General features: G+C 35.7%; 4 protein-coding genes and 1 pseudogene across 4 annotated transcripts in view; 1 reads left to right on the forward strand and 4 right to left on the reverse strand.

The window, feature by feature from the left end:
* LOC148570356 (zinc finger BED domain-containing protein RICESLEEPER 2-like) overlaps positions 1 to 2,821 on the forward strand; it is a 4,121-nt gene extending 1,300 nt beyond the window's left edge. The window contains exons 2-4 of the mRNA XM_088506995.1: positions 456 to 2,418; positions 2,537 to 2,568; positions 2,717 to 2,821. Coding sequence (XP_088363121.1) covers positions 456 to 2,418; positions 2,537 to 2,568; positions 2,717 to 2,821 — 2,100 coding nt within the window. The remainder of the gene's footprint in view (positions 1 to 455; positions 2,419 to 2,536; positions 2,569 to 2,716) is intronic.
* A 7,444-nt stretch (positions 2,822 to 10,265) lies between these two features.
* Positions 10,266 to 11,165, reverse strand: LOC107632974 (uncharacterized; annotated as a pseudogene).
* Positions 11,166 to 12,116: 951 nt separating this feature from the next.
* Positions 12,117 to 13,552, reverse strand: LOC107632977 (uncharacterized). Its single transcript, XM_016336613.1, has 4 exons — positions 13,426 to 13,552; positions 12,864 to 13,317; positions 12,459 to 12,726; positions 12,117 to 12,371 (listed from the first exon to the last, which is right to left on the reverse strand). The coding sequence occupies exons 1-4, from the start codon at positions 13,550 to 13,552 to the stop codon at positions 12,117 to 12,119; spliced, it is 1,104 nt and encodes a 367-aa protein (XP_016192099.1).
* Positions 13,553 to 40,959: 27,407 nt separating this feature from the next.
* LOC148570357 (uncharacterized) lies at positions 40,960 to 41,510 on the reverse strand. The gene is made up of 3 exons (XM_088508386.1): positions 41,267 to 41,510; positions 41,114 to 41,195; positions 40,960 to 41,002 (listed from the first exon to the last, which is right to left on the reverse strand). The coding sequence occupies exons 1-3, from the start codon at positions 41,508 to 41,510 to the stop codon at positions 40,960 to 40,962; spliced, it is 369 nt and encodes a 122-aa protein (XP_088364512.1).
* Positions 41,511 to 43,976: 2,466 nt separating this feature from the next.
* Positions 43,977 to 46,864, reverse strand: LOC148570358 (uncharacterized). The gene is made up of 8 exons (XM_088506996.1): positions 46,712 to 46,864; positions 46,436 to 46,652; positions 45,631 to 45,715; positions 45,405 to 45,519; positions 45,136 to 45,214; positions 44,961 to 45,016; positions 44,647 to 44,757; positions 43,977 to 44,267 (listed from the first exon to the last, which is right to left on the reverse strand). Exons 1-8 carry the CDS (start codon positions 46,862 to 46,864, stop codon positions 43,977 to 43,979), a joined length of 1,107 nt encoding a protein of 368 aa, XP_088363122.1.
* Positions 46,865 to 72,089: the final 25,225 nt, after the last annotated feature.

Here is a 72,089-nt window from a genome sequence, read left to right on the forward strand (position 1 = left end):
AATGTGCTAATATGGCACTCTTAGCTGTTATATATAATTACACTTAGTTACCAATTACATATGCATCCCTGGCTAGCTTCACATGCTTTCTTAATTTCTTATTATTATTGTTAGTATTCACAATTTCTTATTATTGATACTGTACTTTCTGCCCGCTCCCTCATGAACCTGATGATGATCATCATTATCACAAATACAAGATATATTCAAATTGTTATAAGTTTCTGAATTGGTATATATGTGTAGTTTCAAATTGATATAACTTATTCAGAAACTTATTCACCTTTTGCACTTTGAATTGAGCTTGTTTGTACTTGTTTGTGAACATCAACATTTTGAACACCCCTGGAATCAGTTTCAAAGTATATGTATATATTGTTTGAACTTGGCTTTGTGCTTGATAACTTTGCTTTGTTGAAGTATTTAATAATTAGATTTTATGGCTTCTTATTCAGAATGAGGTAGCCGATCGTGATGTTCCCATATCAGAGTCTGCAGAGCATTCGGCTTCTACATTACCTCCTCTCCCAACCACATCATCTGAGCGCAAAAATCGATCAACAGTTTGGGACCACTTCAAGAGAACATCTGATGATGAAAATAAGGCTCAATGTCAACACTGTTTGAAAGTGATCAAGTGCGGAAATGGAACAAGTGCAATGAGATCACATTTAAAGATTTGCATAAGCAATCCCGGTTCAGATAGAGGCAAACGACAGAAAACAGGCACATCGCCTAGCCCAGAAGCACAAGTGGGTAGGTTTGATGCAGAATATGCCCGGGAAAAATTGATATCAATGTTTGTTCGCGAGGAGCTTCCTTTTAGATTTGTAGAAAGTCAAGGTTTCAAAGAATATTCGGCGGCTCTGCAACCAGGATTCAACACTCTTTCACGTATTACATTGGCACGTGACATCTTGATGCTCTATGAAACAAAGAAGGTTCAACTTCAAAAATACTTTTCCAGATACGGAGGAAGAGTTTGTCTTACAACTGATAACTGGAGTTCGTGTCAGAATATGGCATATATGTGTTTGACTGTTCATTTCATTGATGTGGACTGGAAGTTGCAAAAGAAAATACTAAATTTTTGCCAAGTCACCGGCCACACGGGAGAGATTATGGCTCAAAATGTTGAAGCTTGCTTGAATAGCTGGAAGTTGAACAAGATCTTGAGTTTGACAGTTGATAATGCATCGTCTAACGATGTAGGAGTTACGTATTTAAAAAAAAGGCTGATTTCTTGGAAGAGTTCAGTTTTGAATGGAGAGTATCTCCATATGAGGTGTTGTGCGCATATTTTAAACCTGATTGTGAAGGATGGATTGAAGGAGATCGATGATTCGGTCACCAAAATTCGGGATGCTGTGAAGTATGTTAGATCCTCAAATTCAAGATTAACTAGGTTCAAGGCATGTATTGCACAAGAGAATATTCCACATAAGAGTCTTGTTTCCATAGATGTTGGAACGCGATGGAACTCTACATATTTAATGTTAGTAGCAGCCTTAAAGCATCAGAAGGCATTTGAGCTATTAGAGATGCAAGACAAAAAATTTGTTGAAGAATTAAATAAGGGAAGAGGGGTACCTTCAATTCAAGATTGGGATTATGCTAAGTCCGTCTTACCGTTTTTAGAGATGTTTTACGATGCTACACTTCGCATCTCTGGATCTTCTTATGTCACTAGTAACTTATACATGAAAGAAGTGTTTGCTCTTGGAAGGAGGATTCAACAATATCGTGATGATGATGATTTGAGCATAAGTCTTATGGCAAGTAAGATGAAAGCAAAATACAACAAGTATTGGGGAAATGCAAAAACTATTAACATGTTGTTGTTAATTGCCGTAGTTCTAGATCCTTGCCATAAGTTGGATTATGTTGAGTGGTGCCTAGTTAATTCTTTTGGTGCGGAAGTGGGCGGTGAATTGAAGACAAAGTTGTCTTCTTGTCTTCATTCACTTTATAATTTATATCAAGGTGCAGATGAAGGAAACCAAGATGATACCCTCTCCCAACCGAGTCCAAGTGATAAAGCCAAAGACATTTATGATATGGGGTTATATCGCCGATCAACCGGTCGCAAATCCAATCTTAAATCTGAGCTTGATCGTTATTTGAATGAAGACTGTGAGCCAGATGATAAGCCTTTGGATATTCTAGGATGGTGGAAGGTTAACTCGAATCGGTTTTCCGTCCTAGCAAATATGGCACGGGACATATTGGCTATACCAGTTTCAACAGTAGCTTCCGAGTCTGCTTTTAGTATGGGGGGAAGAATCATCGATCAATATCGTAGCTCATTGACTCCTAAGATGGTAGAAGCCCTTGTATGTACCGAAGATTGGCTTAAAGGAGACTTTTTCTCTTCTCTTGCACCTGAGAATTTTGAAGAGCTTGAAAAGGTCGAGCAAGGTAAATTGAATATTAAATGTTTCTTAAATATATCATATGATTTACTTAGAAAATGTTTTAGTTTAACTTATAATTATAATTTTTTAAAAGTTATAATTATAGTTTTTTTTGTGTGCAGATTTGATTTTATCAGAGGACATTACTTGTTCAGTGGGTCCAGGTTCAATTGCGCTTGAGGATGACTAGAAAGTCTTGATTGTTTGTTTTCTTTAGTTATTCTAAACACTTAGGTGGTAAAGAGATTAGACTTGCTTTTTCATATATGATTAGACTTGTTTATGTTTATGTTTGGTGATAGATCAAAGAAATTCAATACTCCATGGATGGGGATATTGGTGTCAACAATTATAGCAGTTGCAATGTCATTTTTGCTGTTGGAATTTGCATCGTTTCTTTGGCTTAGGAGAAAATTTCCATCGTTAAAGAGGCCTTTTGAAGTGCCATTGGGAATGAAGGGTTTGATCCCAATGTGCCTTATACCTTCTTTGCTCTTGGTGTATGTGATAAGTATTGCCACCAAAAATTTAGAAAAGTAATTATTATTTACAATGGAAGGGATTTCATTATTTACAAATGTTACTTGTATTATTTAGAAAGAAAAAAAATTAATTTTTAGATTAAAAAAAATTAATTTAAAAGAAAAAAGGTAAAAAATTTGGGTTTTTGTACGTAAAAATATTAATTTTTGTGTAAAAATTGGTTTTGGGGTGAAAAAACTAATTTTTTGGTATAAAAACAAATTTTTTAGTGTAAAAACCGGTTAATTTTTTAAAACCGGTTTTTGTTTTAATAACCGATTAAAAACCGGTTTTATAATATGAAACCAATTTGGTTAATTAACCAATACTATATTTTTGGTTAACCAAAAAACTGGTTTGGTTTTTGGATTAACCAAACCATGAACACCCCTAGGTTTCAGTGGCTAAGAGAAGGGGGGGTTGAATCTTAGCCCCCTTTTTCGATGCTAACACTTGCTGACCTTCAGAGAAGACTTTTCTGTTTTTGCTCGTCACTGGACACGAGCAACTTTGTTTTGTCTCGTCCCTTGCCACGAGACTTTTCTTTTTGTCTCGTCACTTGGCACGAGATAATATTAGTTTTTGCTCCTGTGCAGTAGAAATAGAAATGTAGGAGAGAAGAGTTGAAGATTACACCCAGATATATCCTGGTTCAGCTGCTAAGTGCAGTGCAGCCTACATCCAGTCTCCATCACAAACATGATGGAATTTCACTATAATCAATCTGATTACAACTTGTAAAGTGCTAACCCAACTTACAAGGGGATTCCCACAGAATCATGAAACACAACATAGATGAACAAAGGAACTCTAAGACATCTATGGCTTTTTCCTTTAATTTTGCACTCTCTGCCTTTTTCCGCTCTATGGCTTTTTCATACAAACCTCACTGTTTTCCTTTTACCATGAGACTCAAGACATGACAAAATTAAACAGAAAAATACAAAACTGAATACATTGAAGGAGAAGAAAAAAAACTGTTAGCTCCGGTAGCTCTGAGAACTCTGTGCCTTGCACTCTCAAATTTTTTCCTTGCTTCAAACAGTGGCTATCCACCCTTAATATAGAAGAGGGGAGCCTCCACTTATTGAAGCCAAAACTGAACCAACTTCTTCCTCCTTCAACAAAACCGGTTCGGCCACATAGAGAGAGAAGAGATAACCATGCATTAACCAACATGCAATTACCTCTAGTCCTTTCTTGATCATCACCCTTCATCAATCCGAGCTCTCCATCCTTGGCTTGCTCTCCAAGATGGAATTCTGGCCCTTGATGCTTCATGATGATGATGACTTCATCTGCTTCAATCTCTGCCTTCAACCATCACTTCGCCACTCTAGCTACTCCCTGTGGTGGTTGAGCAGAATCAAAGACAAGCCATGCTTCAAGAATCTCCCTTGCTGGCCGAGATCTTCTTCTTCCTTTTTGAGCATGCAAAGCTCAAGATAACCTCACCAAATCTAACCACATTTGGTAAGTATCTTAGCCACAGCTCATTTTTATTTTAGTATGTTTTCTTGCCATCATTAGCTTGATGGTCTTGATGCATGCAACTTCATTTCGGTAGCTCCATGTAGCTTCCATGGCTTCCTTTATTTTCTGGATATTGACCGAAAAGAAGAGAGAGATGAGAGAAAATAAACAGCTTGAAACAAAAGCAATTCAAATGTAATAAACCAATTAGTTGGTGAAAGTTGCTTTTACTTCCCTAGCTTAGAGTGGCGTGTAGTCATTACACCCATCAATCAATTCAAATGAACTTTTCTCTCTCATGTTCCCCATGCATTAATTAACAATGTAATAGATTTTGAAATCCATCACATGGTTAAGGCTTGGTTCCGTTGGAAGCACTTTGCTTTCACTTTTCTTTGGTTTCGGACCAAGGTAGGAACCATTCATCACTTAATAGAATTTGGGCTTGTAACATTGAAATTAAAATTGGCCCATTTGGTTAACATTTGCTTTCCTGATGAGTTGTGTAGCGGATCAAGCATAGGAAGCATTCATCAAAGTTAAGTATGGGCTTGGTTATAATATCATTGAGTTTGGCCCATTAAAACAACAATTCAGCCATTTGATAGGAAACTTGTAGCAAGGCTGATTTTTTGATTTGGGCTAGCAACATCTTTATTTTCCGGCCCAAGATGAAATCTACACAACAAAATTATTAATTAAGCAAATATGAATTAAGATTAAATTAATAATTTTGTAATTAAATATTTTAATAATGTTTGTTCATCATCAAATTTAAACAAGAGTTTTCCAAACTCATCACAAATCTTTGAAGAGAAACATAAAAATACAAACACAAAAATTTATTGATGATAAACAAAAGAATTTTGTGATGATAAATATAGACAATTTTTTAAGGACAATTTATTTAATTAAAATGTTTGGAGATCAAAATTTCCATAATACAACTTTTGCAAACTGTAAACGTATTTGTAACATTTATATATTATGGAAACTGCAAGAGGGTACGATAGATTAGAGTATTAACATAAACCGCTACATCCTATAGTGGTTTACGTTGAAATACGTCTGAGAGGAAACCGCTATTACACCCTGTATTGGTTTCTGAAGGAGTAGAACAATGAAGAAACCGCAGTATCCATATAGCGGTTTCTTCACAAATGGCTACACTACAAAAAAAAAATTAGTTTTAGCGACAAATTTTTAGCGGCCATAATATAATAGCCACTATTTATTTTGCTTAAGCTATGTTATTGTGGCAATTATATAATTGCCCTTATTACTATATATTTTACTGGCAATTATTTCTATTGCCGCAAATTCTTTATTATATTTTTTTGTCTCATCTTCTTAATCAGTTGACTCAGAAACTCTGTTTCTTAACTCAAGTAACCTAAAGAGAGAAATTCCTCAAGCTCTTCCCTCTCGTTGATCACTGCTGATGGCCATCCATCATCCTTCAATCATTCACACTCATTCTTCAATGTTTCATCTTTCCTCCTCAGATCCGCATCGCTATTCTTGTTTGTTCGTGTCTCAGATCTCCATTGATAGGTTTGGTTCCTATCGCCAATGTCATTCGCCATGGAAGAAACGAAAATATGGCAGAACCTGCAACACTTTCATCTTCAAAACCATCGTTAATGATGGCAGGGAAGTACAATGCAGAGGTTGAGGAGGTTCTTGATCAGATTCTCACTTCCGCCACATGCACTGTCGCTAATTACACGTGCACTATACTCTTCAAATCTCAATCTCAATCCAATCTCTCAAACGCACTGCGATATCACAATCACCACTCTCACTCGATCTTCTTCATCGTCAATTGCAAGCGACGCACCTCTGCTGCTTGTACCATCATCGATCTTGTGTGCGCATACAATCTTCAGATCTCGATTTGGTCTCAATGTCATTTTAACCGCTCTTGATTATTCTTGATTTAGGTTTTCATCTTCAATTTCTTCGATTATGAGATTTTTGAATAATTTGTGATTTTTACATCTTTTTTTTGGTGTGTGTCATGTGTATGCAGCGGCTATAATTCCTGTGGTTAAGAAACAACACCAGTTTCTGGTGACTCTACCTTTGTATAATGCAATTGCTATGAAGTAATGGAGGTAACTAAATTAATGCTCCTTCTTTTTCCATGCTAGATTTTTCACTTAAATTTGGAATATTGTCATTGTTAGTTCAAGAATGTGGTAGTTTATCAGACAAAATCATCGAGTAGAGCTAATAGGTAGAACGAACCTGCCTATGGTTTATTTTGTGATGGCATTGTTGGAAGGTAGATAGGTTTGTTTATACAGCATCTATTTTTTTATGATCCACCGTAAGACATTATTGTTTCTAATAATTGGCTAAGATATTGGAGTAGGATAGTCCAAAATCTATATAGTAGGCCAATTTTAGCAGAAGTTTGTCTTAATCAGTAGCTGGTAGAGTGGTTGGTGATTTCTAAGATATCTACCAATTTATCATGCAAGGATTGTATTTCAAATTCTAAATTTAGGGTCTAATCAATCTATAACTTATTGTTTTAATGGCATGCCAATATGCCATGCTACTTATTACAGAACCTTGGTGATTGGACAGCTGTTGATCCACTACTGTCATATGGACGAGGAAGGGAGTTGCCGAGTAGAAGGCACAAGAGCCTCATTTATGGACTGTATTTTACTGATGTTATTATAATAAAGTACATGCTAGCTAGTTTTCTAATGCTGTAAGTGTTCCAGTGATATGTTTCAGGTGGTGGAATTGATAAATTGAACTTAGTGGGGGTTCTCATCTCGAATTTAACCTTCTTAGGTTCTCCATTTTGGAATATCCATCCTATATATTGCAGGTTTGTCTTCTATGGAAGGACTGAGTTTAGATTATTTATTCCTTGTTTTCTTCTGCACTTCATGTACTTCTTCTTCCATTATCATTAAAAAATTGTGCAATAGTGAGGTTCTGATGCTTAGGGGGAGATTTGAGATTGTTTTTCTGGATGAACAACTAAGTTTTATGCCGCTTTTTGTTATTATTATAGTTATAGTTAAGTGTATGTATAGAGGTGCCAACCTCAATCACACCAAGTAAATTGCCACATGCCTGCATGTGAAAATATCTCTCTATTTATGTCCTTGTAGATCCGTTTATTGGTTTTATGCAACTTGTTTTATGATAAAATTAGTGATGTTTTAGTTGAATTTGTAGTTTTCTGATGGTGGAGAAGACCGAGTATGTGGTTGGCACTTTTGACCTTAATCAGTGCTTGAGCCTTCCAGATGAAATTGCAGGGACAAATCCAGAGGTATTTATTGCTTCTCCTAGATTTATAAATTAATGTATATGCATGTTTTTCTTTGTGTTAGCTTGACTTTGATTCTGCGTCCATCAATTTGTTTCATTGTTAGTTAAATGAACCAGATATCACAAGGGCATACCTTAGCAATGTATGTGTTGCAGAAGAGTTGCACAGAAATGGATTGGGGTATGCACTTCTTGAAAAATCAAAGTTAGTTGCCTATGATTGGGGTAAGATATAACATAGCAATTTTCACCACTTCATGAGCAAAATTAATTTACTGTGATTACTAGCTATGCTTAATTTGTTAAAGTGTTAACCAAGTTTTTCCTATTCTTGATTTTGGTCTATGTTTTCTCAATTGTAGCAATGTATGTTGGCATATTCTTCTAGTTACACTATTTTTCTCTCACATATTCTAATTGTATCCATCCTGTTATAGAATTTTATGTCCTTGTAATTAAGATTCTCACATACAACTCTAAAATGTGAACAGATTCTCCAGATGATCTATGCTTTTATCATCCTACTTCTCTTGATTCCCAGGTAAATTTGGTTTATTTCTAAACCTATGTTGTTGCCTAGTTATGACACTGATTTCTTCTTTTATTCTTTTTCCTTGTTATGTGGATATATATACTTTAGATCCACCTATTGATTACTTAAACGTAGAACTTATGCTTGTTTATTCTTCTAATAGTTACTAGAAACAACCAAAAACAAGCATTGAAACTCTTAATTGGCATTATTTGAAAATTGGTTTAGTGCAATATCCAAACATTCTTTATAGAACTAACAATTAGTGGATAATCTTGTTAAAGACCAAAAGGAATCAATTTATGGTCAATTTAATCTTTGTTTTCCTAGGTATTTCGACTTAATCAATTATGATAGAATTTTGTCCATTGAAGTTCAAATTTTTCACCTTAGTCTTGGAGAATGGTCAGTTTTAAGTTTCTTGGCTTTATAGTGCTCTTCTCAAGCTTTAGGTGTTGAATATCCATTTTAAATTGCAAGGTTCACCCCACCCTGCAATGCACCAAATTTCTGTTGAGCAACTTTCACTCCGCAGTGTTTTTGTGAAAACAATGTTCACTGTCATTGAATATTGCACTCTTTTTTCATGGAAAGTATTAGGCTTTATTGTATGATCATTTTTTCATATTGAATATAAGTAACTTTGGCATCTGTAAATGTACAGTGACGGGTTATGGGATGGATCAGCATGAAGAAAGCAACTAAACTAGTTCTTCAGGTTTCAATAAAAAGAACACTTGAATGTTTATAGTTCAATCTTTTTCTTACCATCAACTTGTTCTAACACTTCTGCTTTCCTTTTTGAATTGCACAGATGAGGGAGAGATATGCAACGGATAGAGAGAAATTTGCAGAAAGAATTGCAAATTCCTTGTTGAATGAGGCTAAGACACGAAGAACAAAGGATAATACCTGTGTAATTTTCTTAGATTTTGATACTTGTAGAGTTGAATCATAGTGTGAATTATAAATAGTGTTATAGTAATTGTCTTATATCATTTTTGTCCACGGATCATGTTCCCTTCTCATAGTTTACTATATATGCCTTAGCATGTTTCTTTTTTCCTGCATTCTATCCCAATATTCCTTATCCACATATTCATTCATGTTCCCCCATTGAGTTGTTTGGACATTGGCATCTATGTCAATTACATTGATAAATGATTAAAATAACGTAACAACATTCCTTGTGTCTGTTACATTTTTCTTTTTCTTTTCTTCTATTTCATTCTGAAGTTGTAATATCATTTATTACTTTTCAAGAGAAATTTATGTATTAATATTTGAATTTAATAAAATATCTCATTTTGTAGTAATTAATTTCAGTATATTATAACTAAAAAAAGTCTTAAGATTTTAGTGGCAATAGTAATGGCCGGTAAAAATGAATAACATTATAATTTTAGAATGATTTTTAGTGGCTATATAAATTACCGGTAAAATGGGTTTTGGCGGCAATAGTAATAGCCGCTAAAAGTGAATAACATTGCAATTTTAGAATTACTTTTGGTGGCCATATAAATTGCCAAGAAAATAGCCACTAAAAATTACATACTTTTTGCGGCCATTAAACAAGTCTTTACCGGCAAATGTTATAATTGCCGCTAAAACCTTTTAGCGACAAAGCATAAGACGGCTAATGTCTAATTGCCAGTAAATGTATTAACGATTATTTTTATTGTCGCTAAAAGCAAAATAAATGGCCGCTAAAAGTAATTTTTTTTGTAGTGCTAGCTTAGGAATCTGTGTGACCTTGCAGCGATTTTTTTATAAAAGAAAATGCCTATACGAGTTGAAGGTTTGAAACCATTACTATAATATAACATAATATTATTATATACTAGTTTTAAGACCCATGCCAAGCATGGGAACAAAAAAGGAGGCACCCTTGAACTGAGGATCATAAGATGTTGGTGTCATGAACATAAGCAAGAGCATATTCGCAACCATTAAATATAGATTTAGAGAAACGGGAAAGGAATAACACCATAAAAGCAAACTAAGAGAATTGAACAATATAAATTTTAGTAACTACTGATGGCAGAAAGCAAGTTGACAAAGACTTCTCGGTAAACAACATTAACAGTATGATTTGAGACTCTACCATTAGTATCAACGATCAAGACCTTGAGACCCGAGGCATTGTTTACTCTAGAGAGCGCAACATACAGCTGACCATGTGTGAAAACAGGCCTTGGAAGATATACGCCAACAGTCGATAGTGTCTGTCCTGGTGACTTATTTATGGTCATTGTAAAGCATAGTACAATTGGAAACTATCTCCTAGTAAACCTGATTGGCAATGTTTCATTATTAGGGACCATATTCATCTTGGGAATAAAATACAACCTGACCAACATTATAACCAGTTAATATCATGCACTCAATAACATGATCGCCAAGTCACCTAACTTGCATTCTTATCCCATTGCACAATCCGATAGATTGGTCAATATTACGAAGAAGCATGACAGGAACACCAATCTTAAGAACTAGTGTTGTAGAATACCAGAACAGTTCAGTGCATTCAACGTCTCCCTGCTCATTGTGTATAATTCAGATTCTAAGTGACCATCTTCATTTAATATTGAGTCAGAACTCAAATAAACCTTTTCATTACCAGGGAGTAATAACATGACATGATTGTTAACATCCGTTACAACATCAAGTGTGGGTGCCAAGATACTCTTGTCCTTAAAATAGTCAACATTAGAAATATTAAGCAATATATCAGGATAAACGAACAACACCAGATCTTGAAGTGCTGGTGACTCATTAACCAATAGCAAATTGTCTGGTATCCTCACAACTGATTCGCCATCTATGATGTCTCCTAATAACCCATCACCTAACTGGAGCAGCCAGTTAGCAAATTTCTGTAACTCTAGATTGCAAAGATTTGGAGGGCCTCCACACAGCCTCATGTTTTTGGTTAATTGCAACACATGGCAAGAGTGCCACAAGTACGAAGAATTAATACATGCATGAACAATATCCTCTCGAGAACCATATGGAATCATAGGCAATATCTGACAAAAATCACCTCCATGAACAACAACTTTTTCCACCAAACGGAGCATCAGGATCAGATCCATGATTAAAACGAAGAACATCCCTAAGGCACTTGTCCAGTGCTTTATAGCAAAATTTGTTTAACATAGGTGCCTCATCCCATATAATTAATTTTGCAGAAGAAATAAGAGGTGCCAAAGGTGTGCCCTATTTTATATTACAAATGGAATCTTGGTTGACACTTAGCGGAACGTTAAATTGTGAATGAGTAGTTCGACCATTTGGTAGCAATAAAGCTGCAATACCACTAGATGCAACGTTGTGAACAATCTGACATTTCGCTCTAATTGAAGCGGATAGCGAATTCCAAAGGAAAGTCTTCCTAGTTCCACTGTATCCATAAACAAAGAACAATCCACCCATGTCACGGCTAACTGCATTCAATATTGCGTCGTATGCAACCCGCTAGTCCTGATTTAACCTGTTAACTAAATCCACGGAAATAGTTGCCAACTCATTCCTATTGAAATTGAGCTCATCAAGGAGGACTGTGTCATGAGGGTCTACGGAATCTAACAACTCGGGACATGGCATGTCGATGAATTCTTTAAGGGACCTATCATTCCTTTGCAACAAACTTTCAATTCTAGCGAGAGTTATGGACTTGATTTTGTCATTAAAACGTTGAACACGTAAATTAATTATGTAAAACGTGCATGTAACAAAATTTCATGGCATGATAATAAGATGTAAAACACTAAAAACAGAAGCACGTATAACTCATATGAATTTATTAATGATGTCATGTGAACTTAACACCAAAAAAAACAATAAGAACAAATAACGCAAAGTTCACCTGAAATCTATCTTTTGTCATAGAGCACGTCATCTGCACAATGCTTCCAACATTGTTGCCACACGACATCGGGGCAAACAATGTTATTTGACATCAAAAGCATTGCAAACAACCTCCTGATATAAAACGGTGACACCCAAGAACTTGCTTCATTAATTGCATCAATAAATTCTTTATCGTCTTGCAAAAGCCCGAGAGCATAACAGGCTTCTTTGTATGTGTAGAAGGCAACTCCATCAACAGACAAAATATTAGCAAACGTCTAAAACCCTTTTTGATAATTCAATAACAAACGAAAATAAAACTCCTCTCCATGAGACTGAGGAATATAGGTGAGACGATCAATCACATGACCTTGCTTCCAAGGCCTCCATAGATGGCCCTGCTTATCCCACACAAAATACGACGGTAGCTCCGCAAAAGTCAGGTTACAGGCAACTTCAAATTCCTTGTTAGCCTTCATCCACCCCATAAACATACTATCTTTTGCAGTCGCACTCTCGATTACATTTTCAAGAAGTTGATGATCTTCGTATAACACATTTTGTTCATTCGGCAGATGAAATGGAAGGCAAATGATGTTAGGCTCTTTAAATTGAATCTCAAAACCGAACAGTCTTCAAGAAGCCTCACACACAGATATATATTGACAATCGTAGTAATTTTGTATTTCATCCACTGTAACAGCCGAATCATCTGCATCATGGGATCAAAAAAAGGAAGCAGTTACATGGTCATTTTTTTGTGAACATACTTGAACAAATACTTAATAGTAGACGTCTGGCAAGTGTACTCCACATTAATGTGACAACTGTACTTGAGAAGCAACGCCGCATTATATGGAACAATGTATCGATTGTCAACGTCAACATTTTTCTTATTCATCGTATGACCATTATCCGGACGTTTGTACTTTGGAAAACCTGCGTTGTCTATTAGTGTTCTCTCACAGAAGGCCATGGGATAAAACTTGGAACACTTTTCGTTGACCATGCATGGGTTGCTGACATTTAACACCCCACATGGATCATGAACCATGAACTTCTGGACTAATTTGTAGAGCTTAGGTTGCATTTGTTCATCAGGTATCTCTGCCGAGATATGCTGCTCAATATCATGGGAGGATCTTGTTTTTTCACTTTGTTGAATAAATAACAATATGTGACAGTGGGGAAGGCCACACTTTTGAAATTCAACTGTATAAACAACTGAAATTTACAAAAAAAAAGGTTAAATAAAGGTATAAGCAACATGCAGGTTAACACAGACTAACCCAAAAGTAAGAAGTTGCAAAAAAACACAAGACAAATGCTTACTTGCTTTTGGCTTTCCAAATATAGATTCATTCTTTAAGTCTTTAAGTAATTCGTCCAGCTTGATTTTAAACACTTTACAAATGATGTCTGGCCTGTCATTTAGCTTAGTGAATATCTGGCAACACATTATTTGATCTCTTTCCACTCTAGGTTACATGTGATAGTAATAAAATAGCTAGGATAGCCAGCATACCGGCATATAGCAAATGCATCTTTGCAATTGTTATACATGTACCGAGGAGCACCAACAAATGAGGATGGCAAGATAACTCATCTGCCAATTTTTGCAGCAACTGTTTCACCCTGAATTAAGCACTCATGCAGCCAGTTGATAAGATCGAAACTTGTTTTGATGGTGTCTATGGTACTACAATCTTTCAGCCCCCACCATGGTGTAACTATCCACCAAAAACTGTTGAAACAAACGTCTAGATTTTAGTATACCTGCGACTCATGTAATCTCATTTGAAGTCTAAAGGAAAAAAATTCCTTCATATTGATGGTTTCTCTCTTATAAATATTCCTCTTAGCTCTTTTGTTAGATATTAAAATATCGTTTCTAAAACCATCTTCTCCATATGAAAATAACAAAGGATATTAGAGAGCTAGGTACTGAGGGTGATTAGCATCAATTTATTTCAAATATTTTGAATGTGTCTCAATAATCACATCTTTAGCAAGGTTATCTGCATCAAAATCACCAACAATAAGAGCAGCAACTTCAGACGTTGACGGCAAATTATATCTTCTACCATCAGTATCTCTTTTTTTAATCAGATGGAGCCGAAGAGGTGTCGTTGAATCTTGATCGAATCTCTGCCTAGCATATCGAAATGTTTTAGCAAGGGAGTTTTTGGAATCAAGCATGTCTCTTAGGTCAGCTACAATTTGTCGATCAATAGAATTATGTTGACCAGTGTGCCTACAAAAATAAATGAGCCAAAAAAATGGCAAACCAAATAAGGAAATCATAAGGAGTGAACAAAACACCAATTTAGCATTTTGGTTTATTACACAGACAAAACAACTAACTCAATTGCGTCAACTCTGTTTTGAACTTATTTTCAGTATCGTAAAAAAAAAGTTGTGCAAACTTAGGCTTGATAGATTTTTCTGGCACCAAACTCCCTATTGAATGATAACTCTAGCCACTGATAACAAACATTGGAAGAGCGGTCCCTTTATTTATTGAGTACTGTATTTTGCCCGCCATGGATGTAAATGAAAACATACCATTGAAGAACCTAATATGTTTCTAATAATGCAGGCGTAGCTTGGTCGTCATTACCATCCAACAACGACATCAACAGCGGAGGAGGAATCAGCAACAACGGCAACGTAACCTTGCCACTCATGCAGCACATGCCAAACAATGTAATGTTATTGACCCCTCTTTTCATAAGGCGTTCGTGAATCCACATATCGGCTCCACAATAAAAATAATTGTGCGCAGGAAGCCCAATTGACCAAACATCTACCACAACAAATTGTTCAAAATAAAGCAATTGGTACGATGAAATGCTGGCATAAGGTATATTATTAAAAAAATAAATAGTGAATATAGAAAAACACTTGGTTCAATAGCGGACGCCTCAGGGCCATGGACTTTAACAACATTAGGATCAGAAAAATGAGACTGAATCAGTTGCGATAACGATGACTGGGAACCACCACTGCGATTTTCATTGCCATTGTCACGTAGAATTTAGTATACTAATTGAGATGAATATAGTAATTACAATTCACGCATGGGTTAATGTCTGAGAAATCACGCAACAACCATATCTGTAATTACAACTTGTAAAAACAGTTTCCAGACCAATGTGGAGTAGGATTGAACAAAATCAGCCACGAGTTTTAAATGGTTTATAGAAATTGTACATATCCAACGCACGGGGTGAAAGTAAAAATGCACAACATGACTTACTTCTTCTCTGTAATGGCGTACTTCCGATTGTCCCTTGCATTCGAAATCTTACACGAAGATGATGATGAATGCCACACTGGTTGTAACAGTGGTTTTCAGCAGTTTCGATGTTAGCGTTGTGTAGTAAAAAACGAAAAAAGAAAAAAACAAACTAGAATTATCATGTCAACAGAAACATATGAGCGGTCATCCCACGGCTACTACAAAATTTCAATTTATTTATGGGACTTTTTTATGGAGGTTTTTTAAAACCTCCCCAACATTTTTTATTTGTGGCATAATATAAAACTCTCATTAATTATTATTAGTTAAAATTTAAAAATTTCAAGTCCAATCATCAAAACAAGTGTTTATACCCTAAATTATTATAATTAAGCCCAAATAAATTTCACTCCAAACAAAAATTTGTCCAAACAAATTTAAAATTGAAAAAAGAAACTTAAAACGTGAGATCTAAAATACTGAATCCCTAGATCTACTCGCCACCGTCACATTCATCTCCGCCATTATCACCATCAAGCTTGCTGTAGTGTTCGAGATCAAAGGGAGAGTAAGCTCACCACGGTCGCCATTCATGTCCTCGTCTTTGCCGCCATCAAGATTCTCTGTCAATATGTTGTTTCCTTTGTCTACACGCCATAGCTTTTGAGATCAGAGAGAGTGAGTTCGTAGCCACCGCCGGCACCTCCATCAATCACCTAAGTTCAATTTCTGTTTGTTCATTTTTCTTTTTCATTGTTATTTATTTAACTCAGTTTGGATATTCTTTTGTTTTTCACTTTTTCTCTACATTTTTCATGCATATATAGCGTGGTTGGAATTTGTTATGAAGAAATATCGTGGCAGTGGTAGTGCGACGGCAGTGGTGGCGGTGGAGCAAAGAATGGTTCTTCAAAGAACGCAATAGGTGAAGAAGAGTAGACATGGACCAAGGTCGCAAAGCTCAGAGTATCACGGTGTCACTTTCTATCGAAGGATCAGGCGATGTGAATCGCATATTTGGTTAGAGTGGTTCGATTATAACTTTCTTGTTGAGTTTTATTCTTGCTCATCCTTAAACGCTCCTTGCTAAGTATGGAGTGCTGCACACCTTGTTAATTCGTTAAATCTGAACTCTTTATTTATTATATTTTATTTGAATGGTTTGGATTTAAAAAGGTAACTTATTAATCAGGTTAACCATTTTTTTTTATAAATTTTAGATTTTTTTATAAGTTTCAGATATTGGGCTGAAGTCCGAAAAAATAGTATATAAATATTAAAAGCAACATATCTGTACAACAAAAATAATTACTGGGCTTTAGAATTAAAATAAATAATACATGAAAAATAAGTTGAAAATCCATGTACTAAATTCAGAAAAAAAGATATATTAGAATCTAAAAAAAAAATAATATTAAATATATATTATGTATATAATATTAAAATTTGAATAAAATTTTGTTTTGTATAAAATAAAATTATAATATTAAATATAAATACAATAATAAAAAATTTTGAGTTATATAAATTTAATTAATACATATATAGATACAATTTTATTTTGTGTGAAACAAAATTATAACATTAAATATGAAGTGAATGATAAAAGATTTTGTATTATATAAATTTAATTTAAAAAACATATATACAACGTAAGAAGCAAACAAACATATAATAATTTTATTTTGTGCGAAACAAAAATTCATATAAAAAATATTTTATATAATTTTTTATTAACAATTTTTTTATTGAAATGTTACTTTACTATATTTAAAATTTATTATTTTGTAATAAAAATATTATTAAAAATATATTATTAGTTTTTTCTTAAAATAACATTTTCTTTTTTTTTTTGTTCAAATACTATGACAAACAAATTTTATGCGACTATTCAATAAATATTATATAACTTAATAAAAGAAAGAAGTACTCATTTTTTACCAAAAATAGGAAGACATCCATGAATTATAGCTCGTTGGCAAAGAAAGAAATACTCTTAATTATATATTAAATAGAATAATTATTTATTAGGCTCATTCTTATACAAATAAAAATTTCTCTTAATTTTTTATCTGTAATATTTTATACTAATTAGTTTAAAGTTTAATTATTTTTTGAATAAATCAATAAAAACGTAATACAAATAATTGTTTAAATATAATTGTATTTTAATTTTTCATTCTATTACGTACACGTTGAGGATAATTTAAAATAAAAGATAATGGACTTGTTGTAACTGCCATGTATTTTGTGCTTTGACTGCGTCGTCATCTGAGAATTATGGCGCCTTCATGGAGACCGGAATTCTTCTACAGAATCATTTTTGTGTTTGGAGTTAGCCAACTAGTAGCGGTGACAGACAGGCTTCTTCCTCTTCTATGGCAGCGATTTTTCGGGCTTTGAAGGTTATTCATGGCAGAAGTGGAAGAGAGTGGGTTCAAGAGCATCAAAATCTGTGGCTAGCCAGAATGATAGTGGAAGCACCGCCAGCAAACAAAACAGTGAAGATGCTTGAAGACATCGTATCGACAATAACAAAGTAATGGAAGAATTCGATCAAGTTTTCTTGAGTACTTTTATGGTGTAAAGGTCGTCATGTGTTAAAAGAGGGAATTAGTTTTTTTTGTCAGTGTCAATTTGTTTATTCAACCCATGAAAAAAAAAGAAAAAAATAATAACAATAATAAATAAATTTAATTTACTTGATAACTTTTGATAGTAGGTTAACTTTTAAAGAGAGCTGCACTCTCTACTTTACCTGGAGTGCACTAGCTTTCGCCTTATTTCTCCATTTTGATGATTTCATAATTGATGTTATTTTTATTTTATTTTATTCTTCCTTTTCCCCTGATTCAACAACTCCATACTCATATTCATGATTATTGATTAATTATGCTCTTGATTTAACAACAGCATGATGAATTCTGCCCTTTTCTTGGAAATTGATGCTTTTTGTAATACCCGGTCTAACCGAAATTAATTAAATAATGAGTTAAATAGGAGCGAATATGGTTGGAAGATTTGGCAGTTGGAATTTGATAATTTAAATATGATATTTGGATTCAGTGAATTTTTCCGAGTCGAAAAACATAGTTTTCTGCGTAAAAGCGCGCAATAGAATTTTGACCAGTAGTACCGGCTAAGATCTGTCTGGTACTATAGCTAAGGAAATTGATTATGAGTAAATAAGATTAAGGAATGAAGAATTATAATTAGGGGAGGTAGAAATTTTTAAAGTGCGATTTAGAGCGCTAATCTTAAAGGGTTTTGGCCCAAAATTGGGCTAACGAACAAAAATAAGTGAACCGGGCCTAAGTGGACTCAATACCCAACATATATAAACATTAGTTATGAGCATTTCAGCTCATTTTACCCTAAAAGGAAGGGTTGGGGCGCTGATTTGGGAAGAGAGAAGAGAAGAGAGAAAACCTAACTCTCTTTGATCTTCAAACCACCATAACTTGAGCTACGAGGCTCCGATTGACGAGTCGTTTGTGGCCACGCGTTGCTCTTCTCATCCTCTACAGTTTTATCTAAGTTTTGTGGTGAGTATTCCATTCATCTCTGCCCAGTTTTCAAAATTCCCCACTGTTACATGTTTTTAGGTAGTTAGTATTGAAATCTTGTGATTTTGGGTGTTTAGGGATACTCCAACATGGATTCTAAGCGGGTTATATCCCTACTTCATATGGGCTGAGGTAAGAAGTGCTCAAACTCTTGTGATTTGTCATTTTTATGAGCCCTAGGTTGATGTATGAATGTGATATTGGTTATGTTAGTGTATTTGGTGATGTTGGTGCATAATTGGGAGATTGGTATTGCTTGAGGAGCTTTGGTGAGGCTTGGAGCTAAGGTTGGTGAAGGCTTCCAAAGAAGAGGCTCAATTGGTTTAGCTACAAGAGGTACGGTTTAAGTTTCATTTAAGTACCGTGTGGTGTGATGAGAATTCCTAGGCTAGATGCCCCTAGGATTAAGTTTGGATTGTGTAAATGGTTGGTGCTAATATGCATAGTTGGTATATAATATGAATTAATGATTGGGTTGAGAATTGTGTGGCCTTGTATGCTTGGTGTATTGAAAATTTGATGTATTGGGTAATGAGTATTGATTTGTGGTTTATGCATTTAAATTGTGAAATTAGGCCGAAGGTCGTGAATTTTGGGCCGGAGGCCGAAAAGAGGTAAGGAAGGTAAGTTGACATGTGCATTATACGATGACACAAGTGATTGGATAAATTTCAGATAATGAATATATGAATGATTGGGTTGGTTATTGAATAATAAGGTTTGGGGAGTTAGAGTGTGGAATTTGGTAATTTTTGGTGAAATTATATAGATGAGGTATGTTTGGTTTTGGTTGAGATATATTATGTGGTCATATATGTGATTATGATTATTGATGCCTTAGCTTGATGGTATGATAATGCATTAGAGATACGTATGTTGTGATATATGCTTGAGGAATGATTAAAGTTGATTTGTGGGTGAAACCACGTGATAATGAGTATGATATTGATTATGTATAATGATGGTTGATTGGAAATAGTGTTGTTGAAATTTGGCATGAGGAAGAGTATATGATATGTAAATGTGTTTGAGTTTGAGCCACTTGGGTGAAGTGGGTTAAAATGGTGGGATGATGTTTTGTGAATTGTGGTAAAGTGTTAATGTGTGAGTTGAGGAGGCTTAATGATGATTTTGGTATATTTTGATTGATTTCAAAGAAAGGGATGAAATTGGCATGTTTTGGTTGATTTTGAAAAGAGTTGGAAATGGCTTGTTTTGAAAATGGCACTTTGTGGTTGTGTGAAAATATGGTTTTTGGGCATACTTTGATGGGACATAACTTGGACTGCGGATTTTTGTTTTGTGCCAAACTTGTTTAAAAGTGAAATTGGATTTGCGATGTCCATGTCGTTCGAAGAACGGGCGAAAAATGATTTAAAATGAGAAAGTTATGTCCATCGGAAGATTGGGGGTTGAATCTGTGAATTCTGCAGCTTTTAACTTAGAAAATTTTTAGCAGAATGACCCTCCACGCGTGCGCGTGGTGTACGCGGGCGCGTCGATGCGCTGCACCAAATGCCCAGCCATTTTCCCGAGAGTTGTGCCAGAATTGTGCCAGTTTTGTGCCTGGGGCGCAAGTGCACCCACGCGTACGCGTGGCTGACGCATACGCGCCGTTTGGCTATTTTTCAATCCGCGTGTCCGCGTGTATGATGCTTGCGCGTCGATGAGTTTTGTAGCCATCCACGCGTGCGCGTGGAGTGCGCGTATGCGTGGCCCTGTTTTCATGCCAAAGTTGATTTTTGAGTTTTAAAAGCCAAATCTCATGCTTCTAAGCCTCTGATATCACCCCTTATGTATTAAATCATTATGATATGCCTAGCAATGAGAAAGGAGCTAGGGGATGTGGTAACTTGCGAGTGAAGCAAGGGGAAAAGTTATGATCAATGGTGATCAAAGATGATTATATGAGATATGGAGGATGACGGTGGAAGTACCGTGTATGCCATGTGCCGAAGGGCTATATTTATTGATAAATGGCTGGTTCTTGATTGAACCATGAGCCAGATGGCTGAGTTATTGCCGGGTTATGGCAAAGCCATTATTGGTTATGGCTGAGTATAAAAGCATATATGATTAATGAATGAATGTGTTAAATGGATAATAATGGAGAATGTTGAAATGTGACGTGTGACCCCGGGTAGTAGTAAGAGTGGTGCTTCATCATGCTTGCTCCAGGTTAATGTTTGAGATTTGATAACAATGACGATTGCTTTTAAACTGAACGAATATATGTTTTGAGATCCTGGGCAGTAGCAAGGGTTGTGGTTCGTTCCACTTGCTCCAGGTCAGAGATTGTGATGCTTGGGTAGTAGCGGCAGTAGTGGTGAATCCACTCGCTCCAGGTTGAGCTTTTAGACACCCGCCTGGGTAGTAGCCGCATTAGTGATTATTTTACTGGCTCTGGGTTGAGCGGGTAGTAGCAAGGGGTGTTTCTGTCCAATGGTTAGCTACCAGGACATGTCGGGTTGGCTATATAACCGACAGATGATATCATCAGCCATAGGGCAGGCATTCATCATTTGCATATGTTTGAATTGTTTGGGTTTGCCTGTTTGTTTTGGATTTCTACATCATATATGCCATGTTACCTGATTATGTGCTACTTGTTCTACTTGTACCATATTTGTGTATTACTTGCCTGTATTGCTTGTGTTTGTACAACTGAGAGGCCCCTCATGCTGGTGTCGGTGGATGTTGAGGGCTGTTCTTGATGAGATGAATTGATGATGCGATTGCATGATGATGATGATTATTGAATGAGATAATTTGAACTCCCTGGGTAGAGGCAGTGATGTGGTTTCACTAGCTCCAGGTGAAGGTATGATGTATTGATATAGAATTGTTGAGATAGAACAACTAGTGATGATTTTGGTTATGATTCTGAGTCTGATTTGTGGAAGAGTTAGCGAGTTGGGAAACATGTCAGACATGAATTAGATTTAGCACTCCCTTATGACAGTTGCCTATTCATGGATTAGCGAGAACCTAGGATGGATAATTGGTGAAGAAGTTTAGGATGCTTAGTGAGTTTTATTGCAGTGCATTGTATTTATTTGACACTTTTACCGTATTGGGAACCCATGGGCCCGGGGTTCTCATTCCGTATATATCTCTTGTTTTTCAGATACAGGTCCAGGTGCTCAGAAGTGATTTGTGGGTCGTCTGAGAGACGGCGAAGATCTTTATTTTCTCTCCTTTGTGTTTTGCTTAGAATCTCTCCACCTTTATTTTGAAACGATTATATTATGTATTGAACTCTTTTGAATTTTCCTATAGAGACTCTCATGTTTCCTTCGGGAGAGATTAGGATATACTGTTGTCAACTATTTTCATACTGTACTCTAGCCGGCCTAAACTTCGCGGGTCGCGACTAGTGGCTATTTACTTATGTTATATATGTCTATCTGTTATCTACCTCTTAATCTCCTCTACGCCTTGTCCGTATATCGCTTTCGGCTTCACAGTTTATCTTTTGTTGTCGAAATGTGAGTGACACGTGTTCGCGATTTTGTTTCTACTCTTTTCAGGCTTCTCAATTAATACTCCTTTCGAAATTACCTACTTTTATATATTAAAAATCCACCTGAGAGTCGTACCATCGTAATATCATTGACTTATGACTCGAGCATAAGGATTTGAATATTAGGGTGTTACATTATGGTATTAGAGCAGTTCGTCCTCGTGAGCCTGAGGGATGGAACTGCTTATGCTTCAATGCATACTCTGAGTCTGTACCTGTGCTAGTTAGGGTATCTAACCGATACATCTACCATGAAGTCCATGAGTGTACCTTTGGTACTTTGAAGCACTATACTTCCGATATTGAGACTGATCAACTTGATATCGATTGTTTGGTGTGTATAGGAACCAGATGGCGCCTCGTGGACCCGGTCGGGGACGTGAGAGAGATCGTACTAATACGCAGGAATCAGAAATCAACCCGAATAACCCGATAAACCTTATGACGGCATTGGAGAATATGGCTGCTGCTATGCAGGCCACCGCGGAGGCTCTTGGGCAACAGATAAACAATAATGGCAATGGCGGAAGGAAAGCTCAGGGCCCAATGACACTGGCAACCTTCTTAAAGGTTAATCCACCTAAGTTCAAGGGAACCACCAATTCGACTGAAGCTGATACTCTGTTTCAGGCCATTGAGCGAGCACTGCAAGCGCAGTTGGTGCCTGAAGAGCAGTGTGTTGAATTTGCTACCTATCTGCTCACGGGGGAAGCATCACATTGGTGGCAAGGGGCTCGACGTCTCCTACAAAAGGGGAATGATCCTATCACTTGGGATGCCTTCCAGGTGGAATTCTATAAGAAGTACTTTCTGAATTCTGCCAGGACAGCCAAGGAATTAGAGTTACTGCAATTGAAGCAAGGTGCTATGTCCATATCTGAGTATACAGACATATCCGAGGAGCTATTCAGGTTTTCCCGCATGTGTCAGGGAGCTCCGGGAGACTTCGAGGAATGAAAATGCATTAAGTATGAAGGAGGACTCCGGAGCGACATCTTAAGTTCGGTGGGACCAATGGAGATCCGAACTTTTTCAGAGTTGGTGAATAAGAGCAAAATTGCTGAAGAGTGTGTGAAAAGGAGGGTTGCAGAGAAAGGAAGTCATAGAAAGCACAACGAAGGATGCGCACCAAGGGGTCGAGAGTTTAAGGAGAGAGGATACGTACAACACTTTCCCCAAGGACAGAATAACTTTGCGACGAGTGAGGAGTCCTAAAGGAACGGTAAGGGAAAACGGGCAGCGGCTGCTTCTGATGTTTCAAGCTATCAGAGATGTGGAAGTCATCACCCAAATAGGCCGTGCCGATTGGGGTTAGGTGTATGTTACAAGTGCGGGTTACCAGGGCATGTATCAAGAAATTACGAACAAGGAGAGAGTCAGGATGCGGGCCGATTGCGACAGTAAGATTGAGGTAATTGCCTTAATACAAATGGATAAATGCCTGTGATGTAAATGACTTTCTGTTGAGAATGATGTGTTGTGTTTGTTATGTAGTTGGTTGATTTCTGGATTTTTGGTGAAACGGATTGAACCTGTGACTTTTAGTTCCTTTGATTTAAATAGATAAGGGATGGTCCTAAATGATGGATTTGGAAACATTGATTAGAATTGTCGGTCAAGTTAAGTGGTGGTTTAGTACTTGAGGAAATAAGTGATGGAACTAATACTTGATGAGAAATCAAGGTGGCATAGCGGAAGCTTGCTAAAGCGTTAGCATAGTATGGTAATAATAAGGAAAAGTGGAGTATGATTGGAAATGCTTTATGCTTTGAGTACTTAAAAGTTTAGTGAGCTTATGTAGATAATGATTCTAGGTAATTGGAATTAATTGCGGCTGTAAGCCTTGATGGTTCTGAAACGGATGAGGAAATTATCATTGATGCGTAATCGGATTTAGATGATGATTGAGTGCAAGTTGTCGTGTTCGAGAGATGAGTGCTATGATGTTTGGTCATGGTGACCTTGGATTTAAATCAAGATTTATAATGATCGGTTTCAGAGGAATAGTTTGGAAACCTTTAAATTGCAATGCTGATGCGGTACTGAGATTGGTTTGAGGGAACCTGTGACGGGTGGTAAACTCCAAATTTTTGGGAGGTGCTGTTAAATTTTTTTTCTTTTTCCAATAATTTGAAGGAGTGTTGGTTATAGTTTCGAGAAGGACCTTTGATTTGAATAACTTTAACAAAAGAGATGTGTTTCAAATGCTTTTATAGATTATTAAAGTAAGCCGGATTCTTAAGATTTTGTCAGCTTGTTAGTCCAAACTCATTTGAATTCTAAAAACGAAGAAGGCTTTGATTAATTATAGTGATGTGGGATGATGGCTATGATTAACAATGATGGCAATATTATTGATGACATGATTTGAGATTTAATAGGTGTGAGTTGATGAGACGATAAAAGTAAGGAACGAGGTTGTTAGTCGGCATTGAACGAATGACCGAGACCCTCGAAGATAGAGAAATCAGAGCGCGGCAATGGAAGTGCGCAGAGTAAAAGGACCTTGGAACTGTTATGTGTTGGATATAAAGGCAGACTACGCTCGCGTACTCGCAGTGATGGATGGAATTTTCGAGGGCGAAAATTTCTGTTAGGGGGTAGAATGTAATACCCGGTCTAACCGAAATTAATTAAAAATGAGTTAAATAGGAGCGAATATGGTTGGAAGATTTGGCAATTGGAATTTGATAATTTAAATATGATATTTGGATTCAGTGAATTTTTCCGAGTTGGAAAACATAGTTTTCTGCGTAAAAGCGCGCAGTAGAATTTTGACCGGCAGTACCGACTAAGATCTGTCTGGTACTATAGCTGAGGAAATTGATTATGAGTAGATAAGATTAAGGAATGAGGAATTATAATTAGGGGAGGTAGAAATTTTTAAAGTGCGATTTAGAGCGCTAATCTTAAAGGGTTTTGGCCCAAAATTGGGCCAACGGACAAAAATAAGTGAACCGGGCCTAAGTGGGCCCAAGACCCAACATATATAAATATTAGTTATGAGCATTTCAACTCATTTTACCCTAAAAGGAAGGGTTGGGGCGCTGATTTGGGAAGAGAGAAGAGAAGAGAGAAAACCTAACTCTCTTTGATCTTCAAACCACCATAACTTGAGCTACGGAGCTCCGATTGACGAGCCGTTTGCGGCCACGCGTCGCTCTTCTCATCCTCTACAATTCTATCTAAGTTTTGTGGTGAGTATTCTATCCATCTCTGCCCAGTTTTCGAAATTCCCCATTGTTACACGTTTTTGGGTAGTTAGTGTTGAAATATTGTGATTTTGGGTGTTTAGGGATACTCCAACATGGATTCTAAGCGGGTTATATCCCTACTTCATATGGGTTGAGGTAAGAAGTGTTCAAACCCTTGTGATTTGTCATTTTTATGAGCCCTAGGTTGATGTATGTATGTGATATTGGTTATGTTAGTGTATTTGGTGATGTTGGTGCACAATTGGGAGATTGGTATTGCTTGAGGAGCTTTGGTGAGGCTTGGAGCTAAGGTTGGTGAAGACTTCCAAAGAAGAAGCTCAATTGGTTTGGCTACAAAAGGTACGGTTTAAGTTTCATTTAACTACCGTGTGGTGTGATGAGAATTCCTAGGCTAGATGCCCCTAGGATTAAGTTTGGATTGTGTAAATGGTTGGTGCTAATATGCATAGTTGGTATGTAATATGAATTAATGATTGGGTTGAGAATTGTGTGAACTTGTATGCTTGGTGTATTGAAAATTTGATGTATTGGGTAATGAGTATTGATTTGTGGTTTATGCATTTAAATTGTGAAATTGGGCCGGAGGCCGTGAATTTTGGGCCGGAGGCTGAAAAAAGGTAAGGAAGGTAAGTTGACGTGTGCATTATATGATGACACAAGTGATTGGATAAATTTCAGATAATGAATATATGAATGATTGGGCTGGTTATTGAATAATAAGGTTTGGGGAGTTAGAGTGTGGAATTTGGTAATTTTTGTTGAAATTATGTAGATGAGGTATGTTTGGTTTTGGTTGAGATATATTATGTGGTCATATATGTGATTATGATTATTGATGCCTTAGCTTGATGGTATGATGATGCATTAGAGATACGTATGTTGTGATATGTGCTTGAGGAATGATTAAGGTTGATTTGTGGGTGAAACCACGTGATAGTGAGTATGATATTGATTATGTATAATGATGGTTGATTGGAAATAGTGTTGTTGAAATTTGGCATGAGGAAGAGTATATGATATGTAAATGTGTTTGAGTTTGAGCCACTTGGGTGAAGTGGGTTAAAATGGTGGGATGATGTTTTGTGAATTGTGGTAAAGTGTTAATGTGTGAGTTGAGGAGGCTTGATGTTGATTTTGGTATATTTTGATTGATTTCAAAGAAAGGGATGAAATTGGCATGTTTTGGTTGATTTTGAAAAGAGTTGGAAATGGCTTGTTTTGAAAATGGCACTTTGTGGTTTTGTGTGAAAATATGGTTTTTGGGCATACTTTGACGGGATATAACTTGGACTGCGGATTTCCATTTTGTGCCAAACTTGTTTAAAAGTGAAATTGGATCCGCGATGTCCATGCCGTTCGAAGAACGGGCGAAAAATGATTTAAAATGAGAAAGTTATGTCCGTCGGAAGATTGGGGGTTGAATCTGTGAATTCTGCAGCTTTTAACTTAGAAAATTTTTAGCAGAATGACCCTCCACGCGTAGGTGCACTTGGCGCGTACGTGTCGTTCTTCAAGAAGGCACCATCCATGCGTGCGCGTGGTGTACGCAGGCGCGTCGATGCGCTGCACCAAATGCCCAGCCATTTTCCCGAGAGTTGTGCCAGAATTGTGCCAGTTTTGTGCCTGGGGCGCAAGTGCACCCACGCGTACACGTGGCTGACGCATACGCGCCGTTTGGCTATTTTTCAATCCGCGCGTCTGCGTGTATGACGCTTGCGCGTCAATGAGTTTTGTTGCCATCCACGCGTGCGCGTGGAGTGCGTGTACGCGTGGCCCTGTTTTCATGCCAAAGTTGATTTTTGAGTTTTAAAAGCCAAATCTCATGCTTCTAAGCCTCTGATCTCACCCCTTATGTATTAAATCATTATGATATGCCTAGCAATGAGAAAGGAGCTAGGGGATGTGGTAACTTCCGAGTGAAGCAAGGGGAAAAGTTATGATCAATGGTGATCAAAGATGATTATATGAGATATGGAGGATGACGGTGGAAGTACCATGTATGCCATGAGCCGGAGGGCTATATTTATTGATAAATGGCTGGTTCTTGATTGAACCATGAGCCGGATGGCTGAGTTATTGCCGGGTTATGGCAAAGCCATTATTGGTTATGGCTGAGTATAAAAGCATATATGATTAATGAATGAATGTGTTAAATGGATAATAATGGAGAATGTTGAAATGTGATTTGTGACCCCGGGTAGTAGGCAGTGGCGTTGTCCACTTGCTTCGGGTATGAGACAGGAAAGGATGTTTATGATAAATGAGTTAAATTATGGAGTTTTGAATAAATGAGTATTTGTGATACCTGGGTAGTAGTAAGAGTGGTGGTTCATCACGCTTGCTCCAGGTTAATGTTTGAGATTTGATAACAATGACGATTGCTTTTAAACTGAACGAATATATGTTTTGAGATCCTGGGCAGTAGCAAGGGTTGTGGTTTGTCCCACTTGCTCCAGGTCAGAGATTGTGACACCTGGGTAGTAGCAGCAGTAGTGGTGAATCCACTCGCTCCAGGTTGAGCTTTTAGACACCCGCCTGGGTAGTAGCCGCAGTAGTGATTATTTCACTGGCTCTGGGTTGAGTAGGCAGTAGCAAGGGGATTGTAGCTCAAACCTACTTGCTCCACAAGGGGTGTTTCTGTCCAATGGTTAGCTACCAGGACATGTCGGGTTGGCTATATAACCGACAGATGATATCATCAGCCATAGGGCATGCATTCATCATTTGCATATGTTTGAATTGTTTGGGTTTGCCTATTTGTTTTGGATTTCTACATCATATATGCCATGTTACCTGACTATGTGCTACTTGTTCTACTTGTACCATATTTGTGTATTACTTGCCTGTATTGCTTGTGTTTGTACAACTGAGAGGCCCCTCATGCTGGTGTTGGTGGATGTTGAGGGCTGTTCTTGATGAGATGAATTGATGATGCGATTGCATGATGATGATGATGATTATTGAATGAGATAATTTGAACTCCCTGGGTAGAGGCAGTGATGTGGTTTCACTAGCTCTAGGTGAAGGTATGATGTATTGATATAGAATTGTTGAGATAGAACAACTGGTGATGGTTTTGCTTATGATTCTGAGTCTGATTCGTGGAAGAGTCAGCAAGTTGGGAAACATGTGAGACATGAATTAGATTTAGCACTCCCTTATGACAGTTGCCTATTCATGGATTAGCGAGAACCTAGGATGGATAATTGGTGAAGAAGTTTAGGATACTTAGTGAGTTTTATTGCAGTGCATTGTATTTATTTGACACTTTTACCGTACTGGGAACCCATGGGCCCGGGGTTCTCATTCCGTATATATCTCTTGTTTTTCAGATACAGCTCCAGGTGCTCAGAAGTGAGTTGTGGGTCGTCTGAGAGACGGCGAAAATCTTTATTTTCTCTCCTTTGTGTTTTGCTTAGAATCTCTCCACTTTTATTTTGAAAAGATTATATTATGTATTGAACTCTTTTGAATTTGCCTATAGAGGCTCTCATGTTTCCTTCGGGAGAGATTAGGATATACTGTTGTCAACTACTTTCATACTGTACCCTAGCCGGCCTAAACTTCGCGGGTCGCGACTAGTGGCTATTTACTTATGTTATATATGTCTATCTGTTATCTACCTCTTAATCTCCTCTACGCCTTGTTCGTATATCGCTTTCGGCTTCACAGTTTATCTTTTGTTGTCGAAACGTGAGTGACACGTCTTCGCGATTTTATTTCTACTCTTTTCAGGCTTCTCAATTAATACTCCTTTCAAAATTACCTACTTTTATATATTAAAAATCCACCTGAGAGTCGTACCACCGTAATATCATTGACTTATGACTCGAGCATAAGGATTTGAATATTAGGGTGTTACACTTTTCCTAATGACAATTTGAGAAAATGCACTTTTCACCTTCCTTCTAACCTTAGTACTGGCTCTTACCTGTTATTTCTCTCTCTCTCTCTCTCTTTCTCTCTCTATTTTTTTGGAACTTCCACTCTCAGATTGTTGTTGTTTATGTTGTGGATCAGCGGTATGCATATTTGATTCTATCATCTATTTGAAAAGTGTGTGTTGAGAATCCAAATTATATGAAATCATTCAAAAATATTTCTTGGATTTCACTGCTCACTATTTTCATTCATGCCAGGGAAAGTCGAAATTCAATTTGGATTAGATTTTGTGAATATTCAGATTATTGATTACTTGCAATCATGATAAAAATTAGTTTAGATATTAGAGTCAAAATTATATCATTTGATTGATTTTTTTTATAGAGATTTTGGCAAGGTAATAGCTTACAATAGATTTTGGCAGGACATGGAGAAAGTATGGTGCAGTTTGCTTTAAGTTCAGTAGCAAGTTTGATTTAAGACACTGAGGCTTTTGTTGCAATTGTTTGAACAAAGCATGCTAATTAGTTTAAACTAGTCACATGTCTGATTAGGATGCTCTTTTAATTAGTTAGTGCGCAGCACTGTACTAGTGAATGAATCATCTTTAGTTTTATGTCGTTAGTAGGCATTTTGAACTTTCCTACTTTGCATTTTACGTTGTCTTCCTGACAAGTAAATAAGTTTAATTGACTGAGTTTTGTAACATGTTCATCCCTGTGAGTGTATTTAGCCTAATCCCTAAGGCACTAATTTGTTGGTTCACTACTAATTAGATTTATTAATTTTGCAGATTGATATTCCCGCTTCAGCCCAGGTAGGTTCTATCTAGAACTATAAACTTATATATATATATATATTAACAAATCAGAGGAATTAAAGTCGTCCAAGGTAGGTTATATATATATATATATGGTTGCATTGGTTCAGCTTCCACAGAAAAAAGTTGAGAAGACACAAATAAACTAATTAAATATATAATAAGAAATATATATGTATATATAATGGGTTATTATTCTTTGTGGAGTGTTTGTTGTGTGATATTGGCATGGTTTGTCTCAGTTGGAATATGCGGCACACCAAGGAGTCCCATGGCAGTTCCATTTGGAAGAAACTATGTTCCAACTTGGGCTTATGATCACATCAAATATTTGAATTCTGGTTATGATGCTCAGCTTCTTCTTGACAAGTATACTGGTCAGTTATTATTATTATTTTGTTATATACTCCCATAATGTAATTCCTTAAATTAATTAACATTTTTTAGTGTTTGATGCAATGTTAATTGGAGCAGGTACTGGGTTCAATCCAAAGGTTCGTACTTGTTTGGTCACTTCAGCATGGATATAAAGATGGTTGCTGGAGATTCGGCTGGAATAGTCACTGTTTTCTACGTATGCAAATTAAATTTATTAGTTTATTAGTTTCCTTTTTAGTTCAAATGCGTTAACTTAATAATTACAATGATTTTGGGATCAAGTTTTTCCACATGTATCTTTTTATAAAATTATTATATTTTCATTTTTTAAAACAGTATATGACAATTTGTTTTAAAAATTTTTGTTAAATTTTATAGCTAGTATTTTGCTATTATATTATTTTACAGAGAAGGCAGCCTTGAATTTTATTGTAGTTTTACAATTTTGTTCCAACAAACAGATTTCACTACTAGCCCTCTTTGATGCTTGTTTGCATTTTTTTTCTGATCCCCTTTTTTTATAACTATTTTGTTGTTCTTTCAGAGGAGCTTTTCATTTTTTGGTTACTAATAGGATTCAATCTTTATTAAGTTCATAGTACTGTACACCTCATAGTTTAAAGTGTAAAAGTACAGAAAAATTTGTGCTGAATGTACAATTATAATTTAATTGGCCACTCAAACATAGTAACTGTGTTAAAAATCTTTGATATAAAATGTGTTCATTATAAGGTGTAATTAATAGTGTAACTAAGGAGTGGAAAAATTGGATGATTTTATAGAAACAGAGGAAAGTGAAATAAAGAGGGAAGGAATGAGGAAGAGAGTGAGTCACATGCGGTGGGGTAGCTTATAGTCTTTGATTTTGTAAAATTTTCCTTAATAGTTAATTTATAAAATTTAAATATGAGCTAAGATTTTTGGAAGCTTAATAGTCTTTGATTTTGATGTCTAACTACTCAAGAGTTTAATTTGCTTAAATTGTTTTCAGGAGGCTCAATAATAACAGTCTTCATGGTGAATTTCCAGAATAATTGGCTAATATGACACAGCTTGCTTTTCTGTAATATTCATTGAAAATTTTCTTTTGTTTCTTTTTGTGTATTAATAATTTGTTTTTGAAGTTTTCTCTTATTCTAATTATGGTTATCTTGTTTTTGTGATTATCAATTTCAATGACTTGTCCTACAACAATATCAGTGGCCCTATACCAAGAATTTTAGCTAAATCCTTCAAGTAATAAATCTCTTTTCCTTGATTATATGGTGTATTTGTTTCTAATAGGCTTCAAGAAACCAAAAAATCAGTACTAACACAAGATAATGTTCTTATTTTTCCTGTTAATGCTTTTTCAGCATTGTTGGAAATCCTCTTATTTGTGCAACTGGAAAAGAACCAAACTGCCGTGGCATGAGTCAATGTCCATGAACTTAAATGGCACTGAAGGTAAGAATAAAATCTCTTAAGAGTTTCATCTTTTTTCGAATTAATTGTGAAATTGTGTCATTGTTTTCATGCTGACATCAATAATGCATATCTTTGCCTCATAGTTCTCGGTTTCGGCCTTGTTCTTTGGTGGAAGCACAAGCACAATCAACAAGCATTCTTTGATGTTAAAGGTACTTTCCAATTAGCATCATAGTTATCATTTTCTTCTTCTTCTTTATTTAATTGAGTACTATAATAGTTCCTTCAATTCATGTACAGCTTAATGTTGAATGTTTTTTATGTTTCAAACCGGCATCACGAAGAAGTATACCTTGAAAACTTGAAGAGGTTCCAATTCAGAGAACTCCAAGTTGCTACCAATAACTTCAGCAGCAAGAACATTCTTGGAAAGGGTGGTTTTGAAAATGTCTACAAAGGAGTTCTCTCTGATGGCACTCTTGTAGTGTCTTGTTAGATTCTGACATTTTGATGTGCTAAAACACTATTGGACTCTCCTTGTAGTGTATTTGTTGGAATAAATGAAGTCTCAACTCAAAGTTGTTGCTGTTGTTGCTATTAGCTAGCTCTGGATTCAGCATTCATTCCATGGTTAGTGCCAACATTGACAATCTAATCGAAAGGTTAGAAAATAAGAAACGCAAAAGAAGAGTTTTAGCCTCATCTCATCAATTTTACTTGGCTAATTACTTCTTGGAGGACATGGATGATGCTCATTCTACTCTCAATTTCATTGAGGTACTAGCAAACAAATTTGTCTCAAAATCATCAGTTTCAAAATAGCTATGCCATTCACATGATTTTGATTTTTGAGTGTGTGGACTGGAAATTTTGGTTTCATTGAAAAACTAATAGCATGATGCAAAAGCAAATATCTAGATCTGGTTCAATAATTGAAGATTGTATTATGCATAATGCTTAAAGATTCTTACCAATAATTAATGTTTGAAGATTCTTTCCAATAAGTTTGCACTAGTCACATGTTAATGTATCACTTACACAATGTTTATTATCATGCATTTTTTAGCATATAAATAATTTCATCTATTTGCCTTTTAATGATAAGTCAAATGCTAATGCATAATCCTCCTACATCTATTTCAGCACTAGTCACATGTAAATGCAACTGATTTGTGATCTGAAGCCCTTGAAAATGAGTTCGAACAACATGCATCTCTGAGGTTTGTACTTGAACCCTTTTCAATTTTAATGTTAATTATTCTTAGCCTTTTGTTTTTGTTTCTTTATTGCTTTTCAGTAGCTGAAATAGAAAATATGTAATCTGCATATTCAAAAAAGAATAGAAGAAATGGTTAGTGCTGGTTTAGACACCAATTCACTTGAGATATATATTTATGTACATAGTGTTCTCTAATTATTATATGTTTAATACATGTTATTTTTAATATTTTGTTGTTGTAATTAATGTGATTGAAATATGATGGTAATGTACTAATGTACTATATTGATTTTGTTTTAAAGTATTTCTTTTGTTTAAATATGTAATATTTTAATTTTCTTTTACATTTTTAATGTCTTGCTTAAGTATTTCTTTTAAATAGTAAATGATTAGTATAATAATGTAATTCTAACATCCAAATTAATATTTTAAGAATAATATTGAGAGGTTTATGGAGGTTTGAAACCCCCACAGAATAGCTGTTTTTTTTTTAAATAGAAAAATTTTTTTGTGGGGGTTTTGAACCATCACAAACATTAACCAAGAACTACCACAAAATGCTAGCACAGAACCCTCACAAAAGGGATAGAAAACCGTCACTAAGGTAGCGTTTGTTTTTGGAGACAGGACACAGAGACATGGACAGTACATGTTTAAAACGTGTTTGGAAGTAGAGACATGGACACGGAACACATTGTCTCCGAGACAGTTTTTTATATTTTTGTGTCCACTCTTCTACGAAGGACAATGATGGACACAGGATTTGGAAGAGTGGACACAGACTTTTTAAAAATTTTGTTTTCCTTTTTGTCCATAGATATTTTTTTATTATTCCACTATTATCCCTTCTTATTTTTTCTATAATTAGTCTTAAACTTTTTTTTATGTAAAAACGGATTCTTTTTTAAACCTGATTTTTTATTTAAAATTAATCTGGCTTATTAACCTAAATAAAATTTTTTATTAATCAAACTCAGATCTATTTTTTTATTAATCTTAACCATATGTATTCCTACATATTAATAATAAATTTAATTAAAATAAATATATTTATAATTTTTATTTTAATATAAATACTATTATATATTTTTTTATTAAAATTTTTGGTCTCTTCAAATATTTTTTCCAATTTCGTCTGTACTCCTACGTACTCTCATTCTTTATTAAATTAGTTTGTACTTGATGTAGAAAATTTGGAATCATATGGTTATTTTAGTCATTTCATATAATATTTTAGTCTTGTCTACGTGTATCCAAACATAATACTGGACATTACATTAGTGTCTTGTACATGGTATCCAAACATAATACACAAACAATAATTTTTAGTGTCTCCATCCTATTGTCTTTGTCTCAATGTCATGTTCTATCTTGTCTCTGAAAACAAACGTAGCCTAAATGACATTGTGGGGGTTGTGAAAAACCACCACAAAGGAGCTCGTGACACCTCAAATTTTAGGAGTTTTTGAAACTGCCACAATCCTTTTTGTAGGGGTTTGAAACCTCCACAAATAAGAAAAAAACCGCCACAAATAATCAAAAACCATGTAGTGGGCCATAAGTAACCACTTTATATTTCAACCAAATCTCGAAGGTGAAATAGTAATTTTCATTTGAGCACTTACTATTGTATCTACACACACACACACACACACACACACACACATATATATATATATAACACAATCAAATGATGCGACAGTCGGGAAAAAAATACAATTAGATGGACTCATATACATATAGATATAATTAAATCACCTTCCTCTATAACAGCCGGCGTGAAGATTTCATTTGGCGCACGTGTACTGCACTAAGGCGGCACATGTGTCTGTATATTCGAATTGTTTTCAATAATATATATAGGATTTGATCCCGAACTATGAAAGATATTAGCACTAAAGTGAACAACCTACATCAGATAAACCCACGTATTCGAGTATTACATAATTGGTTTCCTCTAGTGAACCAGGATGATTGTTGATAAATAGAAACAAACCATGGCAAATATACAGAAAAAACACAATGAAGATGACATCAGTTAACTGAGGACGAATCATTCTCGGAGGAATCTGAAGGTAACGACGATTGCATTCTTCGTCTCTTGTTCCTCAGAAAAGTAATTCTATGCTGCCTAGCAAGCTTACGATGGTTCTCCATGTAAACATACGACAAAAAAAAACAACCTGACCAATAACAATAAATAGGGAAAAGTATTCTGAATTGATGTGGTTTACCGGGTCAAACAATACAATTAAGCTATTATGTTTGAACGATCAGGAACGATTGCTTGATAAAAGAAAAGTCAGTAAAAAAAAGACATAGGGTCATCGCGCACAACAACGTTGCTTTACAAAAGTTTTCCAAGATGGAACTCTTGTAAGCATCTTCCTCACCTCTACATATTATCTTTCACTTTCTCTTTGTCTCTTTGTGATTTTTCCCTGTGAGGTAACAGAAGTACACACTGCAGGGTTCCTCAGCAGCATAGCATGCTCCTCAAACATTCATGCTTTTGAGTTAATCAATTTTTTAAGAGTTAATTTACCTTTTTTTATTCTTGTTTTAAAATATAATATGAGAAAATAATAAGTTTATTTTTTAGTTAAAGAATAATTTGTATTATTTATTAGGTAATTAGTTTAATTAATAATTTTTATTATTACTTTCCTACTAAAAAAAAGGCCAGCTAATATGGTTCTTATATTTCAACTGAGGTCAATGATTATAATTTTTATCTTCATTTCAAACTTAGTATTTTAATTGGTTAACTCAAAATTTGATATGATTAAGCTAACCATAGTAAACATTAATCATGTAGCAATTTTTTCATTTTTTTATTTGCGAGTCATGACTTATATTCTATAAAGAAAAATCATTGAGTTGAATACTAAATTATCGAAAGAAAAATTTAAAGGATAAATTTATAATACAAATAATAAAACTTATAAATATCATGGTACAAAAACGCTTAAAAACTAAACTGATAAGGGCGAGCACAAGAAAAAAATTAATACTGATAATGTCTAACAAAATAAAGTATTGAAGTAAAAAATAATAAAATCACTAAAAAATATTTTTGTATTATTTAAGATATACTAAAAATAATATAGAATTAAAAACTATGTAATTTAAACTAATAGATACAACTCTAAAAATAAATATAAAAAATTTAAAATTTGTTAGTTTGAATTTAGATCCATTAAAATAAATTTAAAAAATAATTAAGGATCACATTTAAAATAAAAAATTTAAAAAATGCATTTTATTTGAATTTGTCAAAATTTAATTACAAAATGAATAATGTAACAACATTTAAAATGCAAGATATATTAATATTTTATTTTAAATACTAAACCTTATTTAAAAATTTAATACAACTTTGATTCTCATTTTTTTTTACTTGGTGCGAATAAAGCTGACCTGAAACGAAAACATTAGAACACGCATCGAAACCCAATCCATTCGAGACTTAAGCTACCTTGAAACCCGACCCACACGAAGGGGTGTTTATAAAAAAATCAAAATGTGATTAACCGGTTAAAAAACTATAACCACATTTTAGTTAACCAATTTAATAAACTAATTTTAAAAATTATATCCATATTTTTTAGAATTGGTTAACAAAAACCAAATTAAAAAAAAAATGATTTTTAACTGGTTAACCAAAACGAAAACCAAATTAAAATCAAAACCTAATTTCAAAACGACAGTTCTTCCATATGCATATGGTACGGATAGGACACAATTATGTATCCTCTTTCTCTTTGTCGTTACCATCAACGCGGTGTAAGATACAACCAAGAGTGGTGTTCACGTACCATACATGTCAAATTATGGTTGTAGAAATACTAATGGTTAAGTAGGAGTATTTTTTATTTAAAGAAATAAATAAACTGTTAATGATGCTTATTCATTTAATAATTATATCAGATATTCTTCTAATCATAATAATTATTATATATTTTATGAGGTTGACTTTGAACTTAATTATTTATTTAAATATTTTATTAAATAGGTTAATGAAAAGAAAGAAAAAAGTACACGTAAGGCATACTTTATGTTCACACTAGTAGAAAACTTTAAAGAACACAATTAAGAACTAAAAAAAATTTTCAAACCGTTATTAATTTATTATCTTCTTCCTGTTAATTTGTTATGTGCCGTAGCCTGTAGCCTCATTTGATGAACAAACTAAGCCATTATCGTATGTGACGGCTACTTTTTTTCCAAATATTAATTTATGTAATTTATTAGGTGTAAAAACCAATTTTTTGGTGTAAAAACCGATTTTTTAGTGTAAAAATAAGTTTTTTAAAACTGGTTTTAATTTTAATAACCAGTTTTATCATGTACAACCAATTTGGTTAATTAACCAAGATTATATTTTTGGTTAACAAAAAAACTGGTTTGATTTTTGGATTAACCAAACCATGAATACCCCTACACACATGACTCTGTATCTTTAGTTCTTAAGTAAACTCCCTTGCTGGGAGAGATGCAACAAACCCAACTCCAGGCGACCTAACAGTCTCAACCGTCGAGTCTCTCCGTTTGGAGCATCGCCACCTTTGTCTAGACAGCGTCGCCGTCGAACCGCCATCCTCTTCTCGAAGCAATCTTATGAATGATTATGTTATGTTCTCTGTCATTAGATTTATGTTTTCATTGAGACTTATGTTATTGTTGATGGATAGAATTGTTATGTATGGAATTGTTATGCATGCTGGAATGCTGGATTGTTGATGGGTGTAATACCCTAACTACCAAAGCTCACGCTTCCGGCTGCGTAACTCTGATAGCTCGGACATTACGACGACACTTATACTATTTAATACTAAAATATGAGCCTGTTTAAAACTTTAAACCGCAATACCGCTCCCAAAGATACTTCCGTTCGATAACGTACATCCATAAATACCATACAACTTACAAAAACTCATAAAGAGTACATCCATATATATACATACCTATATATAAATAATATTACAAACATAATCCAATACAATTCCTATCCCTCTTACAGATTATATCAAGATAAAGGCGAGGGTACAATAAACCATAACTAAAACAATATAGAGCATCACAACAACAATTAAATAAGCTCTTCGTAACTTCTGCGCCCATATCCTGAAAGGGGAAAAATGTAGGGGGGTGAGAACATCATCCTCGAAAGGGTTCTCAGTAGAGGGTTTTTGGGAATTACTGTAATAGGATACATAAAGATAATTGCACCAGTGACTCATAACCGTCTTATGCCTCTTTTAAAAAAACAACGGTTTACAATGAAAGTAAAGTCGGAAATCTTTTCAGAAAGAAGAACCGTTCAATTCTCAAAAACTCAAAAGCCTTTCAAAACGGTTTATCTATGCGGAACCAAAATAGGCTTTCATATTTTATTCCAAATCAGAAACATAAACCGAAATCAACCATCGGTTTATCTCATTCCAACCACGGCCCTAGGCCCAAACAATCCAACAATCAACCAATCACCACAGTCCAACAGAATCCCAGTAGCAAACACAAATAGGAAGTTCAAGCACAAACAAACAGTTATTACAAGTAGAACAATTAGCAATTAATCACATAGGCAAACCAAGTATAATATGCACACCCAACCAATGTCACACAAATGCATATGATGCATGCCTGTCCCTAGTGGCTGATGATATCATCTGTCGGTTATAGAGCCAACCCGACAAGTCCTGGTAGCTAACCATTGGACTGTCCCTCTGTCGCGCATCCCCAACTCGAGTTATACTCATCATAAACTTAATCATAATCATGATCCATATCCATCACCTTCACTGGTGAATATTTACGGGGGCGAGCTCATCCGGGGCTTTCACAGTGCCCGGCCACACTTACGACATAGGGTCAACAGAGTATCAAGTCTCAACCTGGAGCACGTGGTGGCTAGCCACTGCTACTACCCAGGGAAACTCGTATCTCAGATAGTGGAAATGCAACATTCACATTTATCAATGATTCAGCATAAACATGCATTCAATCTCATCCATGGATCAACATCCATCTCAGCCATCCGGCTCACGGTTCATTCCAGAACCAGCCAATATTCATATCATACACAGCCATTCTGGCTCACGGTTCAATCCAGAACCAATCAATATGTATAAACATACACAGCCATTCCGGCTCTTAACAAAACAGCACTTCCACATTCAAAATCATCAACTTCATGAAATCGGCATTTAAGCCATAAATCATTTTCTCAATTCATTTCACTTTGAAATCAAGTTTCAACTCTTTTCAGCCTTGGCTTTAAAGATCTCATTTCTCAAATTATCTCAGGCTCATAAGCCATTTTTACTCAAGGTAAATTCCCCTTTTAAAACAATGCCACTCTCGGCATCCTCTTTCCAAAACTTCCATAATCATGGTAAGTTAAAAGCCTCTTTGAGATATTCAAAATCACCCATCCTACAATGGGATTTTATAACAAAAGTTTCTCGGCAGAGTCCCAAGTCTTTAGGGAAGGTCAACCTATATCAATTCCTTAAAATTCATTGAAACTATTAAAATCATGGATTCTCGGTTCAAGCAATTTAAACTGAATTTATTATGAAACCGACCATACAAAATCACAAGTTCCAACCCGGTCCTAAAATAAACTCATTTGAAACGGAACCGGTTCATTTGAATCAAATCACCTTCAGGTTTCTTTTTGGAATCCTTTTTTTCTAACTCTTCCAAAATGCCTCAAACTTAATTACTCAATCAAAAGTCTAGATTCCTTTGAAATCACTAAAAGACCCTTTTTATATTGTAATCAATATTAGAGCATCATTCTTTCCTTCAGTGATTCAAATGGTAAAAATAGTTCATTTCTAAATGGGCCGAACTCAACGCATAAAGTTCATTAAATAAATTAAGCTTGAAAACATAATTATTCTCTTAATAAATCACATAATACAATTTCTCAGATCCGGCCCTTTTTAAATAACTTTTCAAACACGACTAGGATTTTGCAGAAATTTCGGCAGCACCTCCCCTAAAACTTGGACTTTTGCCACCCGGTTCGGGTCCCAACTAAATCGTTTCTCATTCCTTTTCAACAGCTCAAAACCAGAAACCAATTCAAAGCAAGGTAAATTCCAACAGTCGCCTCAGTGGCATATCTCGAGAAAACCATTTCAAAGTCAACTCAATATCAACCGATTTAACTCATTTCCAAAGCTTTAAAGAATCAGTTCAGCAATAAATAATTTATCAAAACCAAATCAATTAAAGCAACCCAGGCTGAATTTCAAGGGTATTCTATCTTTCACATCATCAAAATAATCAATTCAATTCAAATCAATCCTCAACGGATTAAACTCAGATTTCAAATATTTAAAGAATCAGCTTCAAAACATTACATTTCACAAAGCCGCACAACAACTCAGCCAAACCAACATTCATAAACATTCGAGTCAATCAAATAATACATAAGGCCGATACAATCACTAAATACACCATATCTCACATCAGTATCCATATGTAATAATTCCAATAATAAACTATAGTTTTCGGAAAGCGCCCCTACCTCAAAACGCAAATCTATAACCCAAAAGTCTCACAGAGTCCTTTCCGCCTCAACCCGAAATCAAAGGCAGCTTCAAAGCACAGCCCCACACATTTCCGCAGCAGCACAAACAGCTCTAATTTACGACAAGCAACCTCAGTTACTAAATCTTAAGAACATTAATATCGTAAAGGCTTTAACACACGTACGTGACACTAACGCAGGATTTCGAAACATAATTACTCACCGAAACAACAAAATGAAGCAGCTGCGATTCCGGACCGACCCGGCAACAGCTCCGGTAGTGGCCAAAAGCTCCGGTGGGTCAACTATAATAACCACGCAGCATCAAAATCTTCTCGAAACCCAAAATGACAGAAACCACAAATGAAACCCTTACCGGCAACTTTTCCGGCGACGGCAGAAGTAGCCAGAACCTCTGGCAGTGGTTCCGGTGGCCTCAAAACTCCGGTAGCGGCGCTGTCAGACTCCGATGGTGTTTCAGGGCAGTTCTGGTGGCAGAAAGGTTTTCCGGCGACCATACACAGCAGACCCCCAACCACAGCAGCAGCTAGGAGACCGGCGGCCATGGCGGAAGACTCTGACGGCACGACAGCAAGGGTGGTGGAACCATCCTCCATCATCGCGCAACCTCTCTCTCTTTTGGGCTCTCTCTTCTGTGACGGGAAGGGCAGCGACAGCCCGGCTCCTCACGCGTGGCGGTCCGGCGCGGTGTCAGATGGCAGAGGCGATAGGGAGCACTGTGGGTTCAGCAAACAGCGGCGGTGGCTCCCCGTCTTGCCCTCGTTCACGTTCTCCCTCTCTCGGACCAGATCGACGGCGGCTGCGCTCATCAGCGACGGCAGCGAGGCGACACCCCTCCTCGCGACGGCGTCCTCCTTCCTCGCGTGTCTCCCCTCTGTTCACAGACCTCCATTAACGGCGATGGCGAGGACCTCAACGGCGGTGACGAAGCGACTCCGACGGCGCATGAATCTTCTCCCTCTCGCCCTCCATTTCTCCCTCACTCTCCCATATGGCAACAAACAGCAGCGACGGTGCCTGTGGTACCCACCGGCGCTGCTCCCCCTTTCCCCTCTTCCCTCTACAGCTCGCTCCCGATCTCTCTCTTCCCTTGCTTTCTCTCATTCCCATACTTTCATTTTCCTTTCTTTCAGTGAGCTGAGTGTCTGTGTTCAGGATAAGGAGGTTGCGGCTGCTGATTGGGTTAGGGGAAGAGAGCAACTGGTTAGGGTTTAGCTGGGGGGTTAATTTGGTAATTTAGACAACAAGAATTAGGGTAATAGGGTTAGTTTTGTAATTTCAAATAAAAGTAGGGATAGTATAGTAATTAGATATAAATTTTAATCCAACAATAATAATGTATAGAAATACCACTTGCTCGTATTTCACATTTTATTTCCAATAAAATGTTCAAATCCAATAATTATAAATAATCTGATTAAATCCTTTATTTTTCCAAAGTAGCAGTATTAATATTTAAAATATTAATTATTTAATCCATATCATATAGAAACCCTTATTATTTCACAACTACCAACTTTATAATTTGAATATAGAAAATAATCCAATAATTATAAAATTGGATAATAAATCATAACTTGTCTCAAATTCAATAAATCACAACTTGCCTTAATTATCTGTAATAAAAATAATTTTTGAAATTAAGGCTATAAATTTATATATGATTTGAGACTTGATCATAAAAATACTTTTCAAAGGTTCTGGGTCTTACAATGGGATTGTTATAAATTTATGTATTCCTTCTTGAGTGTAGTATTGAAACCCTTTGTTTGCATGTGCTTTTAGATTTATGTTTTCAATCCATTGGTTCTTACTTCCACAGATTTAATAACGTTATTTTGTATATTACATTCCTCTTTGTTCCACCATGTTGTGTTGGGCTCGTTGCTTAAAAAAACATTACATTCTTTTGCTGCGTTGTGTTGTACTTACTATCATTTAGAGAGTACTTATTCTTTGGTTTTTTGTTCTTTTTATTTCCTTCTATTTTCAGACACCAAATAATATATTACAAATTACATATTCAGATTGAATTTTGTTCTCATACTTTAGATATTGTAGTTAGATTTTTGGTAAATTATCCTTGTTAAAGTTTCTAGCATAATAATCCTTAGAAATAGGTGGTTTCTTGCCATTCATGATTTCTGAAAAATAAACAAATAAATAATGGAAAAAGGGAATGTGCTGCATTGTTGTTTTGGACTATTGCAGTGAGCTTGTTCTATTTTAATCATTTCTTATTATAGGTAAAATTTACATCAATGAATCATTGACTTTTTATAGGTAAAAGTATCTTAACAATTATCGGGTTCATCAAATTGTGTTTGCAGAGATTTCAATTGTTGGAGGTTTTCTGTGTTAGTCAGGCAAATCGTTCATTGCGCAATCCGCAGTCAAAATGATTATATATAAACTTTTTACATACCTACATGTACAAACATCAACAATTATTTATATTTTTATCTAAATAGATTTTGTCCGTAGTCCAGCCACGTTAACTGGCATTTAGCACTTAATTACTATAAAAACACCATGTACACACACATGTACACAACACCACACAATTTATTATCTCTTACCATGCACATAGTTCGCACTTCATTTGAATACCTAACCCCTAAGTACACATGAAAGACTAATTTTCAATTGCCAGCAAAGTTAAATTCATTCTTTATTAAATTAAATTGTTTGGACTAATATATTTAACTTATCATATACTGTGAATGATAGCATCTCCTTTGATGTATAATTAACATTTGCCGAAAAACTTTTAACATGGTATATTAATATGATATCATATAATGTTTTAATGACTACAACGACAAAATGTTATCTCTTGTCAATTACTTTTCTATTATATATTTATGAATTCAAATGCAAAACTTGAAAGGAAAACAATACATTAACCATCCAAAGAAAAGGGACAGCAACATAAATGTATGTTTGAACCCAAAGGATAACATCATTTTCTATAAACCACATAGTGAAAGCTTTTTATTTAGCGTCAACAAATGCGATGGATTTTATTTTATTAATGCCCGAGTAAGCATTAAGAGAACACAACCTCAGAAGTCTATGCCAGTAGGATGGTTGGTATCGTTCGTTAAATATTTCTCAAATGCAAGAAGATTCATAGTTGCAGCCGATGGAATCTGAAAAGAGCCGCCACACCCAGTTCTAACACAGATCTGTTTCACAGGGGTGTTGGAGACCGTGGCATCACAGTCAATGGTGAAGATAGCTGCGTCCTTTGAGTTAGGAATCGTGTTCGAAGCAACCAGGCCGTCCTCGCTACAATACTCGTCTACATCCTTGTCGCAATCGGTTGATACGTTGGCCAGGTTCAGGATGTCAGCCTACGAGATACAAAAATGGCAGGATGAAAACTATGTATATATAGAAAGGAATGTAGTACTTTTGATTTATAAAGGCAACCACGAACGCAAGGTTAAAATAGTCCAACATGCTAACCAGATTAATCTGATTTTGAGCAATAAGGGAGTTAGTAATGCCAGGATCGGAACAGATCCTAGAAACTGTTATAACGCAAGGTTGAAATTTATTTGGACTGTCTAGCCTTGCAGTCAGCTTGAAAAGAAGCATCTTTCCAAGTAAAGTATTAAGCTCTTATAGGAAATAATCCCTTTCATAACCCTTCACTTGCAAAAGGGAAAATGTCAGTCTTCCATAATTGAGTTAAGAAGGTTATCGAAAATGAATTCGAAAAGCATGCACCTTAGTGACGAAAACACACCGAAGATCAGCAGCAGAGACACCAAGAAACTTAGAAGTAGAATTCTCGAAAAGTACAAAAGTAGCTGTATCAGATTCATCGACAACTCGAACCTGGACGCAAAACCTTCAAGCAATAAAAAATAAGCCATCAACACTTAGAATGTAGTTATTGTGGGTAGGCTTAATTGGCAAGTGACAATTTAAATGTATGTTATCTTAAAGATACGTTAAAATCCATATCAACACATATGCTAGTCTCGCAAAACATTTATTTTTACCTCACAAAACTTTGGATAAATTACTTAATTATGAACATTCATATTAGAAAAGATCACACAACAAAAGGTTTTAACTATTTCTTCAAGATACACTACAAATACACAAATGCATCAGTAAATACGATTATTGACCTTGCAATAAATGCAGAACTGTAAACATCACGCTTGGCACAGTAAAACTGATCGGTTAGGGCCTCAAGACCTTACGTACAGCGCTTGTAAGCCTTATACCACCATGCATGATTCTTATCAATATTGATGACGGTCCCACACGTGACATAAGTTGCTTTCTACAGTTCAGAAGGGACAAAAAAATAGAAACTAAGTCAAATTTTCTTTGAATAAGATGAGATATAATTGCATCCCCATGTAATAATTTAAACCATAGAGACCAATGATAGATCAAAAAGTCCACCAACGGCATATCAAACAGAATACATCAAAATAAGTTTAAAATAGGCATGACCAAATAACACACACCTCAACCATTTCTTTTATTTGAGCAATTGATGCATATGGGGTAAGGGTAAGGAAATCATCCATCGGAGAATGCCTTACAACGTCGGTGCTATATTTGTCCCCAAGTCGAATCAGCCTTGTGTGCACACAAATGTTAACAAAAGCAAATGACACATAAGTTTTAATCGATGGAACCAGTTTTCCCACGTAACAGAACAAGACAGAATGCCCTATTAAAGAGACCCACCTTTGGCGGAACTTCTTGACCACCTTAATATCAGCATTCACGAAGATCTTTGTAGTGAAGTTGGTGTTCGTAATCATCATCACACCTAGAACACGTTTTTTTTTTTTATAGAAGTAGTTGGTTACATAGAAGAATTAGAATATAAGGCAAAATAGAACTTCAACTATGCTTGAAAGAAAAATTTTTTTAGGTAACAATGAGTAGCCTAAGTATATGAATAAAAATTGTTACCAGAATAAAACATGCTATGACACACAACGTCCGTTCATGAACTGTAATGTTTAAAAAAATTACTAGGTTACCATTATAGAACTTCATTTTTGCAAATTGAAGTATGACTATATACTCAATAGCCTTGTTAGCCTCAAGTTGTGTGACAAAGTCAGATGCATAATTCTCTCATAATGTGCATCATAACTTCTCGTTTCCACTTTGGATCCCCAGGCATTTTTATCTTGATATAAAAAAAACAATAAAATCAAAAGACATTAAATCAGTCGACATTATGAAACTCGCGATTAACGGCCATCGTAAACGTTTATCCCAAAGAGAAAGAGAGAAAGCTAACCTAAGATCGTTGAGCTTAATTTTCATGTAATGCGATTTCTTTTCCTTTTTTCAAAGGGTATAAGATAACTTTTTGTTGATAGGAGACCTATGAAATCTAAACAATACAATACAGTACAACATCAAGTAAAAAAAACTTGGAACGGCGACTGGTGAAATATGATGGTTCGTTACATATAGATAGATCAATGTGATAAGAGAAATGTGCGTGACACAACAAACAAAAACATATACATACCAATAAGATACATGTCATCTCTGATTGAAGAAATGATATCCTTTGTGGGCAAAAACTCAAAAGACTCATTCGGGATATCTGTCTTATCTACACGTGAAACCAAGGTGTCCCTCTTAAATATGGTCCTCATGTCATGCTTAGTAGGCTTGAAATTCAAAGTATTAGAGTCAATTGTAAGATTAGACAGCATATACACCTTCCCCTCTTCAACAAATGGCTTAAACAGACAGTAACGAATATATCGTATCAAACAGAAGTACTCTTGTTAATTACAACCAATTCCATTGAAGGGTTGGAGTTACTCTTGTCATAAGAGGGTAACTTCCACATCCTTAATATTCTGACTTTTATATACCACTTCTTATCGAGAATGGATGATATATCTTTAATTGCATCAAAAATGTGTTCCATATATTTGATATTCGACATGGTACAACTTGAAAGAAGATAATGAGATGACAAACTTAAAAACCTTGCTCAAGTTGTTTAAAGATATCAAGAATCCTTTAAGCTGTGTTTATTTAATTGGACAAAAAAAATATTTCAAATAATATAACAATAACAATAATAATCAAATTTCAAATTAAAAATAACCCTAACACTACGCTATACATTAGACAAATGGTTAACAGTTAGGAAGAGAGCATATATTTCGAATTCCAAATCACTTGAGTGACGGAAACAAAAATAATAATAACAATTATAATAGAAATAATAATAATAATAATAATAATAATAATAATAATAGCAATAATAGTAATTATAATAACAATAATAATAATATTAATAACCATCATAATAATAAGAACAAAACAAATAAAAATAATGATGTTAATAATTAAAAATAAATACTATTAATAAGGTTAACAAATATTAATTAAACCGGATTGTAAGTTGATAAAATTCAATAAGAAACGTGTATATAAATCACAATATTTCGACAGTGTATCGAATAAAGATTTCGGCACTCCACACCAGGATTAACGTATAGCATCCAAACATATGAAAACAAATTTATTTATTAACAACATAGAAATCTAAGTATTACATTAGAACGAATATTAATGATATGAATAATTGCCACAATAATCATCAACAGCTAGATGATTCACAAAAATTAAAATGTCAATGAACCACACGAATACGAACAACAATAATAAAGAACTATAGAAATATAACACGTACTAATCACCATAATTGTACTTTCGAACATATACGACACATATATAATATAAAGAATTTCATTTTTTATTATACTGCCATAAAAAAGTGTAACACAAATTTAAAATAAATATTGTAATATTTTATATTTTAATATAATTATAAATAACACAGTAAAGTATAAGATATTGCTCATATGGTTATCGTTATAAGCCAAGAGATAAACGACAAGCAAATAAAAATAATACTGACCAATATCAAAGTGTTAGAGTAACTCTCTGTGCGTCCATGAGTCATGGGTGCAGATAATTTATAGGGAACAGAAGTGATCGCATTAATTAAGGTGCATCCATCTAACTTTAACAAAGATCAGCGAACACAATTTTTGACACTCTAAAAATATTTAATGCATGATTGAAAAAAATGTTGCTAACATGAATTGTGGTTAAATTTGGATTACTTACTTAGTTGAGCACTAACCTCCGTAATTATTCAAATTAATCAAAATCAAATTAATCAATTAATCGAATATATTGGTAATTGGGTTTATATTGGTATTGGTATTGGTATTTATATCAGTATTATTCATATTCATATTCATATTAATATGCATATGTATATAGTTCGTATATGGATTTATACATATCTAAATGCATGCATCTAATATCTATATCTAATCTAATTTAATATCTAAAATCTAATATTGAATATCTAATAACCATGGTGAATATCAAATATAATCCATGTGATCTATGTAATTTAATTTACTTTGAACAACCAAATAACCCAGATGAATAGAGTAATGACATGAAATATGCTCAAAATAAGTTGAGGGTGGAAGCATTAGAGTAACATAGGAACAGGAATAAAAATTAAAATAGCATCAATCTTGAATATTCTAGATACACAACAATTCAATTTCAATAGTTAATAACTTAGTAGAACAGGTTACTGACAAATGTTTAATAGATGAATAAAATACTATCAACATAGTCAGTGTATTATTTATTATCCTTTCATGTATTTTTATTTAACCTTCGGATTGCTACCTGTGTGAACTCAATGTGCGTGTTGAAGACTACGTTAACATGTAATTACCTTTTCGTACTGAATATATAGGCGGAACACATGGGGGAAAGATTATGTGACAAATTTGGCAAAGGTAACATACATACAATATATAATATATTAATAAAGAACCATGTATATACATTATATATATATATATATGAAGAAGGCAGTGTTAGAAAGCTTGGGTGCAACGCAAATTGCCCTGAAAATGTTTTGTGTTTTTCTTTCTCTATTCACAGTAACTGTTTTTATAAAGTTAACTAAATCAGGGTGTGTTTGGCAAAGGCATTGGGAAAGAGAGAAGTGCGTTTGAGTTTCTTGAACGTTTCATTTTTTTGCTTGGCAACTTTTTATCCATCTAAACGCAGAAATGATTCTACCTCTGAACGCACGTTCATGTGAAATTTTGTAACTTCTACGTTCACATTCTTGGTGGCTATTACCATTGTGAGATTAAGTGAAAATTTTATTTTATTTTTTAACCAACCCTACACTTGATTTGTTTCTATAAAAAGGATACTAGTAACTATTAACTTCATAGTACTTCTTTGTAGTCATTTCTAGTTCTTCATATTTTTTCGATCCAATTTTTATTCATCAACATCTTTCAAATTTGTTTCAATCAATAGTACGATGAATAATTATTTTTTTAATATTTTTAATATTCTCTTGCATATTTTATTTTTTATGTTATTTTATGATTTTTTTTCTGTCATATGATCAATATTTTTATATTTTTTGTGTAGTGTTCTAATTACACATAATTTATATGATAAAATTTTTTTATTGATATGATAAATATTTGTATATTGTTTTTTATACTATAACATTATTCAATTTTTTTTAATTGTAGCATAAAACATGTTTTGTTAACTCTTATATGTAACTTTAATTTAATAAGTAAGTAATCATTTGATTATAAATTAATTAAAAAGATCTGTTTCAATATCTAAATTAAGATATTTAAATTGATATCTCTTTTAATAATTTTTCATGTAAAAGTGATTTTGAGTAGTATAATCAAAAAATTTATTTTACTATAATTCATTTAAATATAAAGATTACCAAACATAAATCAAATTAAAACAAACTGACTTTTGATAAAAAATAATTTTGCAACATCAATTTTATGAAAACATCAATTTGCAAACTGTGGCCCAAACACACACTTAGTTTATTTTTTCGAACAGAACTATCCATATACCAAGTTGTAAACTATGACCCAAACACATAACAGCAATATCCATAGACCAAGTTGCGTACATATCCGTGTATGTGGCTCGATAAAATATCAAATAGATAACACATGATAATAAACACACCAATTCTTTAGCGAATAAACCGCTAGCCTGATGACGCTCCATGTACGAAGCATATGGTCATGACAAAAAGTTCTCCATCCCTTTCCAAAATATTACTCTTGTGGCCGATATAAAACCCGCAAAATTAGTAAATAATTAGCTAATAAATTAATTATTAATAAAAAAATTAGAAAAATAGAATTTTATAGTTTAATGAGTTAGAGCTAATTAAAATAAAAATTTTGACACTAATTTTAAAGAATTTGGCCCAAGATTGGACCGAACGGGCCGAACCGATTGAACCGGACCCAAGTGGGGCCAAGCCCACCAACCTAACCCCATGTATATAAGCTTGAAATCAAGCTTTATTCTTCATTCATGCTTCTGTCCGCAGAGAAGAGAGGGAAGGAAAGCAAACATAAAACCCTTGCCACTCAAATATTTAATCTTCCATAACTTTTGATCTGGAGCTCCGATTGACGAACCGTTTAGGGCCACACGTTCGTCTCGGAGTCCTCTTCAATTCTATCTGAATAAAGTGGTAAGTATTTCTATAATTCATGCCCAGTTCTCTGTGCCCTCTTTCTTCACGAAATTGGTTTGAGTTTTGAGTAATTTTGATGATTTTGGTGATTTAGGTGCAATCTAACATTGGATAATTGTTGGATTATACTCCAATACTCAATGGGTAAGGTAAGAAAACACTAAACTCTTGTGGTTTGCCCAATTTTGTGTACCCTAGTGCTAATTTAGTGAATTGTATGAATTAGATTGAATTTATGTTAAATTGGAGGTTGAATTGGTGAATTGGAGCTCTTGGAACAAATCCTTGGTGGCTGGAATTATTGGAGTTGATTGAGAACCTTGAAGCTTGAATTTTAGTGGTTTTGAGCTTAGGGAGGAATCGACCAAGGTATGGTTTCGGTTTCTCGTAACTAAAATATAATGTCTTGTGAAAACATAGGCTAGATAACCATAAGATTGGTTGAAGCATGTATGTATGATTAGTGATTAGTGACCTTAAAGTAAATGTTGAGTTATCTAACTTTGGTGAGAAATGATGGTATTGAGGATTTGTGTTGCATGATTTTGATTGTTGGGATTGGAAGATGTGAATGTTGAGAATTTAACTTTGAGGGGGTGTTGAACAATGATAATTAAGATGTTTTGATAATGATATTGATGGTGATGTATATTGGACTTGGATATGATAATGATGATTGATTTTGTAGTATATTGTGTTGAATTGAATGTGGATTGGCTAAGTTGGTTGTCATTTGGTATGAGGAAGTTGATGGTGTTGATGATGTATATGTATATGTATATGTATATGTATATGTATATGTGAGTTGTTGGTATGGATTATATTGTTGAGAATGAATTATTGTGTGGAAGTGACCATACTTGTAAAATTGGTGCAATTGGTGTATTGAGTAATGTTGGGACTTTATTTTGAAATACTAAACTACTTGTTAAAAAATCTGAAGTTTTGAAAGTGAACCGGTATTTTAATAGTGATTAGAATTATGAGACTAAAAGCTAAGCGAACTACAATAAGTATAGTTATCAATATTCAATTTTAAAGGTTTCGTATTAACTAGAGAATTAATTATGATTTTTCAAAGTTGAATTATGAAATTTGATTTTCTGCATTACTTTTAAACAAAGTCAGAAACTTTGAAAAGCTATAACTAATTCTGTGATGATCGGAATTGGATGGGACCAAGTTTGGATTAAGTTTGGGAATATAGGGAATTGGACTGAAAAATTTGAGGTATTTTTGTTAAATGTACAATTTATGGCGAATTTTTAAAGTTAAGTTGATAAATCTGTCCTGCAGCAGAGAAGTTCAAACAGGGCAGCAACTTGTTTGTCTTGCTGCGACTCCTACGAGCTGAGTTTTGGAGTGAAACTAATTTTGTTTTAAAATTTGATTAACTTAGTTTATTTCTCTAAAATTTCTGAATTTTAGGAGTTAAGGATTGGGATTTGTGAATTTTTGAAAACTGGTGATCAAAGCCGGAAAGAATCAGTTTTCAGCAAGTTATGCATCAACTTCCAATGCTTGTAACTCTTAGAATTAAATAGAAATTGGGTTGTAACTAAGACACACTTGTTTCTATATAATTTAGGAGTTTCCAAACCAAACTTTAGCCTAATTAAAATTTTGTAGTAAAAGTTATACAAGTTGAAAGATACTGAGCTACTTGATTTCTGAAACAGATTTTGAATTATTTCTATCTAACTTTAACATTATGTAACTTCTTCATTAAAAATGATATTGACCGGGAACCAATTGAGAAAGAAATTTGGAAAAGTTAAGTTTAACCATATTAATTTTGAAGGTGGTTGGAATTAATTTGAATTTTATATAGAATATTGAATATTACACACTGATGCTGTTTTTCTGGTTTTTAAGCACTATAGAGTAGGCTCGGTTTTCCTTCTATTTCTGAGGCTAGATTGATCAGAAAATTATGATTTTTAGTTTATTAGAAAGCTTAATCTGAGACGGTTTCCTAGACATAAAGTTTGTGCAATTCCAAATTCATTTGGTATTTTAAAAACAGAATTGAAATTAGGCTGCCGGTGTTATTTTGGTAACTACCTTAGGTATGGATCTTAAGAAAAGATTCCTATATTATTATCAAATGTTTTTGAGAATGTATTGTTGTAGTATTTGCTGATAAAATGTTGGTGAAATGTTGAGAAAGAGGTTTAAATATGAAATTGTTTTGAGCTTGACCTGGCAAGGTTCGTGGTGGTTTACCGCTTGCCCATTGTCGAGATGTATGTGGGGTTTGTGGTGGTGTACCGCCCACATATTTTTAAAAGAGAATATTGTGTGGGGTTCGTGGTGGTTTACCGCCCACATGTTTGTGTTGTTTTTCTAATTGAAGATCTTGCGAGGTTTGTGGTGGTGTACCGCTCGCAATGGTGGGGTTTGTGGTGGTGTACCGCCCGCTAGGTGGGGTTCGTGGTGGTGTACCACCCACCGGTTTTCAAGAGGACGATATCCGGATTAGGTATCGGATGTGTCGGGCTCTGGCAAAGTAACTGACACGTGAGCTCACGGCCAGTATGAAAGGCATGCATCATATGCATTTATATACCTTTTTTGGTTTGCACTACTTGGGTTTGCTTACTTGAATATCTATGCTTATTTGCTATATTTGCTATGTTTGAATATCTACTTGTGCTTGCCTTGTCTGCTTTGTCTGTCTATGCATCAGTGTTTCAAAGGATTGGAGAAAGAGATGAAGAGCTTAGGGGTTAAGTTAGGAAGTTAGATAGAATGAACGAGGAATCCTTAGATACCTCACTCTGTTTATGGTTTAAAATGTTAGTTTTAAGTTTGAATCCATTGTCGGAAGTTCTAGGATTGCCTTTGGCTTTCCCGGTACCTTATATGTTAGTTATGTGGGCACCATTACCATGCTGAGAACCTCTGGTTCTCATCCCATACATATTGTGGTTTTCAGATGCAGGATATGAGGCACCTTGCTGAGGCATACTGGAAGCTTCTGATAGCGGAGATCCTTGTCTTTGGGGCTTTATTTTGGATATATGTATATACGTAGATACTTTTATCTCCACTACGTATGTACTAATGTATTAACTTCCTCTTAGAGGTTATTCTAGAGAAATAGATTCTGTAACTCTATATTTTGGGTTTATTCTTGGGTTCTCTTATATATATATGTTATATAGCTATGTACTCAAGCCGATTTATCTTCGCGAGCCGAGTCTTGAGCTTTAATATTTGTACCTTGGAACTCTCTTTCGGTTATATCTATATTATCTTCTCTTATCTTTTCCGTTTATTGTTTACGTATTGTGAGTGTTGCGCTTTTCGTTTTACCGTTTTCGATTTTAACTTTTCTTTAAAGGCTCCTAGTTATAAATCTTTTTCACTATATTACGTATATAAATTTTACTTTTAGAAGTCATAGCGCCTTACCACCTCTGCTTTACATCCTAGGTGTAAAGCTTTGTGTGGTAAGGTGTTACATTATGGTATCAGAGCAGTTCGTTCCTGTAGAGCTTGGGGGATGGACTGACTAGCAATATAAAATCTAGTTACTTACCCATAGTCCACCAGTGCAAAAAAGAACTTTTGAATAAGCGAAGAAAACAACCGCATAATAAGAGACAAATTGAAAAGTGTGGGGAAAGAGGGGAAAGGGTGGGGAATGGTGGGGAATATTTGCAACCAGAAAGTGATAGAAGTTACATTGATATTTAATTGATAGAAGTAACACTGATATTTATAATGAAGAATTAGTGAGTCTAATACATAAATATAAGGATTGGTCCCACTAGATTCGGATACACACATCAGAATAGAGAAATTTACATTGGAGAATTAATAATTAATAATTAATGAATAGACATAATAATAATAATAATAATAATAATAATAATAATAATAATAATAATAATAATAATAATAATAATAATAATAATAATAAGAGAAATAAAAAACCTAATAATAAAAGAACATAACCTTACAATAAGAAAAAAAAAACTTGTTGTCCAAGGTCCCAACATGTAGGTATACTTTAATTGATGAACAATATACCAAAAATAAGAATTAAAATGTGGTAACATACATATTTTTAAATCATGAGCGATGAATCACTTTTGATTCATCTTAGTCATAGTTATAAGGTTATTGTGAAAATATGCATGAAGTGTGCCTCCAAGGTGAAATTTGAACATGAAAAAACTCCCACTTATTGGAAGAAGACACAAAAAAATTAATAAGAGGCAGTTCCTCATTAAATGCAATATATTCAATGCTATCAGTAACAATACCAAACAAATGAAGTCTGATCATGATGGAGAAACTCACCACATTATAGCGGTAAAGACATAAGAAGGAAAAAATGAAAAAAGGATAACACCAAAATAAGATAATAATCAACAAGGGAAAGAAATGTAACATTAATAACTATTGGTAGAAAACTGTCTTTTCAACAGCTCGTCTAATGGTTGAATAAATCCCATTAACAATTAAGGTATATAGGCAAGAAAAATTCAGAGAATTAAATGGATAAGATGGTTGATTTGGAAAAAAAAATTTCAACGCCCAGCATCGGGAGTAACACAGTAAACAAAAATGAGAAATGGACATCAGATAGGAAGAACATGACATGGCAAAGAAAATTGCAAACCCGCCATGGAATACAATAACGATGAAAAAAGTCACAATTTAACAACAAACACATCGCAGATGATATTAAATTAAATAAATACACTAACTATTATTATCACATGCGACGTAATTTCTATACATTACCAGAACAAAAGAGAGTAGGAGCTACATATTAGTATATGTATTATTAATTAATAAATATATATGATAACAAAGATTATTAACACCACATACCACTCATGAACGAAAGTCTAAATATAACAAAGGTATCGTCTATTAACAAAATTTCCAATGCCTACTTACATCGAGAACTGATAAACAAATATCTTCACATGATAATATTAATGGAAAGTAAGACAGTAAAAAAGGGTTAAGCTGTACACACTGGATAAGTTTTACAATTTAAAACCCTTCTGATCATACTAATCGTTATTGGTGGATATGAGTAATAAGTAAAAAGGAAGTCTAAAGATGACCATGCTTTGGAGATAGCACTATTAAGTGCAATTAACCAAGTATAGATGCAGAGGCAGGGACAAATTTCCCTAAGCACCTGTTAAGAACTCGGTATATGCACATGAAGGGCAAATTGTACTTGTAAGACCCGGTTAATTAATGGTTAATTAACCCATAAATGAGAATTTATTCTAGAAAGCCAAAAATGTTATTTTTATGGCTAAATGTGATAGAGGAAATTGAGACGAGAATTTCGGTACCAATTTTATAGAAATCGGACCAAGATTGGACCGAACGGGCCAAACCAGACCAACCGGACCCAAAGTGGGCCCTTGGCCCAACATAACTAAACCAAAACCCTAGTTTTCAGCACTCTCTCTCCTCACACAACACCAAAACACGCTGAAAATGGAGGCTATGGAGGGAAGAACACTCTCTCAAGTTCTTTCTCTCACTTGATCTTCAAACCACCATAACTTTTGATCTAGAGCTCCGATTGCCACTCCGTTTGCGGCCACGCGTTCACCGCGGAGTGCTCTACAAAACCCATACAATTAATCTTGAGGTAAGCCACGTTTTACTGTTCGAAATTCCAGCCCTTGATTTCGAGTTTCATGAGCAAAAATGTTGAGATTTTGGGTTCTTTGATGTTATAGGACCCAACTCTCTTGAAGGAGAAGGTTAATCTTGTCTCCTTGGACCTTGGGTGTGGTAAGATTCTCAACTCTAGTATAATTTGTTGTTCTATGAGGTTTGGGTATTGAGATGTTGTGTATGGATATGATGATTGTGGCTTAGGTTGTGTATATGTGAATATTGGAGCTTGATTGGTGATTTTGGAAAGCTTGGAAGGGGGTTTTGTGTGATAAAATCTGTTCTTGGAGGTGTTAAGACCTTGAGAGCTTAAGGAGAAGTGGTTTGGAAGTGCTCCGGTTAAGCGTGGGAAATCGGCTAAGGTATGGTTTCAGTTTCCCGTATCTAATATGTAATGTGGTAGGAAATACTTAGGCTAGAGGCCCTAAGATAGGCATTGAATTGTTGGTGTTGTTGAATAGTTGAGATATATGATGTGTTCATATATGTGATTATGAATATTGATGCCTTGATTGTGTGGAATATGAGAAATGCATGTTGTGATATATGCTTGATGGATGATTGAGGTTGAATTGATGGGTGGTACCATGTTGATGGTGAGTATGATGTTGATTATGTATAATGATGGTTAATTGGAAATGGTATTATTGGAAATTGGGATGAGGAAGGATGTATGACATGATATTGTGTTTGTCCTTTAGCCATTTGATTGAGAAGTGTTAAAATGGTTGGATGTGGTTTTGGAAACCTTGGTAAAGTGTCAATGTGTGAGTTGAGGATGGCTTGTTGTTGATTTTGGTACATTTTGAATGATTTCAAAGAGAAGGGTTGAAATTGGCATGTTTGATTGATTTTGAAAAGAGTTGAAAGTGGCTTGTTTTGAAAATGGCACCTTGTGGTTTTGTATGAAAACATGGTTTTTGGGCATACTTTGACGGGACATAACTTGGACTACGGATCTCTGATTTGTGCCAAATCTGTTTAGAAATGAAATTGGATCCGGGATATCCATGCCGTTCGAAGAACGGGTGAAAAACGATTTAAAATGAGGAAGTTATGTCCGTCGGAAGATTGGGGTTTGAATATGTAAATTCTGCAGCTTTTAACTTAGAAAATTTTTAGCAGAATGACCCCTCGCGCGTAGGCGCACTTGGTGCGTACGCGCCGTTCTTCGAGAAAGCGCCATCCACGCGTGCGCGTACGCGTGGACCTGTTTTCATCCCAAAGTTGATTTTTGAGTTTTAAAAGCCAAATTTCATACTTCTAAGCCTCCGATCTCACCACTTATGTCTTAAATCATTATGATATGCCTAGCATGAGAAAAAGGGCTAGTGAATGTGGTAACTTGCGAGTGAAGCAAGGGAAAAATGAATGATCATTGAGGATCAAAGATGATTATGTGAGATGCGGAGAATGGCGGTGGAAGTGCTTGTTGTGCCATGGGCCGAAGGGCCGTAATTGTTAATGAATTGGCTGGTTATGGATTTAACCGTGAGCCGGATGGCTAGATTATTGCCGTGTTACGGCGGAGCCATGTTTATGGCCAAGTATAAATGCATATATGATGTTGATTGAATTGTGAAGGTTTGCACTTCCACCATTGGAGATGAGGGTTTCCCTGGGTAGTAGCAATGGCTAGCCACCATGTGCTCCAGGTTGAGACTCGAAGCTCTTTTGACCCTATGTCGTAAGTGTGGCCGGGCACTGTGAAAGGCCCGGATGAGCTCGCCCCCATAAATATTCACCAGTGATGGTGATGGATAAATATTCACCAGTAAGGGTGATGGATATGGATCATGATTATGATCAAGTTTATGATGAGTATAACTCGAGTTGGGGATGCACGACAGAGGGACAGTCCAATGGCTAGCTACCAGGACTTGTCGGGTTGGCTCTATAACCGACAGATGATATCATCAGCCACTAGGGACAGGCATGCATCATAAGCATACTACATGAATTGTTTGAGATTGCCTATTTGACTGCATATTACTTGCTATTTGTCTAAATGTCTTAATTGTTCTTATTTGTAAATCTCTTGTCTGATATAACTGTGTTTGCTATATTATACTCCTGCTGGTGGTTGGGAGGTCTGAAGGAATTGGAAAGGGAAGTATTAGTTAGACTGAAGAATCTTTAGTCAGTTGCCACTTACGGTTTAGCTTGTTTATAAGCTTTGATATTATCTGGAGGAAGTTCTAGGATTGCCTTCGGCTTTCCTCTATTATTATGTATTATATATGTGGAAGCTGTTACCGTGCTGGGGACCTCTGGTTCTCACCCATGCGGATTTTGTGGTTTTCAGATGCAGGACGCGAGGCTTCTCGTTGAGGCATGCTGGAGACTTCTGGATTAGCGAAGATCCTTTGTTCTCGGGACTCTATTTTGGGATATATATTTTGTTTAGATACTTTTATCTCCATTAAATAATACAAACTGTGATGACTCCTTCTAGAGGGGGACTTTGGAGATTAGATTTCTGTATTTGTGTCCCTTTGGATTTCCTTTGGGGTTTCCCTTATTTTATTATATGTATATATTGCTATGCTCGAACCGGTTATCTTCGCCGCCGGATTTTGAGTCTTGATATTCCTGTTTTTGATACTCTTTATATATATGATCTTGCGTTAGCTTATCCTTTGCTCGTTGTGTTAGTGATCGGAGTGTTGCGCTTTCGAGTTGCGGTTTTTGTTTACCCCTTTTTTTCTACAAGGCTCCTAGTTATAATCAATCATTCATACTACTATACGTACTAAATTTTTGTTTTAGAGGTCGTAATACCTTGCCATCTCTGAATTATGACTTAAGCATAAGTCTCTGTATGGTAGGGTGTTACATTATGGTATCAGAGCACTTCGTTCCTGTAGAGCCTGAGGAATGGACTGACTATGCTTCTGTGCATTCTCTGTATGTGTGTTATGTGCTGTTAGTATATCTACTTGATATAGTTGGCATAAACATTCATGAGCATGCATTTGGGACTTTGAAGCACTAAACTTCCGATATTGAGACTGATCAACTTAATATCGATTGTTTGGTGTGTATAGGAACCAGATGGCGTCTCATGTACGCGGTAGAGGCCGTGGGAGAGGTCGTACTAATGCTCGTGCGCCGGAGACTAACCCTAATGACCCGGTGAACTTTATGACTGCGTTGGAGAATATGGCTGCTGCTATGCAAGCCACTGCTGAGGCTCTTGGTCAACAGATGAACAACCATGGTAATGACGGAGGTGGAGTTCAGGGCCCGATGACACTGGCGAACTTTTTGAAGGTTAATCCACCTAAGTTCAAGGGAACTACTAGCCCGACTGAGGCCGATACATGGTTTCAGGCTATAGAGCGAGCACTGCAAGCACAAGTGGTACCTGAAGGACAGCGTGTCGAGTTCGCTACCTATATGCTCACAGGTGAAGCGTCGCATTGGTGGCAAGGTATCCGACGCCTCCTACAGCAGGGTGATGATTATATCACTTGGGATGTCTTCCAAGAGGAGTTCTATAAGAAGTACTTTCCGACTTCTGCTAGGACGGCCAAGGAGCTTGAATTGTTGCAGCTGAAGCAGGGTACTATGTCCGTATCTGAGTATACTGACAAGTTTGAGGAGCTGTTCAGATTCTCTCGTATGTGTCAAGGGACTCCGGTGGAGTATGAGGAATGGAAGTGTGTTAAGTACGAAGGAGGACTCCGGAGTGATATTTTCGGTTCGGTGGGGCCAATGGAGATTAGGACTTTCTCCGAATTGGTGAACAAGTGTAGGGTTGCTGAAGAGTGTGTGAAGAGGGCAGCCGCTGAGAAAGGAAGTCACAAAGGATCATTTCCACAGAACCGAGGGAAGAGCTTTGCACCTAGAGGTCTGTCTTTCAAGAGGGGAGGTTCTTTTAGGAGGCCCAACAACAACTACTCCCAAGGGAAAAGGTTTGGGAAGCAGCCTCAGAATGATCAAGCTTGTACTAGGTGTGGGAGTCACCATCCGGGAGTACCATGCAAGGCCGGATGGGGTTTGTGCTACAATTGTGGAAAGGCGGGGCATAAAGCCGCAAGTTGTCCGGAGAAGCAAAAGCAAGGTGCTGGGAAAGCACAACAGACTGGTCGGGTGTTCACCACCTCAGCTGTGGGTGCAGAAGGATCTGAGACACTCATTCGAGGTAACTGTGAAATGGCTAGTCAAACTTTAAATGCTTTATTTGATTCGGGAGCATCGCATTCATTTATTGCATTTGAGAAAGCCCATGAGTTAGGATTGAAGATCGTAACCTTAGGTTATGACCTAAAGGTACATAATGCTACCCATGAAGCCATGGTAACTAGGCTAGGATGCCCGAAAGTTTCGTTCAGGTTCAAGCAGCGTGATTTTGTCCATAATTTAATCTGCTTACCGATGATCGGTCTTGACCTTATCTTGGGATTGGACTGGTTATCCGAGAACCATGTCCTGGTTGGTTGTTCTACCAAGTCGGTGTACCTTATGCCGGAGGATACAGAAGGGCTGGTTGTGGTGAATAATTATTACTTGAATTCGATGATGGTGAACTGTTCTGGAATCGAATGTCAGGGTATCCTGTTGTTAACCGCGGGTGTTTCGGGTGATGATCAAAAGTTGGATCAGATTCCGGTAGTGTGTGAGTTTTCGGAAGTGTTTCCCGATGATATTGAGGAATTTTCACCTAACCGAGAGGTCAAGTTTGCTATTGAGTTGGTGCTTGGGGCGGGACCAATCTCAAGTGCTCCTTATAGGATGTCACCGTTAGAGATGGCCGAGCTAAAGTCTCAGTTAGAGGAATTGTTGGGTAAGAACTTTATCCGACCAAGTGTTTCCCCGTGGGGTGCTCCAGTGTTACTGGTAAAGAAGAAAGATGGAAGTATGCGACTCTGTGTGGATTACAGGCAGCTGAACAAGGTCACCATAAAGAATAAATACCCATTGCTGAGAATTGATGATCTCATGGACCAGTTACAAGGAGCTGGGGTTTTTTCTAAGATCGATTTGCGATCCGGTTATCACCAAATAAGGGTGAAGGGTGAGGATATCCCTAAGACCGCTTTCAGGACTCGTTATGGTCATTACGAGTATACTATGATGTCTTTTGGGTTGACGAATGCTCCTGCAGTGTTTATGTATTACATGAATAGAGTATTCCGTCCGTTTCTGGATAAATTCGTTGTTGTCTTCATTGACGACATACTGATTTACTCCAAGACTGAAGAAGAGCATGCGGAACACTTGCGGACCGTGTTGCAGATTTTAAAGGAGAAGAAACTCTATGCGAAACTGTCTAAGTGTGAGTTTTGGAAGAGTGAGGTAAAGTTTTTGGGTCACGTGGTGAGTAAGCAGGGAATAGCCGTAGATCCAACTAAGGTGGAAGCTGTGATGGATTGGAGGAAACCAACCATAGTAACTGAGATAAGGAGTTTTCTGGGTTTAGCTGGCTATTACCGAAGGTTCATCAAAGGCTTTTCGCAATTAGCCTTGCCATTGACAAAGTTAACCCGCAAAGACACTCCGTTTGTTTGGACTCCTGAGTGCGAGGAGAGCTTTCAGGTATTGAAGAAAAAGTTGACCACTGCACCTGTGTTAGTGTTACCTGAGCCGAACGAACCTTTTGAGATGTACTGTGATGCCTCACTGAAGGGTCTAGGATGCGTGCTGATGCAGCATCATAATGTGGTGGCGTATGCCTCACGACAGTTGAGACCTCATGAAGTTAGTTACCCTACGCACGATCTGGAACTCGCTGCGGTCGTGTTTGCCTTGAAGGTGTGGAGGCATTATCTCTATGGGGTTAAGTTCCAAGTCTTCTCCGATCACAAGAGCTTGAAATACCTCTTTGATCAGAAAGAGCTTAATACGAGGCAAAGGAGGTGGATGGAATTGTTGAAAGACTATGACCTTGAGTTAAATTACCATCCTGGAAAGGCGAATATAGTGGCGGATGCGTTAAGTCGGAAGTCGTTGTATGCGTCTTGGATGATGCTTCAAGAGGAAAAGTTGCTCAAGGAATTCGAGAGTCTAAAAATCGGTGCTCGAGAAGTATCTGGAACCTTGTGTTTGAGCCGATTAGAAATCTCAAGTGACTTTAAGTCCGAACTCCTAAAGGCTCATGAAAACGATGAAGCGTTATGGAAGGTTTTACCGGCTATCGAGCAAGGAAAACAGTGGAGAGTGTCGGAAGAAAAAGATGGGTTATGGAGATTCAAGGGTAGGATCATTGTGCCGGATGTTGGTACTTTGAGGCAAGATATCTTAAAGGAGGCACACAAAAGCGGATTCTCCATTCACCCGGGAAGTACTAAGATGTACCATGATTTAAAGGCGATGTTTTGGTGGCCGGGTATGAAGAATGATGTGGCGGAATATGTTTCAAAGTGCTTAACTTGTCAAAAGGTAAAGATTGAACATCAAAGACCTTCCGGGATGTTGCAACCTTTAGAGGTTCCGCAATGGAAATGGGAAAGTATTGCAATGGACTTTGTGTCGGGATTGCCAAGGACTAGGACTGGTTTTGATGCTATCTAGGTGATTGTGGACCGACTGACGAAGTCAGCTCACTTTTTGCCCATTCGGATGACTTACACCCTTGAGGAGCTAGCTCGGTTATACATAAAGGAGATTGTGAGACTCCATGGTGTACCTGCTACTATAATCTCTGATAGAGATTCTCGTTTCACTTCGAGATTCTGGGGTGCATTTCAGAAAGCTTTTAGAACCCGATTAAGCTTGAGTACAGCTTACCATCCTCAAACAGATGGTCAATCTGAGAGGACGATCCAAACACTAGAGGATATGTTGAGAGCTTGTGTTTTGGATCAACCGGCAAGTTGGGATTGGTATATGCCGTTAGTGGAGTTTGCATACAATAATAGTTACCATATGAGCATCGGAATGGCTCCGTATGAGGCATTGTATGGGAGGAAATGTCAATCTCCGCTATGTTGGTATGAAACTGGAGAGAAAGGCTTGTTGGGGCCGGAAATGATAGCTGAGACTACTGAACAAGTTAAGAAAATCCGAGATAGGATGCTTACGGCGCAGAGTCGCCAAAAGAGTTACGCCGATCAGAGGCGGAAGCCCTTGGAATTTGAGGAAGGAGATCATGTTTTCCTTAAGGTTACTCCGACCACAGGAATAGGTAGAGCGATTAAAGCAAAGAAGTTGAATCCTCGATACATTGGTCCATTTCAGATCCTGGAGAGGATTGGGCCGGTGGCGTATCGGGTGGCTCTACCACCTCATCTTTCGAACCTGCACGATGTGTTTCACGTGTCACAGCTTCGGAAGTACACTCCTGATGCTAGCCATGTGTTAGAACCTGAATCAGTTCAGTTAAGAGAAGATTTGACGCTTCCAGTGGCTCCAGTTAGAATTGACGATACTAGTATCAAACGATTGCGTGGAAAAGAGGTTTCATTAGTCAAAGTGGCTTGGAGTCGAGGCGGTGTTGAAGAACACACTTGGGAACTTGAGTCGGAGATACGAACGGATTATCCGCACTTATTCTCAGGTAATTGAATTTGAATTTTGTGGGCAAAATTCCCAATTAGGTGGGTAGAATGTAAGACCCGGTTAATTAATGGTTAATTAACCCATAAATGAGAATTTATTCTAGAAAGCCAAAAATGTTATTTTTATGGCTAAATGTGATAGAGGAAATTGAGACGAGAATTTCGGTACCAATTTTATAGAAATCGGACCAAGATTGGACCGAACGGGCCAAACCAGACCAACCGGACCCAAAGTGGGCCCTTGGCCCAACATAACTAAACCAAAACCCTAGTTTTCAGCACTCTCTCTCCTCACACAACACCAAAACACGCTGAAAATGGAGGCTATGGAGGGAAGAACACTCTCTCAAGTTCTTTCTCTCACTTGATCTTCAAACCACCATAACTTTTGATCTAGAGCTCCGATTGCCACTCCGTTTGCGGCCACGCGTTCACCGCGGAGTGCTCTACAAAACCCATACAATTAATCTTGAGGTAAGCCACGTTTTACTGTTCGAAATTCCAGCCCTTGATTTCGAGTTTCATGAGCAAAAATGTTGAGATTTTGGGTTCTTTGATGTTATAGGACCCAACTCTCTTGAAGGAGAAGGTTAATCTTGTCTCCTTGGACCTTGGGTGTGGTAAGATTCTCAACTCTAGTATAATTTGTTGTTCTATGAGGTTTGGGTATTGAGATGTTGTGTATGGATATGATGATTGTGGCTTAGGTTGTGTATATGTGAATATTGGAGCTTGATTGGTGATTTTGGAAAGCTTGGAAGGGGGTTTTGTGTGATAAAATCTGTTCTTGGAGGTGTTAAGACCTTGAGAGCTTAAGGAGAAGTGGTTTGGAAGTGCTCCGGTTAAGCGTGGGAAATCGGCTAAGGTATGGTTTCAGTTTCCCGTATCTAATATGTAATGTGGTAGGAAATACTTAGGCTAGAGGCCCTAAGATAGGCATTGAATTGTTGGTGTTGTTGAATAGTTGAGATATATGATGTGTTCATATATGTGATTATGAATATTGATGCCTTGATTGTGTGGAATATGAGAAATGCATGTTGTGATATATGCTTGATGGATGATTGAGGTTGAATTGATGGGTGGTACCATGTTGATGGTGAGTATGATGTTGATTATGTATAATGATGGTTAATTGGAAATGGTATTATTGGAAATTGGGATGAGGAAGGATGTATGACATGATATTGTGTTTGTCCTTTAGCCATTTGATTGAGAAGTGTTAAAATGGTTGGATGTGGTTTTGGAAACCTTGGTAAAGTGTCAATGTGTGAGTTGAGGATGGCTTGTTGTTGATTTTGGTACATTTTGAATGATTTCAAAGAGAAGGGTTGAAATTGGCATGTTTGATTGATTTTGAAAAGAGTTGAAAGTGGCTTGTTTTGAAAATGGCACCTTGTGGTTTTGTATGAAAACATGGTTTTTGGGCATACTTTGACGGGACATAACTTGGACTACGGATCTCTGATTTGTGCCAAATCTGTTTAGAAATGAAATTGGATCCGGGATATCCATGCCGTTCGAAGAACGGGTGAAAAACGATTTAAAATGAGGAAGTTATGTCCGTCGGAAGATTGGGGTTTGAATATGTAAATTCTGCAGCTTTTAACTTAGAAAATTTTTAGCAGAATGACCCCTCGCGCGTAGGCGCACTTGGTGCGTACGCGCCGTTCTTCGAGAAAGCGCCATCCACGCGTGCGCGTACGCGTGGACCTGTTTTCATCCCAAAGTTGATTTTTGAGTTTTAAAAGCCAAATTTCATACTTCTAAGCCTCCGATCTCACCACTTATGTCTTAAATCATTATGATATGCCTAGCATGAGAAAAAGGGCTAGTGAATGTGGTAACTTGCGAGTGAAGCAAGGGAAAAATGAATGATCATTGAGGATCAAAGATGATTATGTGAGATGCGGAGAATGGCGGTGGAAGTGCTTGTTGTGCCATGGGCCGAAGGGCCGTAATTGTTAATGAATTGGCTGGTTATGGATTTAACCGTGAGCCGGATGGCTAGATTATTGCCGTGTTACGGCGGAGCCATGTTTATGGCCAAGTATAAATGCATATATGATGTTGATTGAATTGTGAAGGTTTGCACTTCCACCATTGGAGATGAGGGTTTCCCTGGGTAGTAGCAATGGCTAGCCACCATGTGCTCCAGGTTGAGACTCGAAGCTCTTTTGACCCTATGTCGTAAGTGTGGCCGGGCACTGTGAAAGGCCCGGATGAGCTCGCCCCCATAAATATTCACCAGTGATGGTGATGGATAAATATTCACCAGTAAGGGTGATGGATATGGATCATGATTATGATCAAGTTTATGATGAGTATAACTCGAGTTGGGGATGCACGACAGAGGGACAGTCCAATGGCTAGCTACCAGGACTTGTCGGGTTGGCTCTATAACCGACAGATGATATCATCAGCCACTAGGGACAGGCATGCATCATAAGCATACTACATGAATTGTTTGAGATTGCCTATTTGACTGCATATTACTTGCTATTTGTCTAAATGTCTTAATTGTTCTTATTTGTAAATCTCTTGTCTGATATAACTGTGTTTGCTATATTATACTCCTGCTGGTGGTTGGGAGGTCTGAAGGAATTGGAAAGGGAAGTATTAGTTAGACTGAAGAATCTTTAGTCAGTTGCCACTTACGGTTTAGCTTGTTTATAAGCTTTGATATTATCTGGAGGAAGTTCTAGGATTGCCTTCGGCTTTCCTCTATTATTATGTATTATATATGTGGAAGCTGTTACCGTGCTGGGGACCTCTGGTTCTCACCCATGCGGATTTTGTGGTTTTCAGATGCAGGACGCGAGGCTTCTCGTTGAGGCATGCTGGAGACTTCTGGATTAGCGAAGATCCTTTGTTCTCGGGACTCTATTTTGGGATATATATTTTGTTTAGATACTTTTATCTCCATTAAATAATACAAACTGTGATGACTCCTTCTAGAGGGGGACTTTGGAGATTAGATTTCTGTATTTGTGTCCCTTTGGATTTCCTTTGGGGTTTCCCTTATTTTATTATATGTATATATTGCTATGCTCGAACCGGTTATCTTCGCCGCCGGATTTTGAGTCTTGATATTCCTGTTTTTGATACTCTTTATATATATGATCTTGCGTTAGCTTATCCTTTGCTCGTTGTGTTAGTGATCGGAGTGTTGCGCTTTCGAGTTGCGGTTTTTGTTTACCCCTTTTTTTCTACAAGGCTCCTAGTTATAATCAATCATTCATACTACTATACGTACTAAATTTTTGTTTTAGAGGTCGTAATACCTTGCCATCTCTGAATTATGACTTAAGCATAAGTCTCTGTATGGTAGGGTGTTACAGTACTCCTCCACATGGATACAGCAAAACTGAATATTCAAAATGGCATCCTAAAGTAATGAATCACAGTTTCACGAAAGTCAAATAAAGTGATCAGAAACATTATGGAGGATCAGCATGGTTGACACAAAAAAAAAAGACTAAATAACTTCGGTGATCTGTATATATCATTACCAGCGATGGGAGCATTACTTTTTTAAACCACAGGGACCCTTTATTTTGGGTAATTACATATAGAATTATTAAGCAATACATAACAAATCAAGACATAAATAAGTTGACAAATTAAAATAAGAAACAATAAAGTGTTCATGGTCAAATGAAGTTTTCAGGGATGAGGGCCAAAGTCTAGAGTTCTAAGTGATCGCAGAAAATTTTCACGTTACGTATATTTTATTCGACATATTGAATAAACTGATGCTTTTGGTGATGCATCCAGTTTGAAACCGTCTAAGGAAGAAAGAAAATAACAAAGATCCACCAATGAACAACATGGAGTCCGGAGTTGACCGCTACCACCGGCGCCCAACACATTCAAACTCGTAGGAGGATTTTTTGGCTTGCAAAACCACTACACCTAAAACTGGATATTAGGCCATTGCGTGAAGTGGCCGGCACCCTGTAGCAACATCAGATCTGTCTTATCGGCCAAGCTATTTGCTTAAAGGCAAGAATGTTGCTAACCAGTTGATGGTTTCACATGTGAAACCTTGTAGTTGTCAACATACACAGAGATTATAAACCAAAGAAACACCACCTCATCTATCCAAAAACGTAAAAAAGGCCGCAACACTTAAAACGGAACTCAGGATGTAACGAAGAACTGGAGATCACATTTGATTAGGGAAACACCATTGGGGGCACATTGATACTCATGACATAATAACCACAACATGGATTACCTAAAGCAAGTGTTCGTTAACTATATAACATGATGCTAGCGAACACAATATTGGTTAATGCATCACATAAAGGATCATAACAAAGAACCACACCAACTAACTAATGCCTAATTTATTAACCTAATGGGAAGAGAACATGATTTAAAACATAGCAGCAAATGCGACATGGTAATTTTCACACACAGACACTAAATTCAATAATACCATTGATGCCAACAACTCTTGACCACCTCATGCGGCCAACAAATCTAACGACTCCATCACCTAGACCAACAGCGCGAACATGAACCTCTGACACAACTGTATCAAAAGATGGGTCAAAGATGTCAAAGCCACAGATGAAATGATTAATGCCAAGGAGGTCGAGTCCCACCATAGCACAAGGAGTATCTGTTCGATTAGGATCACCAATAAAAAGATGCCGGCCCCACTCCATGCTTCCCAACGGACCAATATTGATGGTTAACAGGTGCACCCTGTATCTAGAGGATGACTGCTCATAGCTAACGAAATCAACACCATTATCGCGACCAATCAAAGTAGGATACTCAACACATACGTCTGCACCAAATTCAATCTCAGTCCATGTACAATCTTGAGTTGAGTACCTAACCACAGAAACCGGTTTCTTTCGAAACCTTCCTTTGCTATTGACCCAAAAGATAGAGTGCTGTGAAACCGCATACCGGTTGGCCAATCTGTCAACCATGGGTAGTGTATGAACACATCCACCCCACTGACCTACGGTTGAATAAAAAACCTACATGTCGTATCTAGACGAAGCCAAGTGATGCTTGGTACGGCTTACAATCTAATAATCAGCGCAACCAGATACCACAACCAAGGCATACGCAGACCAATCATCACGGTGGTTAAAGTGGTAGCAATCAGACCCTGGATCAAGGATAACATACTTCCAAGAAGTCAACAGATTCTAGACAACCAATGAACTGGAATGCCCATCGATCGAATACCTTGCACACAGCATACCCATGGTTGACCCAACCAACGAAAACCACTTCCAATCGAAAGGAGACGTCACTGGAACCTTTACCCGAGTTTCAAACAAGTAAAGTGACAGCTGGTCACAATCAACATCCTTCAAAGGATTATCCAAATGAAGGACGACCCCCTTTCCTCCTTTCGAAGTCACATGTTTGACCATATTATCGGCCCGATTCAATCTATTAAACCAATCATGCGACATACATTTGCCCCTTCCTATTGTTTTCCCATCTGATAGAAGGAAGATCCTCAGAATCAGATCCGTTGGCAACACCGGAGGGTTGCCACTGGTTGCCTCACCACAGTCGCTCCATCAAACACAGCATTAACTACTGCGTTCAACGAACGACAACCTCGAAGTGGCTGCTGATATTCCATGTAAATAGGTGATCAAGAATACAACACACTAATGTTTGAGAAAGAGAAACGACGACCGTTTGAGAAACGGAGAAATGAGATTGATATATGATGTGACCAAACCATGAAATTTCATCTTCTTAAATAGAGATGACACCCACCTACTAATTATTTATTAATTTATTATTTGTCGTAAAGATAGTATCTAGCATTTAGAATATTCTTATCCATTAATATTTAATATGTATAAATCTATCCATAATCTATCTATAAAAGATTGGATTATCAGGATAAATTTAACCATATATTTATATCCTTAAGTTGATTTCTTTCTACCATATTATCTATATTATCTATTTTATAATTGTAGTGCAAAAAGTTTTACTTTATAATATAATATAGGTTTAATTATTCTGTTGGTCTCTATAGTTTTGCAAAATTTTTAATTAGGTCCCTATACTTTTTTTTCCTTTTAATTGAGTCCTTGCACCAATTTCTTTTTTAATTGGGTCCCTACACGTTTTTTTCCTTTTATTTGGGTCCGTGTACCAATTTTTTTAGTTGGATCCCTATACAATTAAGCCAATTACTATCAAGAGGGACCTAATTGAAAAAAAATTTTGGTGCAGGGACCTAATTAAAAGGAAAAAAAAGTATAAGGACCTAATTGAAAATTTTGTGAAACTATAGGGACTAACATAGTAATTAAACCTATAATATAATATGAATCAATCTACAATATGCAAAATGCTTTTCTTTCAATTTCGAATTTTTAAAATGTCCAAAATATGTTTTACATCTTCTATTCGAAAATCTTCTATCTTCTATTTTCATAAAGTTTTCATGACTAGTATACAAATTTTTCTTATTCATTTGAATATATGAATATAAATATATATTCAAGTGAATAAATAATTTAATTTCTAAATAACACATTATATTATATATCATTCTACTACATATATCATTATATAAATATTATACATATTATACATCTAATGTAATATAATGCTATAATATAATGCTATAATGTAAAATTAAAAGTTGTCAGGAACATTATATATATATATATAATTCATCTAATGTAACTATATTGCTATAATGTAATACTAAAACTTGTCAGGAACATTATATATTATATATATGATTTTATAATATTATATAATATAATTTTATTTTGATATAAACTTTTATTTTGATAAAAAAATCGTATCGACTTTTTAAATGGTTCTATTTTGATATAACAATCAAATTAATATTCCTTTATTTTTTATTTTTTTATATTAAGTTGTAATAAAATGTAATACTTAAGAAAATAAAATATATTAATTCTTTAATTTAGAGCTTATTTAGAATTAAGTTAAATAGGTAACTGTCGTAAAAATTATGATTAAGTTAAATATTTTTATTTTATATTATTTTTTTTATACTATCAATATATGTAAAATAAGCTAATGAGTTATAGTTCAAATGACATAGTCTCTCCATACTCAATTAAGAGGTTGAGGGTTCGAGTCTCCTATCTTTGATAAAAAAAAAATATATATGTGAAATAATCCTTAATCATAATTTAAATAAGATAATTAGGTATACAGTACAATAATTATACTTCAAATATAAATTAATTATATTTTATCATATCTAAAAAATTGTCTGCTGACTAACATACACCAAGCTATGGAAAAAAAAGTGGCATAGAAAATTATTGGAACAAAAATATGAAGATCATTAACACTTTGTCCTAGTTACATATTATTCTGTAAGTAATTTACTTGAACAAATTAAACACTATAAAATAGCGTCATCATCATCCTCCAATGTAGTCCTCAATGAGTTAAAAGTTGTATATCCAAGTTATATATACATATAATAATATTGTTATATTATAGTAATAGTTTCAAACATTCAATCTGTATAGGCATTTCTTTTATGAAGAAACTACTACAGGGTCACATGGATTCCTAAGCTAGCCATTTGTAAAGAAACTGCTATAGGATATAGCGATTTTTTCATTGTTTTACTCCTTTAGAAACTGCTACAGAATATAGCGATTTCCTCTCACACGCATTTCAACATAAATTGCTATAGGGTGTAACAATTTATGTTAATACTCTAATTCACTGTCGTGATTTTCATAATAATATAAATGTTACAAATGCGTCTACAGTTTGTAAAAGTTGTATCCTACTAATTTTAATCTCCAAATATTTTAATTAAGTAAATGGCCCCTTTTTAAATGTAAACAAAAACAATCACATATTAAAAGAAACACACAAAAAATTAAAACAAATAAATTTTATGATGATAGACACAAAATTTTAAAAATATAATTTCTGTGTTATTCAAATTATATTTTTGTTATTCAACTGAAATTTTTATATTTTTTGTGTTATTCAAATAAAAAAATTTTAGAATTTAAAATAAGTTCTATTATTTAATTTATATTTTTTTATTATTTAACTAAAATTTTGTGTTATTTCTCTATGTCATTATTAAACTAAAAAATATTCAAAATTCCAAAAAAAAAATTTTACTAAATTTTTTTTTATTTTTTGTATTAGGTATGTATTATGTTTATGTACTATTCAACTTAAAAACTAATTTGTTTAAATGAAATTTTCTATTAATAAAATATTTAAATAGAACAAAAAGTATTGAAGAAAAATGAATATTTGAAAAGAAGAAGAGAATTTAGAAATTAGAGATAGTAAAAAAAAAAGAAGAAAATTAACAAGAGATGAATAAAAGAAAAGAAAATATGAAAAGAGAAGAGAAGAAGAAGATATATGCTTAGAAGAAGAGAACATAA

Source organism: Arachis ipaensis, chromosome B3 (genome assembly GCF_059453495.1).
Source record: "Arachis ipaensis isolate K30076 ecotype BB chromosome B3, ASM5945349v1, whole genome shotgun sequence".
Classification (NCBI taxonomy): domain Eukaryota; kingdom Viridiplantae; phylum Streptophyta; class Magnoliopsida; order Fabales; family Fabaceae; genus Arachis; species Arachis ipaensis.

Bases quoted from the DNA above. Each gene is read 5' to 3' on its own strand.
- LOC107632977 (XM_016336613.1), bottom strand. From the start codon at position 13,552: ATGTGTTGCCAGATATTCACTAAGCTAAATGACAGGCCAGACATCATT. The intron at 13,318-13,425 runs GTAAGCATTTGT...TGTAAATTTCAG, and splicing joins ATTTGGAAAGCCAAAAGCAA to TTGTTTATACAGTTGAATTT. The intron at 12,372-12,458 runs GTGATTGATCGT...AAAGGGTTTTAG, and splicing joins GGCCTTGGAAGCAAGGTCAT to ACGTTTGCTAATATTTTGTC.
- LOC148570357 (XM_088508386.1), bottom strand. From the start codon at position 41,510: ATGATGGAGGATGGTTCCACCACCCTTGCTGTCGTGCCGTCAGAGTCT. The intron at 41,196-41,266 runs GTAAGGGTTTCA...TGGTTATTATAG, and splicing joins CGTCGCCGGAAAAGTTGCCG to TTGACCCACCGGAGCTTTTG. The intron at 41,003-41,113 runs GTGAGTAATTAT...GTCGTAAATTAG, and splicing joins TGCTTCATTTTGTTGTTTCG to AGCTGTTTGTGCTGCTGCGG.
- LOC148570358 (XM_088506996.1), bottom strand. From the start codon at position 46,864: ATGTCGAATATCAAATATATGGAACACATTTTTGATGCAATTAAAGAT. The intron at 45,716-46,435 runs GTATGTATATGT...AACGTGTTCTAG, and splicing joins AGATGACATGTATCTTATTG to GTGTGATGATGATTACGAAC. The intron at 45,215-45,404 runs GTGTGTGTTATT...TCTGAACTGTAG, and splicing joins AAATAAAAGAAATGGTTGAG to AAAGCAACTTATGTCACGTG.